The following is a 72,089-nucleotide window of genomic DNA, read 5'->3' on the forward strand; positions in this document are numbered from 1 at the left end:
CATAAATAAAAGGTCTTGAGTTCAATCCTAGCCCAAGGTCATTTATTAATCTATTTTTATTTCTTTTACCTCTTCTTCTACTTCTTTTTGCTGTATTTAAATAGAAGAAATTTATGCTATTTTTATATCTGAGTCTGGATTTATTATAAATTGTTCTTTGTGATCCAAGAATGAGGTCAAGGTTTTTGGATCTTGTTGTAAACTTTTCTAGTAAACTTTTAAGGTTTACAATTTCAAATTTCAGTGTTGATTTTTCTTCTTCAAGTTTAATATTTTGAGTTGAATTTTCAAGATGACTTAGTTCAGGGTTTGATTTAAGTTGTTCTTTTAGTTCCTCATTTTCTTTACTAAGTATGTTTACTTAATTTTGAATAGCAGTTAATTTTCTATCTAGACATGCAATAATTTTAAAAAATTTAGAACTGAGAGTAGTGTTTACCTCGGTGGAACCTTCAAAAATGAGTGCGGACTCATGGCTCGACTCGTATTCTGACTCTTCATCTTTTTCCGATTCGCTTTCTAATTATGGTCGTTGTCATCAGTGCAAGATAGTTATGTTGCTTTGATTTATAATTATCCGATTCTTTCAAAGATGACTCGCCCTAAGTCGTTTTAAGTGCCTTCTTTTTCTTGAAGTTCTTGGATTTATCTTTCTTAATGTTCAGACACTCGTGTTTGTAGTGACCCTTTTTGTTGCATCTGAAGTATGTGATGCTTGACTTGCTGATGTTGGGTTTGATTATCTTTTGAAGGTCCTTTGTACTGAAGTCCTTCTTCTTCTTAGTGAACATTCTCCTTATCATTTTCACTAGTTGCTCTTCTACATCTGAGTCTAAGTCAGATTCAAATTTTGCCTTTTACTTGGTATTGTTCTTTGTCAACTTTATAGAACTTGCAAGAAAAGTTACACCTTTCTCGGTTCTTTGGATGTTAGTTTATTCATACAGTTCTAGTTCATAGAATAATTTATCTAATTTAAGTTTATTTAAATTTCTCGAAACTTTATAGACATCTACTATAGATGCCCACCGCACATTTCGGGAAAACAAATTTAAAGCATACCTTATAATGTCCCAATTTTGAAGCTCATGGTTGATGAGGTGCAACCTGTTGAGGATGTCTTTGATCCTTGCGTAAAATTATGTTGTCATTTCTCCATCCTACATTTTAATATTAAATAATAAATTTAATAAAAGATATCTTTTTGTTACCTTCGTGTCACTGGTACCCTCGTGTAGTTCAATTACCTTGTACTAGAGCTCCTTTGCATTTTCAAATGGGTTGATCTGGTTGAGCTCCTCCTTGGTTAGTCTGTACTGGAGGGTGTTTAGTGCTTTAGAGTCTATATGTGCTTTCTTCTTCATGTCCGGGTTCCAATTTTTCAGATCAATAGGTACTTTGGTTGCATCGTCAACTAATGCCTACTACCCATGTCGGATTGAGAACCACTAGTCGACGTCAGTCTTGAGGTACACCTCCATTCTCCTCTTCCAATACGAGAAGTTGTCATCGGTGAAGAGTGGAGGGCACTGTTGGTTGCTACTCGGAATACCGTCCTAGTTCCCTTGTACAAAAATTTGTACAGGCATAGAACTATCCTAGCTACCCATGTGTTCTACTAAAGTTAAATTTGGATTGCAAATGATGCTTAACATTATTAATCCAAATTTTCTTTTAGAAGTTAAACTTGGATTGAGAACGAAAGTTAACATTCTTACTCCAAGTTCAACCGATGTGATCTTTTTAAGTTAACCCATATTACAGAAGTTATCAAATATCTATTTCTAAGATCGACTTCCAGGTTAAACATGGCGAGGCACTAGACCTTCTTGGGTATGGGATCATCCACCACTTACTAGACAAAGCCTCACAGAGAAATTGGATATTTAACTTCTTACAGTAAACTAGGTTTAACTATAAAGACCTCAATAGAAACACATTATCGAAATATGAAATCGAAAAATAAAATCGATAACAAAAACGATAACTTAAAACCGATAACCTCTTGTGTTTGGTTTTTCAAGATCTATACAAAAGATGAATTAGTTATGATGTGGAAACTAATAACTAGTTATACCTTTTGTAGCTTATAGACATCTTGATCTTCTATTGTATTCCTCTCCTTCTCTTGAACGTCGTGTGGGTGACGATCTACCAAGATGAAATCCACCCAAGCCTTCTCTTCTTGCTTCCAAGTTTCGGCCACCAACAACCTCCAAGGATGATGAGTTCCGACCACCAACCAATCTCCAAGGGATGCTAGAAAACAATGCCTCCTTTCTCTACTCCTCCTTCAAGCATAGGCCGGCCACCAATATCTCCACAAAGGCTGATGCCGCCGACCACCAAAGAAGAATAAAAGGGGAAGAGTAAGGGCCGGCCACAAGGAGAAAGAGAGGAGGAATAGAAGATGTGTTCTTGGGTGAGACACCCCCTCATTCTCTTTTATATTCCTTGGTCTTGGCAAATAATGAAAGTTTTAAACATAATTAAAACTTCCTTATATTCCTTGCCAATGAATAAAAAGGAAAGTTTTAAAACAAAAAATTAAAACTTCCTTTTCTTCTTGTTATGGCTGGCCACCCCTTTAAATCCAAACAAGGAAAGTTTTAAACATGAAATTAAAACTTCCTTATTTGTTTCCGGTAAGAAATTTTAATTAAAAATTTCTTTCTTTAAATCCCTTGTTGGTTGTAAAAGGAAAATTATATAAATTAAAATCTTTCTTTTAAAACATGTGGATGGTTGCTAAAAAGGAAAGTTTTATCAAAAATTAAAATATTCCTTTTAACTACAAATAAGGAAAGATATCAAACCTTTCTCTTAATCCTTTGTAGAAAGCTATAAAAGGAAAGATTTAAAAATTCTCTTTTAAAACCATGGCTTCTATATAAGGAAAGATTTAAAATGTAAAAACTCCTTTTAATATTTATGTGGTCGGCCACCCTTGCTTGGGCTCTAAGCTAGGGCCGGCCACAACTTGGCTCACATCTTGGTTTGGTTTGGCTGGCCCTAGCTTGGGCTCCAAGCTAGGCTTGGCCGACCACCAAGAAGTGGGTAAGAAGTTTGGGTTTTTGGTCGATATAGGACTTTATAAATAAGAGGCTACAATAGAGATTGAGAGGAGGAATTGATTTTGGTCTCCGATGAGCCTGAGCTTCTCGTGTTTGCCCTGAACACCTAACTCAAGTTCATCAATAATATTTTATTCCACTAAAAAGTTATTATTGTACTACCGCACCAATCTCATATTATTATATGAGCTCCTTCTTATTATGAGTACGTTAGTCTCCCTGCGTTTAAGATATTGAATGCCCACTAATTAAATGAGTTACTGACAACTCACTTAATTAATATCTAGCTCCAAGAGTAGTACCACTCAACCTTATTGTCATGTCGGACTAAGTCCACCTGCAGGGTTTACAAGACAATCCTTATGAGCTCCTCAAGGGGACATCATCAACCTAGATTACTAGGATACAGTTTCATTCTATAATCAATAACACACCATATAAATAATATCATTTCCCAACTTATCGGGCCTAATGATTTAACGAGTTAAATCACACCCTTTGATAAATTAAAGAAATAAATATTAAGTATACGTGCTTGTTATTATATCATGATTAAGAGTACACACTTCCATAATAATAGAGATTTTGTTTTTTAATATAGTCAGTATAAAAAGAAACTACCTCAAATGGTCCTGCTCAATACATTCATAGTGTACTAGTGTAATTTATTAGTCAAGATAAACTAATACCTAATTACACTACAACCACTCCAATGGTTTGTCCCATTCCATCTTGGTTGTGAGCAACTATTTATAATTTATAAGGAACTGATAACATAATCTTCTGTGTGTCTCCTCACACTATGTTATCTACAATATAAATTAAATGGACAACTACACTTAGCATAAATGTAGACATTTGACAAATGTGATTCTTATTTCAAAACAAATGTTTATACAAAAAGCTAGACTTTCAGTATACACTCTAACAATCTCCCACTTATACTAAAAGACTATGTTGCCATACATCTGATTCTCATCCCTTTAACATGTCGATCAAAAGCTCTTACCTTAAGGGTCTTAGTGAAAGGATCTTCCAGGTTATCATCTGATGCAATCTAGGCGACAATAACTTCTCTTTGTTTATACGATGTCTCGTATTAGGTGGTACTTACGCTCAATGTGTTTACTCGCCTTATGAGCTCGTGGTTCCTTCGAGTTTGCTACTGCACCACTATTATCACAATAAATTGTAATAAATTTGGGAAAACCAGGAATCACATCTAAGTCCATCATGAAGTTTCTGAGTCATACAACTTCTATACTCAGCTTTTATGGTAGAGTCCGAAAAAACATCTCTGCTTAACACTCCTTCATTATTATGAATCTACCTCCTAAAATAAACACAAACCCCGAGGTCAACTTACTATTGTGCCTATCAATCCCAATCCGTGTAACCCACAGGGAGCAAATTATCTGCCTTACGGCAATCCAATGTCCTGGTCCTGGATTACTTTGATATATGCTAACCATGCCCACGACAAAACAGATATCCGGTCTCATGCATAACATAACATACATTATGCTTCCTACAGCTGAAGCATAAGGAACTGCCTTCATTTCTTCTATCTCTTTTGATGTCTTCGGAGAGATCTCTTTAGATAAAGATACTCCATGCCTAAAAAGTAGAAAACCTTTCTTGGAGTCTTGCATGCTAAAATGAGCTAGGATCGTATCGATATATGAAGCTTGGGATAAACACAACATTCTTTTCTTGTGATTCCTTATTACTTTGATCCCGAGAATATGTGCACATTCTCCCAAGTCCTTCATATCGAATTTGCTTGGACAATCATACCCTTACTTCCGATAGCACTTTGATATTGTTTCTAACTAACAAAATGTCATCTATGTATAGTACAAGAAATATCACCACGTTTCTATCACACTTCTTATATACACAAAACTCATCTGGACACTGAATAAATCCATACGACTGGATTACTTCATTAAATCGGATGTTCCAAGATCTTGAAGCTTACTTCAGTTCATAAATAGACCGATTGAGCTTACATATAGATGCTCTTAGACCTTTGCAATAAACCCCTCTGGTTGCTTCATATGGATGTTTTTTCTTCAAGACTTCCGTTAAGGAAAGCTACCTTGACATCCATTTGCCAAACCTCATAATCCATATGAGCAGCAATAGATAAGAGTATCCAGATAGACTTAAGCATGACTACTGGCGAAAAGGTTTCCTCATAATCGATTCCCTCTTTCTGAGTATACTCCTTCGCAACAAGTCTTGCTTTGAAGGTTTCCTGTCTGTCCCTCTTTTCCTTTTGTAGATCCATTTACATCCAATAGCTTTTACACTATTAGATGGTTCTACTAGCTCCTAGACTTTGTTAGAATACATAGATTCTATTTCTGAATTCATTGCTCTTTGCCAAGATATTGCATCTTTATCTTGGAGTGCTTCGTCATATGTTCAGGGATCAGGTTCATGTATACCTGGGATCAAGTCCTATGACTCTCCCAAAAACATGAATCTTTCAGGTTGCCTCACAACCCTCCCACTATGACGAGACACTGTCTATAGTTGTGTACCATTTGTGATACGTGTTGCAGTTTCTTGTGATATTTCATCTTGCACTGTTGGTACTAAAGTAGACGTGTCCTCTCTCATTTCTTCTAGAACTATTTCACTCATGGGCTTATGGTTTATTACATAGTCCTCTTCTAAAAATTGAGCATTCGTGCTAACAATGACCTTTTGATCTTTAGGACTATAAAACAAACCACCTTTCGTTCCTTTGGGATAACATATAAACAGGCGAACTTCTATATGAGATTTCAACTTATCAGTATCTCCCTTCAGCATATGTGTTGGACTACCCTATATCTGAATATGACTCAGACTAGGCTTACACCCATTCCACAATTCCATGGGAGCAGAGGGTACTGATTTAGAAGGTACCAGGTTCAAAATGTACATTGTCATTTCTAAAGCATATCCCCAGAACGAATTTGGTAATTCTGAATAACTCATCATCGATTTAACCAATGATATCTTTGATATTTTTTGTCACTTTCAAAAATAGGTTGAGCGCTATTTTGATCGTAGAATCCTCTCCCTTCATTCTGATTGGGATGGAGAGTATCAAGCACTTCATCGTCATCTTACTTCCTCTGACATCATCCATCGAGTCTCTTGTCCCCACACTCCTGAACAAAATGGATCTGCCGAGAGAAAGCATCGTCATGTGGTTGAAGCTGCCTTAGCTCTTCTTAATCATGCCTCGGTTCCTCTTAAATTTTGGGATGATGCAGTCCAAATCCTGTTTTTTTATGCTCGTACCAAGCATGTAGAGATTGATTTTCATTTTGTTCGCGAGCGTGTAGCGACTCGACAACTTTCAGTTTCTTATATCTCTACGGAAGATCAAATTGCTGATATATTTACTAAGCTATTTTCTAGACAATGTTTCACCAAGTTAGCACTCAAACTCAACGTTTAGGCACTCTCGTTAAGTTTGTCGGGAAGTAATGATAATAATGAAAATAATCTCTAATTGATTCAATCAATTGGGATTTATTATATTTGACACACAATCAAGATCAATATGAATTAAATAGGAAAAATAATATTTCCAAGTCTATTATATTACTATGTTTATAATTATTATGATTATATGCCTTATTTAATCTTTCTATTATTGTGTTGGACAATTTATATAAATAAGCCTATTGGCTTTAGTAATAAGATGATCAAAAAGTTTTATATTATTTCTTTCTTCTACCTATTGATTTCAACAAAACTAACTTACGACCTTTAAGATCTCGGGCGCTACGATCACGGTGTGAGACTTCCTCAACTGGAATCCATCTATCATGACCTCGACCATGCATCTCATTATCTTCAAGATCTTGTACTACTAGACGCTAGAATAACTCTATGACTTGTCTCTATAGATCTTCGATGAGCTCTTAGGATATGCTTCGATCTTGGTGCGAGACTTCCTCAGCTGGAACCTATCTTTCACGATCATGACCTCGACTATGATGATCATACATGGATCTAAGTCTCTGATACTAACTGATGCAGGGGAAGAAACTCCAGGTGGATTTACAGAGAAAGACATAGAAAGATAATTCATAAACAAAGAGGAGCCACCTCTAGGTTTAAACGAAAATAATTTGTTTATTCAAATCAAAACCAAACTCAACATACATCAGCATGTTTTTACAAGAGCCCTAACCCTTATTTAAATAACCTAAGAAATAAGAAAAATTCGCAACAAAAAAGTCACAACAGAAAAAAAAAAAAAAAACTAATCTTAAAAAAAAAGGATAAATCTAAACTAACTTTGAGAAAAGGAAATTAATAAGGATAAAATCTAAATTAATTTTTAGAAAAGAAAACTAATTCTAAGAATTAAAAAAAAAAATAAAAGAAAAGTCAAAAGACCAAATCTAGAGTTTTAACGACTTAGTTAGCCGATTCCACCTCGTCTGGACTTTAAATAGAGTACAACCACATCAAGAGGCCACAAGAAAATCATCTTCCTTGTCAATAGTCTTGATCGTCCTTCTTCAAGGCCCAAAAGGGAGCCTAGTAGCCTTGTTTTCTTCTCGTCACAACTTGGAAGGGAACATGGCTACATTGGATGCTATGAGATGATTATGTCCCTGTATGCTCCTACATCAACGGGTTCAGTTCATGTTTAGGATTTTCGGATTAATTTTGGGTTTGGGTTGGATTTTTTTTCTAGTTTAGGATTTAGGGTCTCTTTGTTATATGTTAATTTATAATTAATGGTTGCAAGAACCATAAATTTTTTGAGTTAATTTGGAAACTCAATTAGGGTTTGCAATATATTAGTTAATTGTTGGTATGAACAATCAATTGATGACAATGTTGTAACAAATAAAAATTTTTGAACTTGGTTGTGACACTCGACTATTGTGGCAACAGTTAATTGATGGTAAATAATAATCAACTATTGTGGTCAATGCTGAGCTGGAAGAGCCATTCTACAATTGTGACACTTGGCTAATACTACAACAATTGACTGATGGTGAATAGCAGTCGATTATTGTGGTTAATGTTGAGCTGGAAGAGCCATTCTACAAATGCAATATTTGAATTATAGATGAATAATCAACTGCTAGTGATGACTATTAAGCAGTTTCAGTCACGTCAACAACTTTATAATGAAGGGTTTCATGGATGACTTTGGATATTGATCTTAGAGGTTTGGGGGAGAGTATTGTTACATTTTCATACCTTCAAGCAAAATAACTAAAAAATGAGCAAAACATAGATCTCTTTTATAAATAGTTAATTTATATTGTAGTTCATTTTCATTTTCATTTTTATTTTTATTTTATATTTGGTTGTTGTTGCTTATAAGTATAGGGATTGTAAGAGATTTTTTCGCATTGAAAATATTTGAAAGAGAGAATGATAGTTGTGTTATCACTACGATCATAGGACATTAAGGATATAAACAAGCTGAGTTGAGCTGAGTTTTAGAATGTTCAAACTTATTTGATAAGATAATCGAGACAAGCCAAACTGATCTTAAAATAAACCAATCATTTGAAATGATTGTTCAAGCTTGACTTGGTTTATTTTTATAAGCTTGAGCTTGAGCTTGTTTGAAGCTTTGCTTGAGCTTGATTTATTTAAATGTTATCGAGCTCTCAATTCAAGTTTTGTTTGAACTTGGTTCATTTAGATGTTTTCAAGTTCTCAATTCAAGCTTGTTTGATTGCTTGAAACTTTTACTTATGTGATTGGATATTGAGTTTGATAATTCAAACTTATTAGCATATTGATAAGAGTTTTATAAATGAACATGGTTTGCGAACATTGTTCACGAACATTGTTCACCAATATTGTTCATGAACATTAACGAGCTTAACATATATGTGTTCAAGTTTGTTTGTTTAGTTTAACGAGTTGTTCAAGTTTGTTTATTTAATTGATCTTGTGTATATTGAGTGAACATAAATAAACTCTTATCAAACTGAACATTAAATTTGTTTATGAATATTTGATTTATTTATAGTGCTATAAGCGATGTAATAAAATGAAATCAAACATCACTATTCATACCCCTCTACACATCAGATTTAACCACACGATATGACTTTGGAATCTAAGTCCACGAGAGAGAAAATATTTGTCCCCTAGAAAGGTATGGTAGTTGAGATATGTAGTGTTGTCACATGAAGTTTTAAGGTCGAAACTTGACATATCTGAATATATCTTTCTTCATATCTTGGCTACCTATACTAATTGCTAATAGTTACCTGTGATTTACCTCCTCCGTATTGACCTAAGGATGGATTGATGAGAGTGTTGGAGGCGAGCGAATCACCTTTTACCACATGAGAGAGAAGAATATTCATTATGTCGAGGGAAATAAAAAACATAAACTTATAATTCGTTTCAAGTTGGGATCATAATGGTTGAATTCCGATCGAATTTTATATTTTACATTTTCATGTTCATCATATATAAGATATTCATACCCGTATTTATTTAAAAAATCGAATATCTTTTGTACTAATAATATTTCCTCTTTACATCCAATTTATCATCATTTAATAAAATCATATTAGAATTAACATTCTCATACCTTGCCACATGCACTAATAGCTAGTAGTCATCTATGATTTACCTCCTTCATATTGATTTAGGGACAGATTAATGAGGGTGCTAGGCCAACAAATCACATTTTTTACCATACATATATATGGGGGGGAAAAACAAGGTGATTGCACGTACATGCCTACAAATACGCCTACGTGCACGTGTGGGTGTACCTATAGGCACAGACAGTTGTCCTTGAAAAACTATGCGAGAGCTCTGAAAGGACTCATTAAAGGGCCTTCTACGCTCCCCTTCTCCCTTGAATCAAATATTGAATCATTTTATGAGAATAATAAACCTAACAAATTTTGAGAATAATAAACCTAACAAAGTTTAGTGATCCAGACAAATGAATGAAGTATGAAATTAGTGAGTCAATCAAACAAATTGCACATTTTGGTTTAACTTCCACGAAAGAATATAAAATGTATAAAGATATTCACTTCACCTCCACTAAGATGACTACTCTAATTAAATCTAACGACTTTTTTTTCTTATTTCCTCTGATCTCCGTCCCTTGTATGACTAAAAGGGAAAGGTTCGACTCGAGAGACTCTACAATTAGCACAATAGATATGCTATTTAAGCAAGAACTTATGAGCTATTATGCATTGAATTCCTTTTGCAAGCATCCATTCTTGAAGAATTATTTCTCCTCTAAGCTACGATTTCAACTCTGTTAGTTTTTCCATAATGACAAAATAACAAAATTTATTAGGCATATTATGAAAATATCCCCAACTATAATATTGGTAAGACCAATTTGAGATATATCGTCGCCTACACGGTTTATAGATTATTTAGAATGTTGGTTAATTGTATTTAATGAGTACTTGAAAATTTTAAATCTGATGTTACGAGCGGCCAACATCTCGCTTGAACTCTGCTCTAATATAATAATAGAAAAATGACAAAGCTAATACCTGAAGTGAGGTTTCAGTAATTTCAACTTCGTAGTCACGAGAGAGGTGTGTGGTTGAGAGCAGCTGCCCTCATGAAAAACATCAGAGATATAAACTGCACTATTCGCCGAAGAAGCTGCAATAGAGCTATGTTTGTTAAGTTTTTTCTGATCATCTTTTTCATGTACAATAAGTGAAAAGTTCGTTGGATATGAAACTCTATCGGAGCGACAAGTTTTACCTATGGCTCCTATCCCCTATTTTCTCTGACAAAAAGTTGCACTATTCGTCGAAAATATTCGGCACCATCCCAATGTTTGTCACCTTTTCTCCGTTTGAGTTTTTCGCACAGCAGAAGATCATTATTCATCAAAAAAAAAAAATAAGTTGCATCATTCACCGGTCATCGCCTTTGGTTCGGACGAAGGTTAACTTTCTCTGAAAAAATGCGAGCGTGGTTCAGAGTGACCTTTTTTTTTGCTTCAAACGATCACGAGACCACGCACATGGATTTTGAAAACGGTAAACTAGAAAATGAACTGTCATGAAATTTGTACAATTCTAAAACCACCTACAGAAATTGGAAAATCATCGAATTCAATCAATTATTAAATTGATCCAACAATATTAATCGACTATTTACCATATAACATTTGATTGATGTTGCTCAATTTAATCAATTTTAAATTTTAAAATACATTGAACTAAATAAATTAAAATAATCAAAAAAATTTGAAAAAATTAAATTTCTAAATAAACTGAATTTGGTTGATTCCATTAATTTGATTTAACTATCTTTTACTCACACATTAACAAATATGTCGTCACAATATGATGGATTCCCTCACTTGCTCATCATGATGACAAAAGATAAATGCGCTCGTCTCCAGTCCCCGCCACCTCGTCCCAGGACCAACACAGTGATTACTGTGTAAATGAGCCAAGCCGCTCGTGAGCTATTCGAAGCTCGATTCGATAAAAGCTCGTTTGAGCTCGTTTAATGAGGCTCGTTAAGATAAATAAATCAAATTCAAGCTTCACAATATTTGACTCGTTAGCTCGTGAACATGTTCGTTAAGCTCATGAATCAACTTTTAAATAAAAAAATAATAGTTTTGATATTGAATTTATAGATTTTACACTCTACTTATGAAAAATATAGATAAATATATTAAATTTATTTATTAGAATAAAATTATAAATTTTAACAAGAATATTATAATTTTTTAAAAATATATAATTTAATTTTTAATGAATATTTAAATTTATAATTTATATTTATTAAGCTCGTTTAGGCTCGATAAAAGTTCGAATAAGCTCGTGAGCTATAAATATATTAGTTAAATAAAGCTCGAGCTCAAGCTCGGCTCGATTATAAACGAGCCAAACTCAAACATCCAAGAATTCGACTCGGCTCGGCTCGATTACACCCCTAGAGACTAGCACATAAAGAAGGTATTTATCTCGACTTTACCGAGATTCGAACCTCAGACCTCATGAACCACCTATATATTGATTAAAACCATTATTACAACTATTATTAAAGTGTGCTTGTTTTCACGAGGTTCACAATACATTTTCATGTATCAAAGCAAAGAAATAAATTAATTTCCTTCATGATCATATATTTTAATCTATAATTTTAAATGTCAAGCCGAACCAAAATATTCATCGTCGGGTCGGGCCCAAGTGACTCATCTAAACATATCATCAAGCCCACATGGCATGCTCAAACAAATAATTAAGCTCCTGTGACATGTCCGGACGTGTTACAACGCACCGACATCGAAGGCATGCTTGTGTCAGTTCATGCTTGTGTCAGTTCATGAACAGAACGATATGTTTCATTTATATCAGAGGAACCAGTTCCAGATTTTAATCTATGTTCTAATCTTTGTAGTACAATTCTAAGAACAAATACCATTGATGCTCAATTTTCGACTAATCGCCGACTCGAAAAGGATTTAGAAGCAATTTTTCTAGGAACTCAATTGAGGAGATGCATCACAGTCGCAATTTGCATATGATGATGAAGTTGTAGTTTCTCCCACTTTTATTCCTTCAAAAGAAGAATTTTGCATGAACAATCTGTTCAGAATCAAAACAACTTCACGACAAAGTTCTGATTTCTTATATCAAGTGCATAGTAGATCTTAATATGGATAACAGAGATCTATCCATTGAATTGGGATTCAAAGGTATCCACAGCCAGATCTAAAGAAACATCTCTATAACTAAGAAGAGAGTAAACAGCCCCTCAATGAAGATGGTGAGAAATTCCCAACCTGCAATCTGAAATGAACAATTTAAGTATGGTGTTGAATAATGCACGCAACTATTATACGTGTTTTTCTTAGCCAGCAAGGGAAATATAACTCGAAAGGTGAATTGGGTTAGACGCACAGCAAATCAAATCTCAAATCTGATACGGAGAAATCAAATGGTCGCTAACTCTAACTAGCATCCAACAGTAGTCAGTTAGAATCCATTTGGCACCTAGGAAATTTGCCACTATAATTCCACCAAATCTTGGGCGAGTAAATGCGAACTATAGGAGTATAATATGATGTATTGTGATTCACACACAAAACAATATAGTTTCTACATGTCTTGGAAATGAAAAGAGCTATATGATTCAATTTGATCTAATACAATTAGATACGATACTTATTGTATAGGACAATATACATAAAAAAGAAAACTAATTAAAATTTATTTTATAGGACGATCTAATATGGACTATTTATATTCTTGTCATGAATCAACATTCCCTTCATCTACACTCTGTTAGTTCTGTTGGTGCAACATCCCTTAGGTCAAGATTGACCTGGTTGACCAAGCTTGAGTCTTGGTTTGGGTTTCGATGTTTGACAATGCAAGGTTGATTGAAGAAAAGTCAAGTAGGTCAAGGATGACCGGATACTTGACTGGGAAGTCCTAGTGAGTGAAGCTAGGCAGGAGGAAAATCCTGGTGAGTGAAGCCAGGTGAAAGACCTAGTGAGTGAAGCTAGGCAATTGGGAAAGTCCTGGTGAGTGAAGCCAGACAAGAGAAATCCAAATGGGTCAAGGTTGACCAGACATTTGGTGAGAGTCCAAGTAGGTCAAAGGGATTGACCGGATACTTGGCACGAGAAAGAAAAGTCCAAGTAGGTCAGAGGGACTGACCGGATACTTGGAAAGAAGAGAAAAGTCCAAGTGGGTCAAAGGGATTGACCAGACACTTGGTGAGAGAGTCCTAGCTGGTCAAGGGTGACCGGATACTAGGTTTTATGTACCAACAAGTCATGGTTGACTAGATGTTGGTTTAGGGAGCTTTAGACTTGGTTTTGGACAAAAACCAAGGTTTGGATTGATCCGTGGATTGATCCAGCAGGTTTGGATTGATCCGTGGATTGATCCAGCAGGTTTGGATCGATTCGTGGATCGATCCAGAAGATCTGGATCGATCCGCCGATCGATCCGGTGAGTCCCCGCGAACAGAACCCCTCTGGATCGATCCGTGGATCGATCCAGAGGTCCCAATCGATCAGTGGATCGATTGGGACGCTGCTGCTTCGCGCGATAAGCGCTGGATCGATCCGTGGATCGATCCAGGCATTTTTCCAGAGCACAGAGGCGCTCTGGATCGATCCGTGGATCGATCCAAAGCCTCCCCGATCGATTGGGAGCAATCCAATCGATTGGGATTCGACCGTTGGCGTCGTTTATAGCTGTTGGCGTGCGATTCCTTCAGCAGACTTCACCGATTCATTCCAGATCTTCACCAGCTCCTCCACAACTCTTCTCAAGCTCGAGATCGCCAGTTCTTGAAGGATCTTGGAGGCTCTTCCAAGTCAAGAGGCGGATCAAAACAAGAAGAAGAAACTAGGGTTAGGGTTTGTGCACTCATTGTAAGCTTGTAAGCTTGTAAGCTTGTATTTCTTTACTACCCTTTCTTCTTCTTGTATTGAGTCTTGTAGGGCTTCTCCGCCCTTGGTAGTTACCATAAAGGAGAGTTTCATTAGTGGAGGGTGCGTGCGTTGTGTGGATCCTTGGATTAGTCATCTCCCTTGGAGGTGGATACCAAGTAAAATCCAAGTGTTAGCGTGTTTGTATTTGTTTCTTTGTATTTCCGCTGCGCATCCTTGAAGAAACAAGCAACGCCGAGCAACGAGCACGCGAAGAGGTATTCACCCCCCCCTCTAGCTACTTTTGGTCCTAACAAGTGGTATCAGAGCGAGGCCGCTCTTCACCGGAATCATCGCCGGAAGGGTCAAGCATAACAAGAAGAGCTAGAGGGTGAAGAAGTTGAAGCAAAATTGTCAAAGTCAAAGAAATTCAAAAGCTCAACTTCTACAATGGAATTCCGAGATGGGCTCGGATTCGACACGAGGGTGGCTCCACCATACACTTCCACGAGCTTCGATTCTTGGAAATCAAGAATCGAAAATTTTCTTATGATGGACATAGAGCAATGGTTTGCTCTTATGGAAGGCTTCAAGACTCCAACAAACTCAAAGGGCAAAGTTCTCAGGAGGAGCAAGTGGAGTCAAGAGCAAGTCCAAAGGTGCGAGGCCAATTACAAAGTGACCAAACTTTTGGTAAATTTATTGCCAAGCACCATCCTTTGCAAAATTGAAGAATTTGAAGATGCAAAGGAATTGTGGAGTAAATTGGCCAAGCTTCATGAAGAGATCCCCTCCACTGTACAAGAGCAAGAAGAATCCAGAGAGGGTGACTCTTTGGAGCAAGACCAAGAGGAGGACTCCAAGGTTGAGAGATGCTCAACCTCCGAAGAAGAAGTCCAAGAAGAAGCTTCATCTTCAAGGGAGTGCAATGAAGAGAACAAGGAGGGAGCATACTCCTTGTTCCATGTACAAGATGATGAAGCCTCCACCTCTAGGATTGAGGGGGAGTGTAGATCAATGAACCCGGAGCAAGAAGAGGCCTCCACATCCGGGTCAAGTGAAGAAGAAGAAGATGGTGCCACCTCCAAAATTCAAGAAATATCAAATGGAGGAGCAAGTGTCATCCCTACACAAGAAGGTATAAATGCCTCAATTAAAAATAAAAATCATATAATATGTTTTGAGTGTAGGGAAAGTGGGCACTACAAGAGCAAGTGTCCCAACTTGGCCAAGAAGAAAGGTCAAGTGACACAAAAGGGCAAAGAGAAGCCCAAGGAGATCACCCCCGGGACAAAGAAGAGCAAGGAGCACATTGTGTGCTTCTTGTGTCAACAAAAAGGGCATTACCGAAGTCAATGCCCCAAGGGGAAGAAGATGGTCAAGGCTCAAGGAGGCACTAGTCAAGGGGGAGCCTCCAAGGTAAAGAAGAAGGTAACATTTATTGAGCCTACCCCTTTACGTTATGGTAAAAAGCATGATAGTTCAAATTTTTATCATTTTAATGCAATTTACCATAAGAATAGAAAGCATGAGGGCATTAAGGAAAAACATGTGACCCTACATGCCAAGACTACCCAACCTAAGGTTAGGAAGGTAGATAGACATTTGGGCAAGAACACTAAGGATAATAGATACAAGCCCAAGAATAAAAATGCTCATGGATCAAATGAAAAATCAAATACTAAGGACTTAGTGAGGGAAAATCAAGTCTTGAGGTCAAGACTTGATAAATTAGAAAAGACCCTAAAAGATTGGAAAATATCCTAAAAGGGCAAAATGAGCAGAACCTAGGTTTAGGGGTACAACAGCCATCCAATGACCATAGAGGTTTGGGATACAAACCCAAAGCTAAAAAGGATGTGCCTAGTTATCATAGGGTTCCATATAGTTATGGAACAAACCCTAAGTCTAGAGGTCAAGTCAAGGATACAAGGGAAGATATCCCTAGAAGTATCTTTGCAACCAAAGTGACTAAGACTTCTAAAAAGTCTAAAAAAGTCACCAACAAGGACACAAGGAGGCTATCCCTAGAGTTGACCTAGAAAAGGTGACCAAGGCTTAAGAAGCCAAACAAGGTCACTAGGAAGGTATCTAGGGAAGTTATCCCTAGTGAATACCTAGAGCATCCAAGGAGCACCAATAGGTGTTGGGTTCCTAGGAGCATTTTCTCTACCCCATAAATGGGTTAGAGAGTGTCAACTCTAAGTGAAAGGGTAGTTAACCCAATCATGAAGAAATTGACACTCGAGGAGCATTTTCAAGGTTTTTGTTAACCTTTGAAAATGAAATTGAATTATTATTTACTCCTTGAAAGAGTAAAATGTGCCTAATGGTGAAAAATTGATTTTATCTTAAAATGACATAAATTGGGAAAACCTAGAGAAATACCAAGTTGGGATTTTGGTATTCTCTTAGAAATTTAAGGCAATCCGGGCCTTGATTTATGTGATTATTCTTGAGGAAAAATGGAATATGCCAACATTTGAGGATATGCTTAATTTTTAAGTGGCATAAACAAATCAAGAGAAATAGAAATGTCAATTTAGGTTTTGGCATTTCTTTGAAGCATTTAGGGCAATCTAGGTTTAACGTTTTAAGTTAAAACAAGTGGGATTAGCTAAGTGGGTAAGGATACTTAGAAAGGTAATTTAGGTATATTTTATTTATGCTGAATCTTGCCATGATTGTTTGCCCATTATATGTCATGACATCATGTTTATTTTTGCACTCATACCTTATTATGAAAATACAAAAATACCATGTCATGTCATACATACATCATGTAATTATAGGAATCTTTCTTTTGAAAGTTATTTCATTTTGATGTATGCCATAGCATAATCATGCATTAAGTTTAATTCCTTGTAATTAAGGACAAATGACATTTAACAACACTTATTAACAAGCGACATCCTGGGTGGATGTCTAATATCTCTAAAATGCCTAGATAGATATGCATGATCCCTAGAATAGGGCAAAACCAAATTTTACATCTCACAAAGAGCTATAAGATGACTTATATGTGTTTTGTCCACAATAGATACAAGTGAGATGTTAGGATGATGAACAAAACTCAACATGTTGATTTAGTGCATTCTTTTGAGTTTTAGGTTCATCAAAACACATAGTTATGTGTTTTCCCATCATTGGGAAAGCTAATGTACAAGTCATGTGCATTAAGCCCAAGGAATGTGATGGGATATTGGTTTTGAAAATTATTTTAAAAGACTTTTGGAAAACCTTGGTGAAGGCTATCTTTTGATAGTAATCATCATTGAATAGTTAGACACAAACTTGAAGAAAACGATAAAGTTTTAGCAAGTTTTCAAGCTTGTGTCAATCTTTGAAGATATGATATATTTTCATAGAAAACTATTTTTCCATGATAAAGTATGCCCTAAATAATGTTTACACGAAATTTCATGATTTTTGGATTTTTGTAGAATTTTCTAGGGGTTTCTGAAGTTGGCTGAATTTGAAATTCAGCAACTATCAAAGCTCCGATCGATCCATAGATCGATTGGAGTGTCTGAATCGATCAGTGGATCGATTCAGAAGGCAATTCTAGCGAGCAGAAGCTCTCTGGATCGATCAGCCGATCGATCCAAGAATACTGAATCGATCGGTGGATCGATTAAGCAAGGTTCAATCGATTGGAACCTAACTCCAATCGATCGAAGATGCTGATTTTGACTGGGAAAGTTTATTTTCAGCATATTGAACCTATTTTAGTCTAGGTAACCATTCCTAACCCCTAAAAATACATTTGTATACATTAAAAGGGTGTTTTCGTGTGAAAAACAAGGATGGATTGGTTAAGGAAGGCTAAGTTGAAGTTTAGGTTGAGGTTTGTTTCAAATTTTGAATATTTGAACCTCAAAACTTCTAAAATTGGGTTTCCTAAAGTTTTGGGGATTCCAAGTCATTGTTGGTGCAATGACAGAAGTTACCACCATGTCTTTAGGGGGAGGGACTCTTTAAAGACATGAAAATTATTTTTCATGAACCTAGGAAGGTGGTCAACCTTCCGTTAAGAACATGCTCAAGGTTGAGCGTTTGAACTTTAATGGGGAGTGGATATCCTCATTGTTCAAGTGGCTTCAAGTGGATAATGCTCAAGGATGGGCATTTGCCTACATTGGGGGAGAATGTAGGGTTAAGGTTAATGAAGGGTATGGGACCTTCATTATCGTGTTGGTCACAACGAGTGAAGTTGTGAACAACGATGAGCAACTCTTCAGGGGGAGAGTTTTCAACAATGGGGCATTTGTTGAAGAGTGCCCAAAATTGAGGCACGGGTTGATGTGTGCTCAAAGATGGGTTGATGTGTGTCAATAGAGGGAGAATGAAAAGGAGTAAGTTAGGCTTTCATTACCTAGAGGGAGTTTGCCCTCTTAGGGGGAGAATGAAGGGCTTAACTTATGTGTTAATTACATAGTGGCATGAAGAAGGTTTAGGCTATGGGATTAGCCTAACTTACATGTGGTATTGTAAGTGATAGTGTTGGTATTGTCAAACATCAAAAAGGGGGAGATTGTTGGTGCAACATCCCTTAGGTCAAGGTTGACCTGGTTGACCAAGCTTGAGTCTTGGTTTGGGTTTCGATGTTTGACAATGCAAGGTTGATTGAAGAAGAGTCAAGTAGGTCAAGGATGACCGGATACTTGACTGGGAAGTCCTAGTGAGTGAAGCTAGGCAGGAGGAAAATCCTGGTGAGTGAAGCCAGGTGAAAGACCTAGTGAGTGAAGCTAGGCAATTGGGAAAGTCCTGGTGAGTGAAGCCAGGTGAAAGATCTAGTGAGTGAAGCTAGGCAATTGGGAAAGTCCTGGTGAGTGAAGCCAGGCAAGAGAAATCCAAATGGGTCAAGGTTGACCAGACATTTGGTGAGAGTCCAAGTAGGTCAAAGGGATTGACCGGATACTTGGCACGAGAAAGAAAAGTCCAAGGGAGGGACCGGATACTTGGCAAGAAGAGAAAAGTCCAAGTGGGTCAAAGGGATTGACCAGACACTTGGTGAGAGAGTCCTAGCTGGTCAAGGGTGACCGGATACTAGGTTTTATGTACCAACAAGTCATGGTTGACTAGATGTTGGTTTAGGAGGCTTTAGACTTGGTTTTGGACAAAAACCAAGGTTTGGATTGATCCATGGATTGATCCAGCAGGTTTGGATTGATCCGTGGATCGATCCAGCAGATCTGGATCGATCCGTGGATCGATCCGGAAGATCTGGATCGATCCGCCGATCGATCCGGTGAGTCCCCGCGAACAGAACCCCTCTGGATCGATCCGTGGATCGATCCAGAGGCCCCAATCGATCAGTGGATCGATTGGGACGCTGCTGCTTCGCGCGATAAGCGCTGGATCGATCCGTGGATCGATCCAGGCATTTTTCCAGAGCACAGAGGCGCTCTGGATCGATCCGTGGATCGATCCAAAGCCTCCCCGATCGATTGGGAGCAATCCAATCGATTGGGATTCGACCGTTGGCGTCGTTTATAGCTATTGGCGTGCGATTCCTTCAGCAGACTTCACCGATTCATTCCAGATCTTCACCAGCTCCTCCACAACTCTTCTCAAGCTCGAGATCGCCAGTTCTTGAAGGATCTTGGAGGCTCTTCCAAGTCAAGATGCGGATCAAAGCAAGAAGAAGAAACTAGGGTTAGGGTTTGTGCACTCATTGTAAGCTTGTAAGCTTGTATTTCTTTACTACCCTTTCTTCTTCTTGTATTGAGTCTTGTAGGGCTTCTCCGCCCTTGGTAGTTACCATAAAGGAGAGTTTCATTAGTGGAGGGTGCGTGCGTTGTGTGGATCCTTGGATTAGTCATCTCCCTTGGAGGTGGATACCAAGTAAAATCCAAGTGTTAGCGTGTTTGTATTTGTTTCTTTGTATTTCCGCTGCGCATCCTTGAAGAAACAAGCAACGCCGAGCAACGAGCACGCGAAGAGCTATTCACCCCCCCCCTCCCCCTCTAGTTACTTTTGGTCCTAACAAGTTCCTCCTGCAGGCTTAATCGTGTAGTTTTCATATTTGAACACAAGTTTAAATTAAATGGTTAAGATTCATCAATGCTATTTGACAACACTTGTATCCTTAGCGAGTTGTTACTAGCATTGTCATTGAACTAATCTAAAGCTTGACTGAAGCATTTAAAGAACAAGCATAAAGCGACTTGGAACTTTCATCTCGGTGAAGCCAACCCAAACTATTTTTTTTTGGGGATAGAATAAGCATTTAGGTAAAAAAAAGTTATCTAGAGAGAGTAATCATGAAGCCCTGTTTCAAGATCTACCTATGTTCAGTGTAGGAAGCCCTAAAGAGTTGTTTGGGGCTCGAACAAATACAATGCTAAGTTAGAAGGTGTCCTAGAATTATATAGGAATCTGAGGGGTGTCTAAATGGATCTTTTAGATTTTTGGGCGACCTACGGTTTTAAGTTGGTCAACTTAACTAAGACAAACCCAATATCCATGTACCCAATTGTTGTTATAAAGTAGAATTCAATTTATATCGGTACTCTAAAACAATTCACAATATGAATCTCAAGTAGCGGATCAAATCCAGTTTAAAAGAAGGGAAATGACTAAATGTACCTGCAGTAAGGAATAGTAGTCCCACAATTCTTCGTCAAGCCGTTGCAGCAGCCTTTTTCTTCTCCTCAAGATTCTGTAGTTCTATCAACCTTTCAGCCCAATCTTTCTCCCTGGCCACTGCAGCCATTTTCCTTTGAATCCTCTCGATATCCCTCTTTTTCCTAAATGCAGCATATTGAGCTTTGCGCTTCTTCTTTTCAGACTATAAGGTGAAAAACAGTATCCACAAGTGAGAAATAATACAAGTTTGGGCCTTATCATTGTTGCAAACAAATCATAAAATCCATAGCAAACTGGAGAAAATGAATTTAAGTTAACTAGTGAAATCATACTTAACCAGAGGAATGCAGAAAGCTTGTAGACACTGGGTAACAAATAAATTACATATCGGGTTACTTTGTCCATCTAACTGGATAAACTAAGATATAGCAAAAGAAACAAAAGAGCACAAGTGTGGCCCTTCATGGATTGAATTTTCTTCAGATGAACATGGATTGAAATCACATTTTAATCCCTTCAAACTCCATAGCCAAACTACTCAGAAAGGAAAGAAAAAAAAAAAGAAGCATAGAATAAAAGTGAAATTTGTAAGCTAAAATCACAAGTGTAATGGCGATACCAATATAAACGCCTTCCGTTGCCTGATGCGCTTCTTCCTGTTCCTTCCCTGCACACTGCCTTCATTTGGTCTACTTCTGGGAATTGGTTCTCCAGGCACATATTGTACCCAAGCATAAGGGCCTGAACATTTTGTCGACATATCATAGATCCAAAGAGTAGAAAGAGACTAATATACTGAAATGCTTGTGGGATGTAGTATAAAGAAAGCAACATTTTAAATGAAATTAAGGACCTCGCAAAATGATCACTTGCAATCAGCTAGGACTAGAAGTTATTAAAGGACATTTTATGTTACAATAATTTCAAGGCATAAAAACACACAAGACAGATAAGTTCACACAGAACACATGGCTGGGATGTAAAAAGTGGGGGAAGAAGCTTTAACATTACAAAACTTTATGTGAGCTTTATGCTCATTGAGGAACTTTGGTCAATCATCTAGAATCATAACAGAACCATCACTATCCCTGTAAAAAATTAAACACTGCCAAAGTTGATAGAAGCCAGGACAAAACAAGGTTGAGTATTGCATCAGGTCTAGACAACCCATGTTAAAAAAATACATAAAACTCTAAGAGCAACATAAGCACAATGAAGGGATACAACCCATACATATCCGATGACGGCCTGCATAAATCCAATGGAAGACTTCTGTAGAAAGACTTGCACCTTATTCATCGTTAATTAGGCAACCATATCATTTCCACTACAGAGAATAATAGAGACCTACAGACACCTAGTTGAATATAAAAAATTAGAATGAATTAGAAGATAACACCTTCAGATAACTTTATCATTGATATTCTAAGACGATTTTTGGATGTTAGGAAGCAGACATACCAACTCTTGTAATGACATAATCCAAAGCGACTATTATGTTGTATAGTTTATGTGTAGATCAGCCAAAAACATAAAATATAGTTCCTTCTTTCAGTACCACATGGACAAACTACTATGAAACGAGAAACAACAACACACTGCAATGCCCATACCAAAAGAAGATTAGTAGAAACAATATCATATGGTTTCCAATCCACCATCAATAGTAAAACTTATCTTCTCATTATAATTTAGTTTAATAACAAAAGAAGTCATAATAATGTGGGAAATTTCTAGTATCCAGGCTAAAGTACATAATGTATCTTTTGTTTACTGTTAAATCTTTCTATCAACTTATTTCAAGTTCAATGCCCTGAATTATGATTTACAATGAACACCTTGTTTCAATGTCTTATATATCTATTTTACAAGGACAGAGCAATTGCTGCTAAAAAGCAGAAATCCAGAAATATCCAAGTCAAACTATGACAAGATCTCTCTCAAAATTATAATCAAAATGAGAAAAGTCGAACATTGAACTGTTAAACAGACAGTGGGTATCATCTTACATTGAATACTGTCAAAGTCAACAGGTAAAATCAAACAAAATAACAAAAGCAGAACCCACTTAGTGTTAAGGGCCCAAAATGCGATCCAGCTTGAAAGAAAATATTAGGCAAGAATAATTATCAAGTAAATATTTTGAATTATCATTTAAATAGAGCTATAAGGATCTAATTACTTGGATGAAATATCTGAGAGAGAGGAGGGACAGAGGGAAAAGATCAAGGAATTATATATATAGCTCTACCATCTATGTAAATCTTTTTGTTCCTTTCCTTAGTATCTTCCATCCAAGTAGTCAGAGCCTAAGACTATTATGCATATGAAAGAATATCCTAATTAGAAATCGTAATTCTATGATAGCATTAAAAATTCGAAGTATCAAAGCACACTAGCCTCAGGAACACAGTAACACAAAACTTGATCAAAAATGTGATTCAGAACTGATGACATATGTCATACGCATAAGCTTAGAATGCACGATTGAAAAGAAGTGGAAGCAGCATAGTAACTTGGGCACGAGAATGAATCGCTGGCATACCTCGAGGTCTAAGGCTTGCCCTTTTCTTTCGAGGCTTCGTCCCTGGCCTCCTCTTTGGAAATCTTGTTTCAGTCATGTTGCCAAAAGGTGTAGACCCACCCGTCGAAGTTGAAAAAAACTCCTTTTGGAAGTTCGATCTCTGTTGGTTCCCGATGAAAAAACTCGGAGCAAGTGCGCTGGTGGAAGTAATTGGAAAAGAAGAAAAACAAGAACCTTTACCGCGCGACAACAGCGGAAGCGAGCAGAGACATCGAGCAGAGACCAGGCGAAGGGTGTTCCTTAAAGCACCGCCGATAGCCATCTGGATGTTCGCACTGAGATGGATCAGTAAAAGGACTAGCAGCAAATCCAAAAAAATTATGATTTGAAAAACAATGATAACAAAATAAGATCGGATGATTATTTTGACCACTACTCAACATCCATTTCGAGTGAAGAATTGAATCTATAGATCAAATAGGAATCCTTCAATACCACTTACCAATGCACGAAAGGAAGTCCTTGATCACAATTTTGAAGAAGAAGTTTATCAATGAGAGCCGGAAAAAAAGCAAGAACGGCGCAGTCGCCCACCAGTTCGCGGCGGCAAGAGCGAAACCCCAAGTAGCCCTAAGAAAGTCCGTTGCGCACTACAAAGACCAGTTTTATACGAGAACCCCTGGAAACTCATATATTTACACTTAAAAATATAAATAATTGTGCAATTTATTAAAGAGGGCATTCAACTTTTTAAAATATCAAAAAACACAACTAACGTTTGTTTTTATCAAAAACACACCTATAATATTTTGTTCTTACAAACTTATTATCATTTATTGTTGTTAAATGTAAACTCACGATTTCAATAATCCCATAGATTTTATGAAGTGAAAGTGGGTGGTGCGTTGATTTATACAATTATATATTTAACTTTTAAAATTTTTAAGATATATTTATTTTTTTTAACATTTACGCCGATCGCTAGCAAAAATTTAATTAAATTGAATAAACTGATTAAACTTATTGAATTTAAAAATCTGATTTGGTTTATTCAAAAATTTAATTTTTTTTTTCAAAAAATTGATTAATTCGGTTTAGGTTCCATTTTGAATTTTTTATTCGATTAAATTAAATTGAATGAATAGATCGAATTTTTGAATCAAATCATTTTTTATATCATAAATTTTAGACTGAACTAAATTTTTATTAAGCCAAATTAAATTTTTAGAAAAAATCGATTTATTCGATTTGTTCGATTTTATTAAAAATTTGATTTAATTTTTATCAAAAATTGATTCGGTTCGATTTATTTTTTTAAAAAATAATTCGAATTAACTCAATTCGATTTGATTCAATTTTAATCGAATACACACCCTTAACTTAATTATATTGAAAGAATAGCAAAGAACTCACTTGAATATTACATAAATTCTAAAATCATGTTGATTTGTGAGCCCATATATTGCTGTAATTTGAAATTCAATATAATTATGTTATTTTTTTAATGTAATATTACAGTTGTTGTTGACCGGAAAAATAAAATAAAAAATAAATATGTCTTTAGGAAATCTGACAATTAAGTGCAGTTTTTTAGAATTCCGCAACACGTTTGAAAATCCTGCGACCGCAAACGAAATGGCGCTTGATTTGGAAAATCTATAAAGTAGAAGGTTCTGTTTGCGAAACTGCGAAAAGAACAGCAAAAGTAGTCCATATCTGTCGTCGCCTTCCTCGAGGTCGATTTAACCTCTTCCAGTCGATCGCTGCTAAAACGGTAACTACTTCGCTTCATGCCTTCCGTTTCTCGCCGCTCCACCTCCGATCCGTAGCGCCGGATCTGGGATCTTGATCTTCTCCACCGCCGCCGCAGCCGCCACCGCCGCCGCCGCCATGGATCTCGGCTCCGCCCCCCGCACCGTCGAGGACATCTTCAAGGACTACAGCGGCCGCCGCGCCGGCATCGTCCGAGCTCTGACCCACGGTAAACTCCTTCCCCTCTTCCTCGCTCTTTTGTTCTTGTTTCACCTCTTTTTGACGTTGATCGATCACGATGTCTTTCCCTGTGTTTGGCGCAGATGTCGACGAGTTCTACGCCCAATGCGATCCTGGTAGGTCTCCTTCAACCTTCTCCACGCAGATCCGACGGGTTTGGTGGTTCTGCTTCGTTCTTCTGACTTGATTCTTTTTTGTTTGGCGCAGATAGGGAGAATTTGTGCCTGTACGGGCATTCCAACGACTCGTGGGAGGTGAACCTCCCGGCGGAAGAGGTCCCTCCGGAGCTTCCAGAGCCGGCTCTTGGCATCAACTTCGCTAGGGACGGGATGGAGCGTAGGGACTGGCTCTCGCTCATCGCCCTGCACAGCGATTCCTGGCTCTTGTCTGTTGCCTTCTATCTTGGGGCGCGCCTCAACCGGAACGATAGGTATGAGCTTGTCTCCTACTCTCATACTACATCACAAAGGACTCTTTGACATTACAATTTCATGATTTTGAACATAATGATAGCCATGAGGTGAAAATACACTAGAGTTGATAATTTTTTATAATTTTATTAATTCCTTTACATAAAATGCTATTGTCGTCATTTGCTTTGAGAATTCAATAGCAAGTCTAATTGCAACAAATGGGAGGACTGAATAGTGAATTCTGTTTCTTGGCTTCTGAAAGTTTGTGTAATCTACTTATTGTTGAGTTGCTTACCCAAAAATTGCCATCTTTGAATTTGTTTTTGGTCAATGTTTTTAAGTCTTTCAGGATGACTTCATCCCCTCTAATCAAGATCTTACCTCAAGCACTATGTGTGGAATATGTGTTACTCAATGAATTTTAAGATACATATAAATTTATGTTTGAATATTTTTTCTTTAACTCAGTACTCGTACATTTTTTAAATTGTTTTTTTACTACATCTTATAGGTAATTATCATTTTTAGGGCAGAATAGCAGTTAATACTTAATACAAAGATTCATGTAAGTGGCTTCTGTAGCCAGCAACTACTAGGCTGACTGGTGGATGCCATAATATCATCCATGAATCTATAACTTGTTCTCCAATTGCCACCATTTTCTTAATTCTGGGCATACTGACTATTGAGATAGATGCTGAAAATAATGAGTCACTAAAACTGAAAGTCTACCTTAAAGTCATTTCTTTGAATAGGACAAATTGAAATAGTTGAAGAAGTCTAAGATTGACCAAGTAGGAGATGATAATTCAATCTTTATCTGACCAATTTATTTATGGCTAGATTTGGTTTTTGTAAGAATGTTAATTTATCATTGTGTTGGAACCCTCAAAATTTTACACAAGAAGGTGATGCGTAGACATTATTGTGTCAGTGTCTCCTTTATCACATTACCTGGCTCCCCATCACCCATATTGTTTCCCATGGATCTCTCATGTTTATGCATACTTTCTCTATATTGTCTCTATCTGTGTTTTCTTTACACTCTCTCCCAGTGCTGCATACTCAGATATTTATTCAGACTCGTGCAAACATGGGGAATGTTAACTTCGTTATCACTTGACTATCATTAATGATCATGTGTTTCTTGTGCATTCAATGAATAGCAATTGGATCTCTTCATTCATGGACATGGTTCAGATTATAACTACAAAAACTGTGTATAACTGTGAAATATTTGTAACTTCAGTATTGTAGATGATGTTAATGGATGACTCTATACGGGAATTTGTGTTGTGTGATACAAACTTTATATTGACTTTAATTTTATCTATGCTATTCCTAAAATTGATAAGTTCTAATAGTATATATCTCAGAATTTTTTTGTCTGCGTCAGCTGAACTTTGGTATAATTGAACCATCAAATCATATAGGAACTTGGAACAAAGTTGATGAAGCGAAGAATATAGTAACCTTACCCAGAGGAAAAAGTCACATAGAGAAACCAAATTAGAAATACCTGAAAAAATCTAAATAAAGAAAATATACTTATCTTAATAGGGATTATAATTGTTTTCTATTTATTATCAATATAGGAAATGTTCATTGACGTCAAATTACCAAATGGCAAAAAAAAAATTTAAAATTTATTATAGATGTACTAATCTTGAATATTTTTCAATTTATTTTCTTTTATTGCAAATGTATCAATCTGATATGTGTCATCAATTATTTCCTTTTCCTTGCTATTCATTTCCGTGTGTGTCTTACTCAAGTTTACTAGGAAAACTTGCTGCTACTTACATCATCTCTCTTTCCCAATTTTGAACATCAAGGATAGTCTTGTTCTGTCCTTAGCTTTTGCTAAACTTGTCATTAGCTGAATCTGTTTGATCTAAGGATATTCATGTTTGTTTTCTTAAGAGTTATGTTGTTATTGTGCATTGAACGCTCATCTGCACACATCATTCGAATATACTCAAACAAACAAGCACTAGGTCATTAGAAGTGATTTAATTCCAAGGAGGTTTTGCAAAAAAAAAAAAAAAAGGTTGGGAGCTTGCTGGCAGCTTCTCTACTACTTAGTAGAATATGAATTGGATGCAAGAGGCAGTCCCAACAATTTGGTATATAATTTCATCATGAAACAATGTCAAATAGTATTATTTTACACAGAAAACTAAATGAACCTGCTAATCCAATGTTTAGATCACTACACTTGTATATCTTTTGATTCCATATTCATCACATGCTTCTTCAAAGAAGTTCCTGATCAACAAATTTATTGTTCACAAAGGCTCTGTTGCGTACTCACTGGATTTGTCACATCACTCCTTTATATGGTTTCTTTTGCTAAATGAAAATTTTCGGGATCAATAGATGACGTGGATAAGAAGGGGAGCCTTGGCACAATCATGTGACCTTGAGATTACGGTTTTGAGTCGTGAAAACAACTTCTTGTAAAATGCAAGTAAGGTTGCGTACAATAGACCCAATGTGATCCGACCCTTCCCTGCGATCCGTACTGGCGGGATCTTTGTGCACTGAGCTACCCTAATAAATGGCATCATCTGTTCGTGATTCATTTTGCACACACATATATTAAATGTTTTCACTTGTTTAGTTCTTATTAAGTGTAGATTAAGTAATTTTTATTTGTTTTAGAGAACACTCTGCATATTTAAAAAAACACTCTGTTCTTTCCCTCTTCTTAAGGTATAGTTCTGAGGCAGTATAAGAATGATCTACCTTATGCCAGATCTTCTCTGATTACCTTAGTTAAAATATAATATCTTGATACACTCCATTTAAGTAGGTGATATTGTAACAACCACCCTCCTTACTACTACTCTCTAAGGGCGACCGTTACCTAACTCCTACTCTACTTACTAGTGTCACTTATGCTATTATTAGCGACACTTAGATTCATCACGGTTCAGAGAAATTCCTACCGAAAAATTTCGGCAGAGTCTCCCCTGTACCGGTGACCAAAACTATAATACACAAGATATATACACAGCCACATGCGGCTGGATCACAATTTATTCACTACCACGCAGTAATAAATCATATCATAATCAAAAACTAATCTAGCAACATGAACTAAACTCAAGCTCCCAGAATGAAGCATAATAAGCTACAATGCACATCAAACTCAATCATAAACTCATAATTTCATAACAAAAATAAGGAAAAATGAACTAGACATAAACTCTAAATAAATAAGTCTTGCTAGTCCCCTCTGGACCTCTCCATAGTTCAGTCACCACACACATCCATCATCACCACCACCCTGTCGCCTCCCTTCATATCTTAGCTTTTCCTTTATCTGCAGTAGGAGGAAAGAAAACAAGATCTATAAGCGAAAACGCTTAGTAAGTACTAATCTATCTCACAAAACTCGAAATGCATAAATGAAATGCATAAGTGCTGAAACTGAAATAATAAAGCTATCTGCATGTGCTCATGGTATACAGAAAATGAACGGAATACAAATCATACTCAGTATCAAGCAGGATAACAAGAAACTAACAATGTAAACTTAGAATCAAAGAAACTAACCATTCTTATTTATTCTAAGCTTGGAACTTATTTCATTTCTTGTATCCTTGTGTTAGAAATTAATCTTTTAATTTCTATCTTTTACTTTCTTCTTCTTTCTTTCTTCCTTCTTACTTAACTTTTCTTTTCTTGGGTTTTCTTTTCTTGGGCCCAGGCCTAGTACCAACTCATGCGCATTCCCTAATAGGTTGGGGTTGCGAGCCACCAATCTTAGAAGAGCAGACCTCGGTCTACCAGGGCCAAGACCTCGGAAATGGTCACCTGGATTTGTTTAACGACAAGCTCTTGGATGTCGGGTACTAGCCTCTTACTTTAATTTACTTGTTATCTCCTTTTAATTAGACCTTGGTCTTTTTCTTTACTCATACTTCTCTTAATCCTTTATTAGAGCTTATTAGAATCCTTTAGATATATATCTAACAAGTATAGGATTACAACTAACCAAGCATGCTGTATAAAAATAACACAAAGGAAAACAAATCTGAACTCCCTAAGCCTGTTATAAAATAGAGCAAAGGAAAGCAAATCTGGACTTTCTAAACATGCTGTAAAATAGGGCAAAAATGCTACTTTGGGGATTCTAATCATGTTATAAAACATAGACAAAGAATACTACTTTAGGGTTTCTTAAGCATGCTGTAAAATAGACAAAGGATGCTACCTTTAGTGATCCTAATCATGCTGTAAAAACAAACAGACATAGAATGCTACTCAACTTCTTAAACATGCTGTAAAATAGGGCAAAAATGCTACTTTAGGGATTCTAATCATGTTATAAAACATAGACAAAGAATACTACTTTAGGGTTTCTTAAGCATGCTGTAAAATAGACAAAGGATGCTACCTTTAGTGATCCTAATCATGCTGTAAAGACAAACAGACATAGAATGCTACTCAACTTCTTAAACATGCTGTAAAATAAATCTCTAATCAACTTTAACTATGTACAACATGACCTTAAAGCAAGGAAATTCATGTACAACATACAACTCAAAGCATTCAACAGCAAGCCAAGACAATGCATCCTTAAGTGAACTCGTGGCAGCGACATGGGATAACTATAATGATCTGTTCGGTATGATCCTAAACAGGGCAGCAAGGAATCAACCGGAACTCCACTGTGCACGGCCAAAATCCCTAGCAATAATTAAGGATAGAATGCATACAATTCTACTTGGCACTAGAATCATACTACATGCTCAACTAACTTAAACGAAACCTTGATTTCCCTGTGAAGCTCACGGCAGAATACCCAAAAGCCAAAATCCTTATAGCATGTTTCGGATTCAAGAAACTCAGGAAAACAAGGAAACGAAAACCGAAAGATCGGAGCAACTCCTACCGCAGGTGAGTAGTACTTACCGCGATGTGCTTGCACTTACAACCGAAGGAGAGGGCTGCTAGGGTTCGGCGAGACTTGAAATCACCGCGCCTTCTTCGCGTCTACGTACTCTTCACGTCGAGGAGGTCACGAGGATGAGAAGGATTCTCGGAAAAACCCCTCGCCGGCCGCCGGAGGAAGCGCCCTAACTCGGCTTCGTCTTCGCCCAAGCACAGCGCCGTCGCACGCGTCGGGAGAAAGGAACGAGAAGAAAAGGGATTAGGGTTCGGGGAAAGAAATTAACCCTTTATAACCTAGGTTTAATTTCTGATCCTTACTATAACTTAAACATATTTCGTTTCATATCTTTTCACGAAATACCCGCGGATCAGTTGGTTGGCTTGGTTCGGTTAAGGCTCGGTTCAAGTCCGAGGTCCATGGTTCGAATCTCGGCTTGAATATTATTTTTGCTGAAACTTCTTTCATTTAGTAAAAATACCAAACGATCTCCAAAAATTACGTAAAAATACTCTAAAAATTCCTAAAAATCTCTAGAATATTTTAAAGGTATTTACCAATATTTTTATGGACTTTTAGAACTTGAAATAGGGAAAATTGGGTTGTTACAGATATGAAGCTGTATTTGTTTGTTTTACATATTTGTATTAGCATTGCTGTAGAGCTGTGGATATATAGCTTTCTAGTATCAATTAGACTGCATTTCTAACTGTGTCATTATGTTTGTTAGTTCCTCACCATGATATTTGGTGAACTACTGGTGGTTATATCCGTACTGGAGTATAATATGGAATGACATGAACTACTCGCTTGCTGTTATGTTAATTCTATTCTTCTTCATTACATCTAAATGGTTGAAGTTTCTAAGCTTCATTTCGACAATAGCAGTCAAAGGTTCTGATGATTTAGACCAAGTCCAAAAATAGTCAATTAATTAGATCAGGTGAGTGCATACTCCAGTGATCTTGTATGAAGCTAGAAGAAATTGCTATACTGATAGTGATACCAGGTAACAGGTGGAGTATCCAAGGACGAAGTTCAAATAGAAGCGATCAACTGCAGTCTAGGGATTATTGTGTTATAAGTGTTTTCGGTTGATTTACTATTGTCTTGGATTTTCTCAGTGGACTTCCCATGAAGTTAGATGATTAGTAAAAAAATCACTTAGCTTCTTTTTTAGGACGAGAATTTTGTTTGATATTGTTTCTTCCACGAAAGTTGTAGCAAGGTACTAGCGTTCAACTTCTAGGGTTCACGACTACTCATATAAGATTTTCTTCTTCCTCGGTCCCAACAGGAAACGCTTGTTCAGCATGATCAATGAACATCCGACTGTCTTCGAAGTAGTGTCCGACAGGCGGCAATCAAGAGAAAAGTCTGGTATTGACAGTGGTAGTAAATCTAAACTCTCAAAGGTATGGACATTAGATAATTGAATCTGAACTGTATTTTTGTTGTTCCTAATCTGTTGACTATTTAATTCTGAATTCCTGACAGAGATCGAGTGATGGACCGATAAAAAGCAACTCAAAGATAGCTAATGAGGGCAGCTACGATGAAGATGATGATGAACACAGCGAAACCCTTTGTGGTGCATGTGGTGGAAGTTACAGTGCAGACGAGTTTTGGATTGCATGCGATGTATGTGAAAGGTGGTTTCATGGCAAGTGTGTGAAGGTAACTCCTGCCAAAGCCGAGAGCATAAAGCAATACAAGTGCCCCCGTTGCAGTTCAAAGAAAGCAAGGCAGTGACAACTCGGAACCTTGCTCCTTGTGGATTATAGTTAGTCTTTCTTGCTAATACTGAATGGTACCATGTTTGATAAGTTACATACTCACCATCTGTAATTTTATATAAGCTTTTGGCAACATTCACAAAATTTGGACATTTTGTTTCTCGCTTTCTTGTTCTAATTTCTTGTCTTCCTAGCTGAAATGCAGTTATATTTCTGATAAAAGACTTGCTACTTAATCTGACTAATGATCTCTGAGTAGAATGTTCATGACAAAGGTTGCCTGAAATCCTTGTTGTTTCTTATTCGAAGCTCTGATATAATGTTCATGAAGTCAGAGTATAAATAGTTAAAAGTCAGGTTTGTATCAAGTGAAGTTTGGTATCATTAGTTCTTTGTATGTGTGTTTTCTTTTAGAGGAGATGAGATCCTCTGTCCTAAAAATATTGTGTTCCTGTGTCTCAATATCAATCGGATGGAATAAATCATATCTCAAAGATGCAGTGTACATCATGAAAATATCATAGCCGTCCGATCAACACTGGAACACATGGATACAATATTTTCAAGATAGAGGATCTCATGTCCTTTTAGAAAGGCAATGTCTTAGAACTAACATTTTCATCAGTTGAAGTAAAATAAATAAATATATAAAGTAAAAAAAAAATCTGAAGATCTTAGAGGAAAAAATGAAAAACTTTCTTGAAACTAAAAAAATAGGATAAAGTATTATTTTGTTTTTTTTAACATAGGCCACTTTTTAAAATAATAACAAAAATAAAAGGTATAAAATGTATAGTAACAAGTAGAGATTATGACTTAATTATGATTAGGATTGAGTAATCAATTTAGAATTGTTTTTTTTTTCAAATTGAACGGATTGAATTTTGCCATTCAAATTGAATAGATTATCAAATTTATTCAAATTTTCTCATATTGAAAGAGTCTAGTGTTATTTTGGTTTAATTGGCCAGGTTGCTGGGCGTCAAGCGAGGGTTTCTTCCGGACGATTTTCGACCGTCCGTTCCGAATTAAAATTATAATTTGATGAGGACAGTGAACCCAGAAAGGAATCGTAATAAATTGCGTCCGGAACATGATCATATTCTAATCACAAATATGAGTAATCCATCCTCTAGACCAGATGCTAGTTAATTGCTTGAGAAAAGTTTGTTAAATTATAAATTGCTAATTGTTGTTCCTATTTAGTTTTGAAGGTTACAATGAGGCGATGTATTAAGAAAAAGTAAATATTTAAAAGCTTTAAAGTGTTTCGAAAGTTTTAAAATTCTAAAAGTATTTTAAAAATAAAATAAAATACGAGGGGTGATTTTCAAATCTTGGTCCCCGTCTCTAATTTATAATATAAAAAATAATGCACTGAAAAAATCACGGCCCAAGACAATCTACTAATCTAGTAGTCTGGAATTCATTGGGCCGAACCGGTCCGTGGACAACACTAGACAACGACCCGCTTCCATCTTGCTCCCGATCTCATTCTCGTCCTCAGCTCGTCGTTTACTTTCCCTCGTCGAGAGCGATTAATCGGCCATGCCGGGCGATCCGACCATCCACCACACTTCCGATCTCCGAGGCAGCGACGGGGCATCGGAGGGGGCCAGTTCCCTCGTTGTCATCCTGGTGGGCGCCCCTGGGAGCGGCAAGTCCACCTTCTGCGACGACGTCATGGCCGCCGCGCGCCGCCCCTGGGTCCGCGTCTGCCAAGTACGCTTCCGTGTCGCCATTTCCCCACATCATTCTCCTCCAGGTTTTTTTTTGCGTGTCGATTTCGTTGCTCGAGGTAGTGGTCCTGTTAGAAAATAAGCATCTAACCGATATCAAACATGAATCAACATGTGCGATAGACTATCGTTCTTCTTCTCGCGCTCTCATTCTTAAAAACTTCTTTTTTCCTTCCTCCAATACACGAGAATCAGATGCAAGCTACGGCTGATCCGTTTGCCGAGTTCGATTTAGGGAAAAGGTGCTCTTTGCCATCTACTATCCATATGAGTATTTCGATGCAAGTTGGAATAAGATCTAGGTTTTATTATGATCATGAAGAATGCTTGTTTTTTCTTCGATACTTATATAATTTATGTAAGTACTAGGGTATGGTATGGGTAGTTGTTTCTTCCAATTTAGCTCAAGGATGCAAAATTAAACTGTGACTATTGTAATATTATTGTCACTTTTGCATGAATTTGACACTTTGATCATGTCTGTGAAGCGGGACAACTGCCCACCATGAAATGTAGCAAATTCCTCTTCTTTATACTTCTTCCCTTTGGACATTCGATTAACTTGTTTTCCCATTTGCAGAGCTGCCTGTATTTATTGGCCTATAACCATCTGATCAAACGTCATTAATTAGTCTTGTTTTAGTAAAATATAGTCTTTCGCTTTTGTTTTAGGAGCAAAGTCCTTGTTGGAAGCTTTGCATCACTTTTTAATTTGACTGTATCGGACTACATCATCTCTTAATTTCCAGTATGTACTTGCCTATTATATAGATTTCTCATGATTTAGTTGTTCTTCATGTAGGATGTCGTTGCAAATGGTAAGCAGGGGACAAAGTCACAGTGCATAACGAGTGCATCTGCTGCACTAGAAGAGGGTAAGAGTGTATTTATTGACAGGTGTAACCTTGAACAAGAGCAACGAGCTGATTTTGTTAGACTTCGTAAAGTGCAAGTAGATGTGCACGCAGTTGTTCTTGATCTTCCTGCCCAGCTGTGCATTTCACGTTCAGTAAAACGGACTGGGCATGAGGGAAAGCTACAAGGTGGAAGAGCTGCTATGGTTGTCAACCGTATGTTACAAAAGAAAGAGTTACCAAATCTAACTGAAGGTTTCTCTCGAATTACATTTTGTCAAAATGAAAGTGATGTCAAAGAGGCTGTTAAAACATACAGTCAACTTGGCCCATCAGATATCCTTTCAGCTGGAGTTTTTGGACAGAAAAATAAGGAAGCAAAAGTCCAGCTTGGGATAATGAAGTTTTTGAAGAAAATTGATAAACCAGATTTTGATGCCTCAGGCAAAGATTCAACACCTGTTGGAAATCTCCCCCATGATACTGCTTCGATTCAAACTTCTGTTACTAGTACATGCTCAATGGAACTAGAAAAAAATAAAGAGGACCTGAGAAATTCAAATTCAAAATGCCCGTCGCAGAGATCTCTCATTGGTGATAGTTCCATGGACTTTGTTCATACTCTAGCTTTCCCATCCATCTCGACAGCTGATTTTCAGTTTGACCTTAAGTTGGCTTCTGAAATCATAGTTGACTGTGTTTCTGATTTCTTGCAAAGATTTGACAATATTAGGCTTGTTCTTGTCGACCTCAGTGAAAAATCAAAGATTTTGTCCTTGGTTAGAGAAAGGTCTGCAAATAAACACATTGACTCAAGTAAGTTCTTCACATTCGTTGGAGATATCACACAGCTGCATACAAGAGGAAACTTGAGATGCAATGTAATAGCCAATGCTGCCAACTGGTAAAATTATTTTATGTTAAACCTTTGATTGTCCTCTCACATGAGTTCTCGTATCTTTTGAACTTTTCTGGTGAAACTTGTGGTATTCCTTAAAGTATGTTTGGTAAAATATTGTTTGGTATTAGGATATGCTTTGTTGCTGTTTCTTCCATGTATGTAGGATGAAGTCGCTGATGATGTTTTAATACCTTTTTTTTCCTAAAAAAAATGTTAGAATGTTAACATTAAATGCTAAACAAGTGCATAATAAATCTTAGCGCATGATGCTATTTGAACAGAATTAGTTTATCAATGAAGGTTCAGTAGTACGATCCTGCAATCTCGTGGTTGATGGTAAAGAGATCAAATTGATGATTGAAATTACTAGATAGAAGAGACTTGTATATATGCACACTATTACGCACATTTTTGCCCCTCCAAATGGTTCATTATAATGCACCATATTTTATTACCTGTTCCATCTGTTACTACATGTGTGCTTTGATGGATGTCTAATGGCTTCAATTTGTCATGCAAATGTGCTAGTTTAGACTTGAGCTAGCTCATTCTTTATTCAATCAACTTTCAGTATTATTAGCTTTCCGAAATTAGGATATGCCTAAAATAGTCTCTAGAGTTCAAGTTTTTTAATGGAGTTCTTAAGTCTCTTATCTTCAATTTTTATCTGAAAAATACTTCAGGCTTTCTATATCTTTTAATCTCTTCTCTCAGTTGAATCTATTTGCAGGCAATCTGTTAACATGCTGTCTCTTTAGATTGAGAATGACGCAAACCGAATAAGCCATTACAGTTTGATTGGGAAGTTCTGTTACTTAGAATGCTTATATTTCTTATTGGGTGCTTCATGTAGGCGGCTGAAACCTGGTGGTGGAGGTGTCAATGCAGCAATATTTAAAGTAGCTGGGGAATCCCTTCAAATTGCAACAAAGAAATGTGCTGACATTCTCAGTCCTGGAAGCTCTGTAGTTGTTCCTCTTCCATCTAACTCGCCACTCCACTCAAGAGAAAGGGTGACTCATGTAATTCATGTTGTTGGTCCAAACATGAATCCACAAAGGCCGAATTGTCTGAACAATGACTATGTTGAAGGTTGCAAAGTACTCCGTAATGCTTATTCATCACTTTTCGCAAACTTCGCTTCCATATTGGAGAACCAAAGCAAGACCGATAGCAAGCGACATGTGAGTGCAATTTCTAGTACTCATGTGGAAGGAACTACCATCACATCCTCTCCAGATAGCGATCAAATGGCCAAGCAAGAAGCCCAATCTAATCCTGACAGAAACAAAAAATCAAAGGTTTTTGCAACTAGTGGTGCTTCCAAGGACAAAAGTATTGTCATGAATGATAATCATGGTCATACTCCATGCAATGAAAACACTGGCAACTTAATGAGCAGTGCTTCTCTAGGTGACGCGGTGGACGAGAACAGAAGGCATGCCAAAGTTACAAAAAGGTCTTGGGGTGCTTGGGCACAAGCACTTCATGAAATTGCCCTGAACCCCGAGAAGCACCAGAATGTTGTAATGGAGAAATCAGATGACTATGTTGTTCTAAATGATATGTATCCCAAGGTTTGAAACGGTAACATGCTTCCTCTCTTCGCATATCATGTTCATTGTTCTTACTGCATTAGTTCATTCTGCAGGCGAAGAAACATGTCCTGGTTGTATCGAGATTGCAAGGACTTGATTCTCTTTCAGATGTTCGCAAAGAACATCTTTCTTTGTTGAAGACAATGCATTCTGCTGGGCTGAAATGGACTCGGATGTTCTTAAAGGAGGATGCTTCTTTGATGTTTAGACTTGGATATCACGTGGTATGTCGGCCCTTCAACAATAACATCGTCTTCTCTATTTCTTAGTCTAGTCAGATTCAATGTGTTTATTCTCTAGGTTCCGTCAATGCGGCAACTTCATCTTCACGTCATAAGCCAAGATTTTGATTCTCCACGATTGCAAAACAAGAAACACTGGAACTCTTTCAACACTTCGTTCTTCCGCGACTCAACCGATTTGATCCAAGAAATCGAGAAGCACGGAGTGGCCAATATAAATGACGATGAGAGTCTGTTGAAAATGGAGCTGCGCTGCCACAGATGTCGAAGCGCACATCCCAATATCCCGAGACTCAAGTCGCACATAGCTCTCTGCAAGGCTTCCCTTCCTGCTTCACTTCTCGACAATGATCGACTTGTATCTGCATCGCCAAAAGGTTAATGTGAGATCTCAACTTCTCTTTAAGCATCCATTGTACATCTCTTAGTCTATTATCTTTTAATTTTTTATCACACCACCCAAAATATTGTTCTAAAAACTAAATACATGCAGTGTTTACTTACATCATAAATTTATTAGTGTTTTAGGATTTGATTCTCGTTTACCTACATCCCATCGTCAACGCGATCCATTGTGTTCGTAATCAATGTGACATGTTCCGTTGCATTTGATGCTCAACTTGGATGAAAGCCTCGGCATAACTTGGTCATGTTGATCACTAGACAAAAGATACTCTAACCTTATCGATCCAAACCTATAAAATGGCACAAGTTCATTGAGGTATAAACTCTCCTTGTCAATTGTATATTTGCCTCGTCAAGTTTCTTCTTTTGAATTCGTACCGACTCAGCAAGGAGGATTCATATCAGCATCCCAACATCAAACACTTAAGAGCATCTGCATTCACATTTTCAATCTCTTTGAATGTTATGTCAACGTCACATCAAAAATAAAAAAATCCTTATATAGTTCTTCATTATTAAAAAAAAAATCTCTCAACAACTTTTCTTCTATGTAGATATCATATTTTTTTCATTATATATATATTTTATCTTTCCTTCGTATTTCATCCTATATATAATTATTTTTTTATAAAATTTAAATTTATATTTTTATAAAATTTATCTCTTCACTATCATATGTTACCTCATCTTGTGTGTGTTTCTAATAACAAATATTTTTAAAAAATTATTGACGACACATAGTTGCTCTGTCATTTGAGGGGCGGACCTTCCTCCCACTATGGGAGGGAGGGTTATCCCTCATGCCACATCACCAATAGAAGCTCCTAACTAGAGATGCTCTCAGTAGTTGCCATAACTCCTAACTAGGGATGCTCTTAGTAGTTGCCACAGGTAGCATCCGGATGAACACCCCCAACCCCACTATATACGTGTAGTATTCTAAATGCATGAAATTAAAACGTAAATTGTAAACAGTTATAGTGATTTCTTGCAGATCTGCAATCGGCGATGGTAGAATGTGATCTTCAGACTTACTATAAGAAGAGCAATTACAAAAATCAAAAAGCTCTTCACAATTTCACAAATCAAATTCCACAGTCTCAGATGTTCTTCTTTCTCTCATTCTTCCACTCATTCCCCTCGATAAAAGACTTGAACGCCTTATATAATGGAAATACTAAGGGATATATTAGTAAATTGTCCCGTGGGAATGGGAACGTGGGAATGTTGGTAATGGAAACATGGGAATTGGGCTACCCATGATTCCCACGTTGTCCATATTTCAACGGGGAAATTTACTAATATACCCTTTGGTATTCCTATAAAAAATATAAGGTGTCCAAGTCTTTCATCAAAGGGAATGAGTGGAAGAACGAGAGGAAGAAGAACATCTAAGGTTGTGAGATTTGGTTTGTGAAATTACGAAGAACATCTGAGGTTTTTCGCTGTAAGTGTCCATTACTAAAGACCAGTTCATTCAGATAAGTCACTAAGACTAGTTAATCACAAAGACTAAACAAGTCACATAAACTATATAAGAGTTTAGTCATAAAGATCATATAAGAACATTCAATCCATATTGAGCGAAAATGATTTGTACAACAACAAGCACACTGAGCGATTGTTGCTTTGTTGCTAAGAAGATTGTTATACTTTACATATGCTCTCAGGGCGATCAATCCTACAAAGTTGTTATACTTTACTTAGTCGCTATTCCAAATGAATTAGAGACATACTTATCATAGCACATAGTCTCTTTCCTGGCAGTACATATCCATTATCCAGGAAACATCCAATCTCCCGGTGGCACACAGCGATTGTCTTGGAGATATTCATGTCTTGCTATTTACCCTGATTAAATAATTTTCATTTATATCAATATGAACATCTCTAATCTCTTATTATGACTATTATGTCAAGAGCATGTTCCATATTCAATATTCACAATTATTTCTATACATAACAGAAATGGATCAATCAGTGAATAACATTAAAAGATATAAATATATTTAATATTTTTTTAGCTAGAATTTATTCATTCTAATCAGTCGTTTTCTTAGTTATGCTCCATACACCGAATCATCCATAGCCATAGGATTCATGCTAGAGTAACAGACAATGATTAAAACTTCAAATAAACAGCTAAATAGTCACTAAAGGCAAAAACTAATATTAACTTATAATCTCAAAAGTCTCACATAGTAGAGAAATAGGGATTCATTCTCCTACTACCCTTATTATCGTAATAGCACATATGGTATGAATCGCATACTACGATGTTATTCTCTTTACTAAAAAAAACACATATTTTTTTTTCCAAATTTAATATCATACGATTTTAATCTAGATATACCTAATATCTAATCTTGAATTCAACATATGAATTCCAATCTAACATTCAACAGGTTCAATAAATAGTGGTTCATTTACTTCGATCATTATTAACACATAAATGATCTCATCTTGACACAATTATCAAGGTGACCTTAACTTATGGATCTGTCTCTGTTTATAGTTACGTAAGCTGTCTCATAAGTAATGGTCTTACCTCTATTTGTACTCAACAAATAGAGATGACTGTCCATGTGAGTAGACCAATCTCAACCTACCAACGTGCTCACCGAAATTTTATATAAATGTAACAAAATCATATACACTAAATAAATTATGGCAAATCACACAATCAAATCATAATATCTGATTGTTATTACAATATTGTTACATTCTACGAAGTCCCAAAGACTTTACATGTTCTTTAAATGACTCTCTAGTATTGACTCAGTAAAAGGATCTGCAAGCATAGCATGTGTAGGGGTATACTCAAGAATTACTTTTCTTTTGGCCATAATATCCCTCACAAAGTTATATTTTATAGCTATATGCTTTCCTTTACTGTGATATTTGGGATCCTTAGAAAAAGCTATTACAGCTTGACTGTTACAGTAAATAGTTACCGGACTCCTCAGCAATCTTCAGATGCTTCAGGAACCTTCTCAACCAGACTGCTTCTTGCACAGCCACTGAACATGCTACATATTCATCTTTTATAGTTGACAAAACTACACAAACTTGTTTCTTGCTGTTTTATTAGATGGCGTCACCATTTAGTAAGAACGCATAGTCTAATGTGAATTTTCTATCATCCAGGTCCTCAGCCTAAACTACATTTAAATAACCTTTCAGACTCATATTTGGTTCTTGAAAATAGAGGCAATAATCTATTGTCGTCTTCAGATATTTGAATATCCTTTTTACCACCTTCTAGTGTCTCGGTCCTATGTTTTACTGGAAGCGACTGACTAAGCTAAACATCATAGCTGATATCGGGGCGTGTACACAACATAGTGTATATCAAACTACCAATAGCACTGGCATATGATTTTTTATTCATTTCAGCTATTTCCTTTGATGTTTTGGAACACATACAATTGCTCAAAATAGTACATTTCACAATAGGTGTATGTTCTATGTTGCAATTAGACATGCTTAAATGATGTAACATTTTATTTATATAAGACTCTTGTGATATATTCAAAAGTCTTTTAGGGCGATCTCTAATGATCTTCACCCCTAAGATGTACTCAGTTTCTCTCATATCCGTTGTATCAAATTGTGATGACAACCACTTCTTGACTTCATTCACATACCCAATGTCATTTCCAGCTATTAGCATATTATTAATGATAACCATCATTTTGTCATGATATTGTGATTCATATAGGCATACTTTTTAATCGTCTCATATGTTTAAAGTTATGTTTACATCATGTTTCATGAGTTAGAGCCATTTGTGGGCTTAATTACAAATTATATCATATTTATGGTATTTGATGCTAATATTTGGTTATATTCTTTGTAGGCATCAAAGGGAAGGGACTCTAGTTTGATCAACTCAAATTGAGTTCAAATCTGAGCTTAAATAAGAAGATCAAGCTCTGGAACAATCTCAGCCGTTCATCCAAGATCGGAGTAGATCTAAGACATCTGTGAAGAATCTGGTCAATAAATGTAATGAAATAGGAAGTTTCATGTCTAGCCTTCACATTCATTAGACCATAATATCCGAATGAATTAATTGCAATGGTGATTTAGCTCTAATAGCTTTACCAAATGATTTTCTAGTTGTTTTTTCAGAAAGACAATGCTCACATATAGACAAGTGAATCTTAGCCTGAGTGCTCAATAGACCTCTCTAGCCAACTGATTCATACGTTCTTGTCTTATATGTCCTAATATAGCATGTTAAACCTCATCAGTTATACCTGCATCATTAGTTAGAGCAATGTTCGAAAAATAACTCTCAATAGAATAAATGACATCTGATTCTACATCGAACCATAAAACTATTTGTTAAAAAACTATATCTGATTGACACTGAGTTAATCTTAAGTTCAACACACCAATTGTAAAATTTAATATAATACCCTAAATCAAGAAGACATGTAACGGTAACAAGATTCTGTCGAATTTCAGGAGCATATAGGACATCATGTAGAAACAAAACACTACCACCACGAAGTTTGAGTTTGCAAGTGTCGACTCCTTTGATTTCAACTCTTACATTGTTTCTTACATAGATCCATTTGTTGTCAGTTGGTATCCAATGATACTCTACAAATGTAACTCACTCCTGAGCTACATGGTTGGTTGCTCCCGAATCTATAATTCACAAAAGATAAGAATCAGCTAACAATACTAAACTAGCAACAAAATACTCAGGAAAAGAAAACATACTTGGATTTATCTTTTTTGGCTCGGTGCACTCTTGAGCGAAGTGACTCTTTTTGCTGCAGTTAAAGCAAGTCAATTTGCTTTTAGATTTCATTCCAGTCTTCTTTCTTTTCTTCATAATTGGGATCTGTCTCACAGCAGCAACTTCTTTCTTCTTTCCCCTCCCTTTCTTGAACCATTTCCTTTTCATGGATCTAGATAATCCAATAGAACCGACAGCCACATAGGCTACTCCAGAAATCCTTGCGAATTCAAATATCTCTGACTCTAATTTTACATGGCCTGAGGCATCAGTGAAAGTCTTGATACTTTCACTGTGAGTTAGGGTATGCTTCATGGTCTCCTAAGAATCTGAAAGGGAATGAATAACTGTAGGATCAAAAATGTAACAACCCAAATTTCCTCATTTCGAGTCTCAAAAGTAATTAAAAAATATTTGAAAATGCTATAGAAATATTTTGGAGATTTTTAGAAATTTTTAGAGTATTTTTATGTAATTTTTGGAGGTTGTTTGGTATTTTTACTAGACGAAAGAAGTTTTGACAAAAAAAATGTCCAAGCCGAGATTCGAACCCGCGACCTCCTGCCGAACCAAATTTTAAGCAGATTCGGCTGACCAAGTGGGCAAGCGGTCGTTACTGATCAAATAAAGGATGAATTGTATTTAAGGTATAGTATTTAATAAAAACCCTAGTTACAAAAGAGAGCTTAATTTTTCCCCGAGATCAAAAATTTCTTCTCACCTTTCTCCTCACGCGTGCGACGACACGACTTCTCTCGGGCGAAAACGCAGCAAGAAGCCGAGTTAGGGCTTCTCTTCGACGGTCGACGAGGGTCTAGATCTGAGAGTCCTTTGTCTCCTCACGATCCTTTCGTCGAGGAGAGTTCGTGGGCACAAGGAAGGGTCGAGTCTTGCGATTTCTCCGAAATCCTAAAGGTCTTCCTCGATTGTAAGTCCAAGAAATAGCACGGTAAGTTGCTACTCACCTCCAGTAGGATAGCTCCAAGGTTTATTCCTTGTTCCTCTTCTTGTTTCCGAAGCTTTGCATTGTTCCCTTTTTGTTTCATTGCCATAGCACAGGGTATGAGGAATAATTGTAGTAGCAAATTGTTTTCCTTGTGTTTCAGATCATGTTATGCAGAGTAGTTGCAATTTGGGTTCCTTTTTGTTTAGTTGTCGTGTAAGTTATTGATAAGGGTTTGCTGCCGTGAGTTCAAAGGAAGGAAGTAATTAGATTAAGCATGCAGGGTTGTGTTTTGTGGATTACTGAAAGAATAGTTATATCTTGTTTTCTTGTCGTGACATTGAGTGTGAAGAATTGGTGGCATTGGAATAGTTAGAGGTTTAAGAGTAGCATGAGTTTATTTACTTTCTTTGCTTTCGGATTTTATTGTACAGCATGGAAATAGCTAAAGGTTTAAGAGTAGCATGAGTTTATTTACTTTCTTTGCTTCCGGATTTCCTTCTTGTATAGCATTAGGATAGCTTGGAATTAAAGAGTAGTTTAAGGAATTATTCTGCATTGCATTATGTTTTGGTTCCTTGTATGTTCTAGTATATTATCATGTTCACGTATCAACTTTTGATAGCAGCAGCATTATTTTAGTAGATGACATTTCTTTTGCTTGAGCTAATTGACTTGTCTTTATTAAGGGGATTTGAACAGTATTGGATCTTATTTCCATTTCCTTGCTATAGATTCAAGCATGAACAGTATCGATTTTAGATCTCTAGATTTCTTTGCTATTAGATTTTGATGAGTATGACATGCAGATTTTTATAAGTATTGTACGCAGATTTTTGATAGGTATGACATGTAGATTTTTTATAAGTATTGTAGGCTGATTTTGTTTTCCCCTTGCTTTTAGATGTGCATGAACAGATTATGGCATATATATATATAACATTTAGTTTAGACTTTTCCTTGCTATAATGAGTAGCTATAAGTAAGAAAAGACCAAGGTCTTGATAGGATCCCTAAATTTTAAGTATTGGGATCAGCAGCACACTAAGTGCCCAAAGGAATGCCAAGGCATTTTATTATAAGAATATTACAAGATAACAAGTATTTTATTTTAAAGAGGCTAGTACCTGACTTCCAAGGTTGCCGTTAAACAAATCCAGGTGACCAATTCCAAGGTCTTGGCCCTGGTAAGACCAAGGTCTTTACCCTCGTCAGACTGGTGACTAGCTACCACAGTCTCTATTAGGGAGCGCGCTTTGGTACTACGCCTGGGCCCAAGAGAAAGTTTATTATTATTTTGAAGTATTAAAGTATAAGTTTTGAAACAAATGAAACAATCTTCACTTATGTTTAGAGTCAGCAAGTTTAGCTTCTTTTAATTTGAAGCATGCAGTGTTAGTTTTATTTGTTTCCTGATTAATTTATTGAGCATGATTAGACTTATCTTCCAGCATGCAGTTTTATCATTGTATAGCATGATTAGCTATTAGAAATACATGAGTAGATTTCCTAGTTTCAGTACTTTTGACATGAGCAGCTATATATGTTTTCTTTTAAAGCATATAGTTTCTAGTTTCTTCTTGTATACATGCATATCCAAGTTTTTGTGAGTTAGATAGCACTTACTAAGCAATTTTGCTTATAGTTTGCATTTCCTCTTACTACAGATAAAGGAAAGGAAAAGATATAGTAAAGGAAGGCGACAAGGTGGCGCGGATGGTGTGTGATGCCAGGACTATGGGAGAGACTTGGGAAGTTATTGAGTTTTCGTGTTTAGTGGATAAGAAACAATTGAGTTGTACTTTATAGTTCATGTCATTTGAGATTGTATTTTATTCTCCATGTCATTTGAGTTCATTCGTGTTTTAGATTGCATGCTGTGATGAGTCTGCTTAATAAGTAGATATTTTGGTGTTTGACACTTATTTAACTGCGTGGGAGTTTGATATATGTTCCAGCTGTAGGACCGTTAGATTCGATAGAGGGGGGGGGTGAATATCGATTCGCAAAACAAGAGTTTAAGCGCAGCAGAAAAAGATAAAGTAGACACAAATATTTTTACTTCGTTCGGAGCCTGTGACGACTCCTACTCGAAGGCCCGTTGTCCTTGACCACTTTCGTTGGGCAATCACTAGCAAGTCGAAATATGATTACAGAAAAAGTACAGGAGATGCTAGTAATAATAAAGCAATACCGACAAAAAGAAAATTAAACAAAAACCGGAAGAGCACTTTTGTCGGAGCGTTGTTGGTGTCGCACTTGAACGTCGAGCAGCAAGATCAGCAGAAGAGTTCTCAGTCAGAGTTGATTCTGAAGCTCCTGTCTGGGGCTTCTTTTATATGCTGTTCCGCTGGTTCCGGGCGCCTGGAGTGTGACGAATCGCTCAAATCAAGATGCTCCACGAGCAACGAGGTGTCCGGATAAAATTGCCCGGGTGCCCGGACCTCCCGGCGCCCGCGCCCGGACCACCTTGTTCCGGAAAGACTCCTTTTCCCGCAAAACAAGGTTAGTCCGAGGCAAATATATATCCTGTAAAACAAATAGCACAGTTAAAGTTCAACAGATAGATAAAGAGAGTATGACTTAGATTCCGCTCTTTCCGAGACCGGAATCTAGTCACGATCTCGACTTAGACATCCGAAATGGATCTAAGCCGGATCGACGCCTAATGTCCCTTCCCGGAACGCGTCATCACTCCCTCCGGTGACTTACCTCACTTACCCGCCAGACGTCCGGTCGACCCGTCACTTCTCGCCAAGCGTCCGGTCCGCCCGTCGACCCGCTTGGCCTCTATCGGTCAGCCCGTCGACCTAGCCGGACTTCTCGCCAAACGTCCGGTCAGCCCGTCGACCGCTTGGACTTCTCGCCACCATCGGCCCGTCGACCTAGCTGGACTTTTCCCGCACACTTGATCAAAGTGTCAACAACACAACTAACTTAACCTCTTTGTCATTCATCAAAACTGGTTAGACCGTTAGTGCTACCCGCACCAACAATCTCCCCCTTTTTGATGGAATGACAACCTGGTTAAGTTAGTGAAAGCATATGTACGAAACAACATGCATTTGTGTGGTTTTAAAGTCAGTTTGTGTTTTCAAATTGGTTTAGCTAACTTAACCACCTAACCCTCCTCGCCCTTTGGCATTCATCATAAAAAAAAACAAGGGTAAACAATCATAGTGTAGAGTTACTGAATAACACTTAAACAATCATAGTTCAGAATTTAAGGACAAAAGTATAATTTTTCAATCCAAGAAAAGATCAAGTTGACTTGGGGGAGTATAAAGTTTTTGAAAACTTGTATAAAGCAGTAGTTTTTAGCTTTTAGAAAAATTTCAAGATTTAAATTTACAAACATAAGTGTATAAGGTCTAAATTTCAAGATTTAAATATTCAAAACAAGTTTCAACTTTGAAACGCTTTTTCAAACATGAGTTTTCAAAACCAAAAATTCCAAAACTAAGTTTGAAAAACCTATTTTTTTCCAAAATTGATTTATTTTTCACCAATAAGTTTGTAAACGATTTAATTTAAAACTTAAGTTTTGACAATGATTTAAGTTTGAAAAATCTAACTTTCATAATTTTCAACATTGAGTTTTGCAAGTCAAATTTCAGTTTGCAAATATTGATTTTGAACTTTACTTTTAGTTTTCGAAGGAGTTTGGGAGAACTAACTTTGATAAAGTAAAATAAGAAAAACAAACTTTTAAAGTTCAAAAGTACTGGTTTCAAAACCATGGTTTAAAATACTTGAAAAGTTGAGTTTTCAAAGACTAAGTAAAAAGGATAAAAAGTTTGTGATTTAAAACAAACAATTTTGAGTTGATTTAAAAAATTTCACAATTTTAAGCAAGTTGATTTTGAAGATTGATTATTGAACTTTGATTTTCAAAATTAAGGAAAAAGATTTTGAGAAGCTTAGTTTGTAAACTAAGTTAAATCTAATTTTCAAAATCAATTTTCAATAAGATGTAAAACCTAATTCTTAAAAACAGCTTAGTTTTATAAGAGTTAGTTTTCAAAAGTAGGTTTAAGAAATTTTTAAGAAAATATTTTTCAAACAAAATTTAAAATGTTTTATATAAAGGAAAATTTTTAATTAATTCCTCCCCCTGAACCTGACATAACTTTAACCAGCTGTCTAACCAATTAGGTACTAACTAACTATCAGAAGATAGTTGCTTTCACTTGGTTAGTCAGATTAAGTTAATTACAACCAGTCAGTGTTTGACTTGACTGATGAACTTTAATCTGATTAATATCTGAATTGTATTTAACGTCCAGACTTATGTTGATGCACTGAAATTAGCATCTTAAGTCCAGACAGTTGGCCTATGCATCTCACCCCCTTTCTATGTTTATCAAACACAAGCAAGGTAAACCTAAGGTGTTGGTGAGATGCTCAAGAACTAGACCTATGGGCACATGCTTTCTAAGGATTCAAAACTAGTCTAAGGCCAAAACTGTTTTTGAAAGTCTAAGAATGGAAGGTTTGAAAACAAACAAGTTTAGCCTATAAGTTAGTAAAATCATTTTTGAAAGTATTTTTTGAAAGATCCTAGCCTATTAAGATAGAACATATTCAATGTAAGTTTGAAACGCCACTAGATAAATCCAAAATATTTTACAAGTAGTGTAGCTACAGAAGTAGGTCATCACTAAGGCTACTGAGATGATGAAGGGGGTGGTCCAGATCCCAAGGATCGAAGAAGTGCCATCAGCTCAGTGTGTCGGGTGTCTCCGGCAGCTCGTAACTCGGCAACCTCTCGCCGTATGTCCCGATGAAAATCCGAGTTCTCCTGCTGGAGACTCGCCATAGCTCTCTCTAGTCCGGTCATACGGTCGGCTAGAGTGCGGGGAGCGTGTCGTGGTGCTCGAGCTGGGGGTGGTGGTGGAGCCGGTGCGGCTTCCTCTGGAAATAGTGCGAGCATGAACTCGTCCACCTGTGCGTCTGGATCGGGCTGGTGCTGTGCCCCCCTCCGCCAAGACATAGTCCCGTCATCTCTATCTATGTGGATGCCGGCTAGGGAAAAGTTTCGAGCGGCTATAACATCGAACTCGGTCATATGGGCAACGTCTCCCCTAGTGACATCAATGTGCAACGAGGACATATAGGCTGTCAGAATGTGACCAAATGGTATATGGACTCGACTGTCAGTCACAAATCCAGCTGAATAGATGATGGTGGAGAAGATGTGTAGGCTAATGTCAATGTCTAACCTATGAATCAGGGCATAAAGTAAGAACGAGTGGAATGGGCGCATCACAGCGATGTCCCGAGTAGTCAGAGGTAAAATGCAAAGGACTACAACCCTATAAAGAGCGTAGTCCTGGACTCGAAGTTCTACTGACCTAAACTGTGTCACAGTGGGATCTCTCTCTCCCCCGAAAAAATACGAATAAATCGTATCGAGAGTAATATGTGAGTAGGGATCTTCGAACGGTAGATCCCTCGGAGGATAGCACAAAAAGGAGCAAGTAGATGGACGCAACTCTAAAAATTCTCGGATAGTCGTAGGGGAAAATACGATATCAGTGCCTGCTGCCCTAGTGGTATAGGTGAAATCGTCTACTTTTACTAGGTTATTGCAAAATTCGGCACACAGGCTTATGTTTATTGGACTGGTACATTCGACAAGGTTCGTTAAGTTATAGTATCCTATAACCTCTAAAGCAGAGGGACATGACCTTAGAAAGAACGATCTATCTATGCAGGTAGTCCTTATGGCCTTATAAATGGTGGACTCAAACTTAATCCTAAGTTCGTCTGTGGGAAACCTAGGGTCTGTACTAGCATTGGAGGGTCCAGCACCAGTATTTGTTCGTTTCTTACTGTTTTAAAAAATATATTCTAAGAGAGTTTGCAAAGATAAATTCAAAATAAAATTTCAGATAGGGGAAAAATTTTTTTTACCGAGAAGCCATCGAAAAATATAGATTTGACGACCTCGGTTGAATCGCAACAGCGTCTTAACCGCAATAAAATTTTGATTTAGAGAACTTTCGCACTGAGGTTCAAAGTGAACCTTGGCAAAAGTTGGAATGAGTGGGGCAAAGGTTGGGGGCGCCTGCAGCCCCTTATTTATAGGGGACTCCGGGCGCCCGGATCCCTTCCGGGCGCCCGGGGTTGCTGGGGCGGGGCGCCCGCCCCTGGTTTTTGACTGCATTTTTTTTTTTTAGGTTTTGGAGTTAAGTTTAAAATTAAAATTTTGAAAATAATTTTTAAAATTAAAATTAAAATTTTGAAAATAATTTTTAAGTTTAAAGTTAAAATTTTGAAATAATTTTTTTTTTAAGTTTAAAATTAAAATTTTGAAAATAATTTTTAAGTTTAGAATTAAAACTTTGAAATTAATTTTTAAGTTTAAAATTAAAATTTTGAAATTAATTTTTAAGTTTAAAATTAAAATTTTGAAATTAATTTTTAAGTTTAAAATTAAGATTTTGAAATTAATTTTTAAGTTTAAAATTAAAATTTTGAAAATAATTTTTAAGTTTAGAATTAAAACTTTGAAATTAATTTTTGAGTTTAAAATTAAAATTTTGAAAATAATTTTTAAGTTTAAAATTAAGATTTTGAAATTAATTTTTAAGTTTAAAATTAAAACTTTGAAATTAATTTTTAAGTTTAAAATTAAAATTTAATTAAAATGTTGAAATTAATTTTTAAGTTTAAAATTAAAATTTTGAAATTAATTTTTTAAGTTTGAAATTAAAATTTAATTAAAATGTTGAAATTAATTTTTAAGTTTAAAATTAAAATTTTGAAATTAATTTTTTAAGTTTGAAATTAAAATTTAATTAAAATGTTGAAATTAATTTTTAAGTTTAAAATTAAAATTTTGAAATTAATTTTTTAAGTTTGAAATTAAAATTTAATTAAAATGTTGAAATTAATTTTTAAGTTTAAAATTAAAATTTTGAAATTAATTTTTTAAGTTTGAAATTAAAATTTAATTAAAATGTTGAAATTAATTTTTAAGTTTAAAATTAAAATTTTGAAATTAATTTTTTAAGTTTGAATTTAAAATTTAATTAAAATGTTGAAATTAATTTTTAAGTTTAAAATTAAAATTTTGAAATTAATTTTTTAAGTTTGAAATTAAAATTTTGAAATTAATTTTTAAGTTTAAAAGAACTTTTAAAATTAAAATTTAAGTCTTATTCATCTCACCCGATCTATATTATCAATCAAGGAATCCTATGATTTTGTGAGATGAAATTAGTTTGATTACAGAGTTTTGTTTTAACTTGTGTTAGATTTAGACTTAGATTTGGTTTCCACAAATAGGCATTCTTCGGATAAACTTCTAAGCTTGGTGAGTCACAAGGACATCATTAGAAGTAACCAACCTTTCGAGGTTTTCCGAATAGTCCTATCCACGGAACTTAGTACTAAATCTTGGTCTAACTGGTTAGGATTCGTTTAAGGGTAGCTTCGATTGGCCAAATGCACCAGATCGAAACCATATCTTTCTAGACATGCGATGCCCAAGTTTCCCTAACGTACTATCATCCAAAAATTTCACCAGTACCATGATTCAAGTTAAACTTAGTCTCTAATTCTAATTGCCCTGCCGGGTTTGTTAGTTTTGGGTTACCCTGTCGGGTAAGTTAGTTTTGGAGGTGCCAGCTATTCTGGAGCCTCCCCCTGAATTATTGGCCATTAATTTAAGTTTTGATTTTAGGCTTGTGTCGATTCTTTTTATAGTTATAGTTAACTTGGTGATAATTCTGTTTAGATTTTGAATTTGATTTAGGTTTGTATTTTGGATTTTGGTTTGGTTTATTTAATTTTATATAATGTATTTTTTCTTTAGGTATATAATATTGATTAAGTCCTACTTGCGTGGTCAGACACGCTTTCGGAACCCAAGCTAGATTGGTTGACTTGTATTGGGTTATTAATGATTTGAAGGTTTTATTTGAATTCGACTTATATCCTAGTCCGGTTTTATTATAACATGCTTTTTGATTATTTAGGATTAAATCTAAATTTTTTGATCTTGTTGTAAATTTTTCTAACATCTCTTTTAAGTTGTTTATTTCATTTTTTAATGATAGATTTTCCTCTTCAAGTGTTAGATCTTGAGTTGGTTTGGAATTTTTTAATTGTTCTTTGAGGTTTTAATTTTCCTCAAGAAGTGATTTATTTTCATTTTCTAATTTAGTTAATTTACTATTTAAACAGAAAATAATTCTGAAAATTTTTTTGTTTAAATTAAAGTATACCTCATTCGGGCCTTCGGAAACGAGTACGGACTCGTGGCTTGTTTCGGGTTCAGACTCGTCTTCATCTTCCGACTCGTTATCTGTTTCGGCTTCGCGGGCCATCAGTGCGAGGTGGCTCTTCTTCCTCCGATTCGTCCGAGGAGTCGTCCCACGTTGCTTTGAGTGCCTTCTTTTTGGTTGGCTTTGGTTTGTCGAACTTTAGTTTTTGGCATTCGTTCTTGTAATGCCCCTTTTTGTTGCAGCCGTAGCAAGTCACGTTCTTTTGTTCTGAGGGAGAGCTGATCTTTTGAAGATCCTTTTTGCTGAAGCTCTTCTTTCTCCTGGTGAACATTTTTCTTACCAAGTTCACCAGGTGTTCTTCGTTTTCGGAGTCTTGGTCAGATTCTTCTTCAACTTCAGACTTGCTTTTCTTGGAGGAACCTGCAAATAAGGCTACACCTTTCTCGGCTCCAGCATTAGTTTGTTCGTGCAATTCTAATTCACAGAAAAGCTCATCCAATTTTAATTTAGACAGATTCTTAGAAATTTTGTAGGCATCCACTATTGATGCCCACAAACTATTACGTGGAAAGGCGTTTAATGCGTACCTTATCAAGTCTCTGTTCTCCATCTGGTGGCCTATCGCATGGAGCCCGTTGAGGATGTCCTTGATCCTCGCGTGGAGTTGATTTGCTGTTTCTCCTTCCTGCATTTTTATATTAAAAATTTTATTTAAAAGCAGGTCTCGTTTTGTTACCTTAGCGTCGCTTGTTCCTTCGTGCAGCTCGATCAGTTTGTCCGACAATTCTTTAGCGTTTTTGTGTGGACCGACTCTGTTTAGCTCTTCTCTTGTTAGTCCGCACTGTAGGGTCTTGATCGCTTTGTTTTCTGTTGATGCTTTTTTCTTGAGATCTGCTGTCCAGTCTTCAGGATCCACTAGATTCCCGGCGTTGTCCACTGGAATTTTGTAAGGTTTCGTAATGCTCATCCACTGGTCGAAGTCTGTCTTGAGGTAGACCTCCATGCGCTTCTTCCAGTAAGGGAAGTCGTCTCCGTTGAAGAGTGGAGGTCGCACTGTGCTGAATCCTTCTTGTTGGGACATTCTGTACACAGATAAATAACCAAAAAAAAATATCCCAAGACTTGGTCTTGGATTAGTAGTGCGGGAAGAAAAAGATAAAAAAAAAACTAGATTCGTGTTGCACTAATTTAAATTGATTAGTTAAATATTAAGTTATTGAAACACCAGTTTTAAAATAAAAAAAATTCACCCCTGTCTGATTGGTGGTTGCACCAAATCAGAGCGGAACCTCGCTCTGATACCACTTGTAGGACCGTTAGATTCGATAGAGGGGGGGTGAATATCGATTCGCAAAACAAGAGTTTAAGCGCAGCGGAAAAAGATAAAGTAGACACAAATATTTTTACTTCGTTCGGAGCCTGTGACGACTCCTATTCGAAGGCCCGTGGTCCTTGACCACTTTCGTTGGGCAATCACTAGCAAGTCGAAATATGATTACAGAAAAAGTACAGGAGATGCTAGTAATAATAAAGCAATACCGACAAAAAGAAAATTAAACAAAAACCGGAAGAGCACTTTTGTCGGAGCGTTGTTGGCGTCGCACTTGAACGTCGAGCAAAGATCAGCGAAGAGTTCTCGGTCGAGTTGATTCTCAAGCTCCTGGGGCTTCTTTATATGCCGCCCGGCGCCGATCCCTTCCGGTGCAGGTGACGAATCGCTCAAATCAAGATGCTCCACGTAACGAGGTGTCCGGATAAACCGCCTTCCGGCACCCGATCCTTCCGGACCTCCGGCGCCGGATCCTCCGCGCCGGACCACCTTGTTCCGTAAAGACTCCTTTTCCGCAAAACAAGGTTAGTCCGAGGCAAATATATATCCTGAAAAATGGTTACAGTTAAAGTTCAACAGATAGATAAAGAGAGTATGACTTAGATTCCGCCTTTCCGAGATCGAATCTAGTCACGATCTCGACTTAGACATCCGAAATGGATCTAAGCCGGATCGACGCTTAATGTCCCTTCCCGAACGCAGTCACTCCCCTCCAGTGACTTACCTCACTTACCTGCCAGACGTCCGGTCAGCCCGTCGACCCGTCTGGACTTCTCGCCAAGCGTCCGGTCAGCCCGTCGACCCGCTTGGACTTCTCGCCAGCTATCCGGTCAGCCCGTCGACCTAGCTGGACTTCTCGCCAAACGTCCGGTCAGCCCGTCGACCCGCTTGGACTTCTCGCCAGCTATCCGGTCAGCCCGTCGACCTAGCTGGACTTTTCCTGCACACTTGATCAAAGTGTCAGACAACAACACAACTAACTTAACCTCTTTGTCATTCATCAAAACCTGGGTTAGACCGTTAGTGCTACCCGCACCAACACCAGCCACCTGTGGCTGATGTATACTATATATGTATCTCAGTTTATAGTCACCGGTACAGGGGAGATGTTGCCGAAATTTTTCGGTAGAGACTCCTCGTGGTTTCGATCATACCGGTTAAGTAGAGTTGGTAGTTAAGTAACGGCCACTCTTAGAGAGTAGTATAGTAAGAAGGGTGGTCGTTACAAAAAAGAATTTAGATATCTCCATAATTGCATGATATTGTCCACTTTGAGCATAAGCTCTCATGGTTTTGCTCTTGGACTCTTCCCAAAAGGCCTTATGCCAATGGAGATATCTTTCTCTTTATAAACTCATGATCTTTCCCATGTGTTTTCTATGTGGGACTATGTTTGCAACCTTGCAACCCCAACAATCCCCCCCTTAAACAAAGGATCATAGGCTTCCCATGTCCGATCCTTGACCCACCAGGTCTTCCTGCCCCTCGGTCCACCCGACCTACTAGGACTTCCTGCTTGGTGTCTAGTTCTCTTGATCCGAACATAGAAGCCCGCACTTTCTTTGTTCGAGGTCAATATTGTACCCACATGGCTCAATCAGACCATAGCTCTTGTGTGCAGTCGGCGGTTAAACCTTCTGGCAGTCCGGGCTCTGATATCAATTGTAGGATCAAAAAGAATTTAGATATCTCCACAGCATGATATTGTCCACTTTGAGCCTAATCTCTCATGGTTTTGCTCTTGGGCTCTCCCCAAAAGGCCTCATGCCAATGGAGATATCTTTCTCTTTATAAACTTATGATCTTTCTCATGTGTTTTCAATATGGGACTATGTTTACAACTTTGCAACCCCAACAATAACTTCTTGAACCTGTTGTTCATAGGTCAACCCATAACCAACAGTTTTAAGCTCTCGAATCATGTTCAACATCCCCTTGAGGTGTTGAACCATTGAAATATTCGGATGCTTCTTGTAGCTATCAAACTTGATCGTCAACTGTCGAAGCTTGCTCAGATTTACTCCATTGTATTTTTCTTTAAGGGTTACCCAGACTACATGAACCGTAAGATACGACTCATACTCAAAAGTTAGGTCATCTACAATTAAACTAATCAATATATCCTTTGCAGTGGAGTTATTTTTCTTCCATGCCTTGTAGGCATCAAGATCTCATATATTCTATGCAGTGGGACCATCTATAGGTTATGTTGGGACCTTTGAAACCAGCTAGAGGAGGGGTGAATAGCCAATACCTACTTCGATCGCTTCCTACAATCGCTTCCTACAATTGTTAGTACGCAACGGAATGCAAAACAAACTAATAAATAGAAAGATAAACCTAATGAGATGTTGGTTTACGTGATTCGGAGATAAAGTTCTTACTCTACGGCTGTTCGTAAGGTGGACGATCTCCATCCGTCGATCGATGACTCCCCGGAAAACTCCGACTAGCTCAAACCTCATTCTCGGTGGAGAAACTTCACCACAACCTTGATCTAAACACCCTTAGATCACAAGAGATGCTTGGAGCACTTAGGAGACTTCTAATAGACTTTAACCAAGTCTATTTCGTCAACCATGGTCAAGCACCCCGAGCTCTCTTAAATAGAGCTCGGGAGAAAACATAAGTTGTGTTTCCCGCCACCTGTCGACTGGTACAACCACTAGTCGATTGGTCCTAAGTGAAATTTGACTGTTACAAGCTAACGGTCGGCTACCAGTCGACTGATAAAAACACCAATCGACTACTATAGTAACACTACAGTGGTGCTACAGTGACACTACAGTGCTGCTAGATTAACGCTACAATAACAGTGTAAATTTTACCCTGAGTATAGTCTTTCATGCACTCGCCCTTGCTCGCACAACCTAGACCTAGCCTTCTAGCCTCCTCCATCAGCCTCGCGTCTCTCAGATGCCTTCCTATCCTTCATACCTTGCCTTCCGGAGCTTCCATCCGCCTTGCCATTGTTGTCGGGTCTTCCTTTGCTAAGAGGTCGCGCCTCCGAGACTTCATCCATTACCAAGTCACACTTGGATTTACGTTGTCAAGACTACATGCTTGGACTTACACCATCAAAATTCATCCTTAAACTTTCCTCCTTTGCCAATATCACACTTGGGCTCTCCTTGTTGTACCTATATTCTGCACACTCATAACACATATCAAATACAACAATAAACCTAACTTAAACCTTTATCCAAATATCAAAACTAGAGCCGTCAATTTGGGTTGGGCTCGTCGGGTTGGCCCGCCTTGCCAAACAATTTAAGCGAGTTGGGTTGGAACTTTATCAACCCAAATCCGTCGTGGGTCGACCCGCTTAGGCCCGCGACCCGCGCGGGTTGGCCTCGACGGGCTTGGGTTGGCCCGCAGGTTGAGAAATACATGTAAACTAAGTTTTATGTCATTTTATTATGTTTCTTTGTTATAATTTTGAAATAAAAATAATACTTTTCATCCAACATAAGTATTTGTTTGTGTCATTTGTTGGATCGTAGCGTTCGATAGAGAGGGGGGGGTGAATATCGAATAAAATAATTTGTAGAGTAAGCACAGCGGAAAAATAAACAAGCCAAAGAGAACACAAGGATTCACTTGGTTCGGAGCCTTTGGTGACTCCTACTCCAAGGCCCACACACAAGGGTGTTTTCGATGGGCAATCACTAATAATTCGAAAACTTATTACACACTAAGTATAGGAATTATGTAGTAAAAGAAAAACCGATAATTATAAAAATAAGACAGGAAAGAGAAAACTTTGTCGGAGATCTTTTCGCAGCGTCGCAGGAGCACAAAAGAGTAAACTTTGAGTTGTTGTTGGAGCTTCAGCCTCTAGCCTCTAGCCTCTAGCCTCTAGCCTCTAGCCTCCTTATAAAGGAGGTTTAGGGCGCCCGGAACCTTTAGGGTGTCCTGATTATGATATAGCCGAGCCAACCAGGGAGCTCCACGCGGCGAAATGAACTTGAGGATAATTTTTCACCTTTGGGCACTTGGATCCCTCCCGGGCGCCCGGACCTCCGAGTGCCCGGAACCATCCCGAGCGCCCGGACCCTTAGTTTTCAGCAGATTCTTTCCTGCACAAAAACGTTAGTCCAGGGGCAAATATAAGATATATCTTGCAACACAGAGTATTAGCACAGTTCAAAATTAAGCAGAATATTACTTAGATTCCGTCTCTCCGAGACCGGAATCTAGTTAAGATCTCGACTTAGAGTTTCGAAATGGTTCTAAGTCGGATTGGCGGCTAAGTTCCCTTCCCAAGAACGCGTCCTCATAGTCACTCCCTTCCAGTGACTTACTTTCACTTACCTGCTAGACGTCCGGTCAGCCCTTCGACCCATCTGGGGTTCACGCCAGCTATTTGGTCAACCCATCGACCTAGCTGGACTTCATGCCAAATGTCCGGTCAGCCCGTCGACCCATTTGGATTTCGTGCCAGCTATCCGGTCGGCCCGTCGACCTAGCTGGGCTTCGTGCCAGACATCAAGTCGGTCAGTCGACCTGTTTGGGCTTCTCCTGCACACTCGGTCAGAGTGTTAGATAACAACGAAACTAACTTAACCTATTTTGTCATTCATCAAAACTTGAGTTAGACTGTTAGTACTAACCGCACCAACAATCTCCCCCTTTTTGATGCAATGACAACCTAGTTAAGTTAGTGACAAAGTATGCAAGTAAAACAAGCATAAGGTTGTTAAGGTTGTTAAGTTAAATTTTGTTATTTTTGCTGTTTGTTTTGTTTAACTAACTTAACCTCCTAACCCTCTTCCTTTGACATTCATCAAAATATTAACATAGAAAAAATGCAAACAAAAAAAAAACAATCTAGAAATGTAAGTCAGATTGTGTTGGGGGAGTTTAAATTTAAAAACATAGACAATTTTCCATTTACCTCTTAACCTTTGTAAAATAGCTAAGTTTTGAAAAAATAGCTGATTTAGCAAAATAACTTAGTAATTTTTGTAAATTAATTTTCAAATGATAATTTTGCAATCATAAATTTATACAAATTAATTTTCAAGTATAAGTTTATTAAAGTTAATTTCATAAAAGTCACATTTTGGAAAATCTAATTTTCAAACATAAGTGTATAAGTTCCGAATTTCAAAATTAATTTAATTGTCAAAATAAGTTTGAACTTGAAAAATCTAATTTTCAAAACTAAGTAACATCATATTTTCAAAATTAATTTTCAAAACTAAGTTTCGAAGTTGTCATTTTCAAAATTGAATTTGAATAGGTGAAAAACATAAAGCTAATTTTCAAAAATGATTTTAACTTTCAAAACTAATTTTGAAAAATCTAAAGAAATTTTTTAAAACACTTAGATTTGACTTGATTTTAAAAAGTGGTATTTTTCAAAAATTAAATTTAAAATTAGTATAAAAATGATTAACCTCCCCCTGAACCTGACATTATAAAAATCTGTCTAACCAGTTAGTTACTCACTGACTATTAGAGGATAGTAGCTTTCACTTGATTAGTCAAATTAAGTCTAAGTATCAGTTAGTGTTTGACTACACTGAATGACTTAACTTGATTAATATCTGTTTGGTATTTAACGCCCAAACTTATGTCGATGCACTGATATAAGCATCTTAAGTCAAGGCAATTTGTCTATGCATCTCACCCCTTTCTATGTTTGACAATCACAAATAAGGGAATCCTAAGGTGTTGGTAAGATACTCAAGTACTAGTCCTAGGGGAACATGCTTTCTAAAGGATTGTTCTAGTCTAAGGCTAAAACTGTTTTTGAAATTCTAAAAACATGAAATTTTGAAAACATAAAAGCATTTTACCTTAGAATTTGAAAATAATCATTTTTGAAAACGATTTTGAAATTCATAATCTATTAGACACATCCCTAATTTTCTACGTAGATTGCTAAACTCACTTTCAGGGAGGGGTTTAGTAAATATGTCAGCTAAATTATATTTTGACTCAATGTACTTGAGTTCAATGTTTCCTTTAGTGACATGATCCCTGAAAAAGTGATGTCTAATTTCAATGTGTTTTGTTCTGGAATGAAGCACTGAATTTTTTGTTAAATTGATTGAACTAATATTGTCAATTAATACTTTTACATGTGTAAGGTTTAAGTTGAAATCTTTTAAAGTGTGCATCATCTATAATAGTTGTGCAATGCATTCTCCTATGGCTATATATTCTGACTCAGTTGTAGATAAAGCAACATAGTGTTGCTTTCTACTAAACCAGCTAACAAGTGATGGACCTAGTAGTTGACATCCACCGCTTGTGCTTTTGCGGTCTAATTTGCACCCAACATAGTCTGAGTAAGAATATCCTATTAATTCAAAATTATTAGTTCTAGGATACCAGATACCTACATTTGTTTTTCTTTTAAGGTATCTAATGTAACGACCCAAAATTCCTCATTACGAGTCCTAATAGTACGCAAAAATATTTAGAAATGCTTTAGAAAAATTCTAGAGATTTTTAGAAATTTTTAGAGTATTTTTATGTAATTTTTGGAGTTCGTTTGGTATTTTTACCAAAAGAAATAAGTTGCAAAAAAAAATAATGTCCAAGCCGAGATTCGAACCGGAGACCTCAGGCTGAACCAATGTCTTAAGCGAATCCGCTGACCAAGAAACCCAAGCGGGCGTGCTGATTAAATAGGAAAAGAAATATAATTAAGTAGTAGTTAGGAAATAGAAAATAAATGGGAAAAAAAAGGTTCGGCTGAGGAATTAAACCCGCGACCTTTGACCCGGTCAAAAGACAGCTAGCCAACTGTTCCGCAAACGTTTTGTGAATAAATTTATAATGACTAGGTCTTAAACCATAAGAGAAATGCTAGGTTATAAGAGGGGTAAGTTGATATTGGATTTTTGCCCAAGAACCCTAATTCCTCTCTCCCGACGGTGTTCTTCTTCTTCTCGGGCAAAATCGCAGCAGCAAGCTAGGTCGTCTCCAGCGGCCGGCCAAGGACCTATTCCGAGGGCTTTTCACCTCTTCACGATCACCACGTCAAGGAGAGCACGTGGATGTGAGGAGTCGCCGGAGATTTGCGAGATTCACCGGAACCCTAGAAAGTCCTTCTCTTTGGTTGTAAGTCCAAGAACGAAGTAAGTGCTTCCTCACCTGCAATAGAGTCGCTCCGGATTCTTATTTTTCCTTGTTTTCGGGTTTTGCTGTGGAGATTTTTTATTTAGGGTCTCTGCCGTGAGTTTTTATGGGAAGTTGAGAAGGGGTTTTGATTGGGATTGATTGCTGCCGTGAGTTGCTTGCTTCAGATTTTATTGGATTCTGTTCTGTTTGTGATCTTAATGTGCAAGTCAAGTTGTGCTGTGAAAAGGGGCACAAGTAGCTTCTGTTAAGAATTTTTCCTAAGCAATCTGGTTAAATTTGGCTCTTAGACAATTAACATGAGAAAGTGTACAGATTTAATGTATAGTTTTGGTTTCCAGTAGCACGCTGTGGGTTCTTGTTTTTGGAAGAAAGTCGGCTTACATCAAGTTCGGTTAGTTTTGAAGTTGCTGCCATGGAGTTTTAATCAGAATTTGCTAGATTTGGAAATGAAAATAAGTTTCATATGGGTTTTGTTTAAAGTTTTAGCAAGTTTCATTTGGAAAGGAACCCACTGAAATAAGTTATATAGGATTCAAAACTCCAGCGAGTTCTAGTTTAATAGAAGCATCCTTTCCTTATGCTTGTTTTGTTGGAAATGTTTTAGAATGTGCAGATTCCTGTCTACTTAGTTTTTGTTCTAGTGTATCATGTATCAATTTGTGATAGTAGCAGTAATATGTTCTTATGCTTTGTTCGGTTGGAAACAATTCAGCATGTGTAGATCCATTGAGTGCATGTTTTAGTATATCACGAGTTAACCTTTGATAGCAGCAGTAACTTTTCCTTAGGCTTTGCTTGGTTGAAGATTTTGTTAAAGATGGGTGCTTTATGTACAGAATTAGGATTTGGAAGAGGTTAAGAATAGCATGCGTGATTTGCTTTCCTTTCTTCTGATTTCCATTGTAGCATGTTAAAGATTTTGTTAAAGTTTATATGCAGAATTTTGGTTAAGTTGCATACAGATTTAAGTTCCCTTGTTAGCACAATATGCGGATTTCTGTTAGCTAAATATGCAGATTTTTATAAGTGTAGTTTGCAGATTTTTATAAGTATAGTATGCAGATTTTATAAGTATAGTATGCAGATTTTTATAAGTATAGTATGCAGATTTTATAAGTATAGTATACAAATTTTTATAAGTATGGTATACAGATCTTTTTATAAGTATTGCCTTGCAGAATTTATTTAGCATAGTAGGCAGATTTTTGGTTTAAGCATTTCAAAGTTAGAATTTGCTTAAACGTTTCAGTTTCTTTTTAAAGAAGCATTCTTTTAGAAGTATTAACAAGTGTAAGAAAGATAAAGAAAAGAAAGAAAAAGGCCAAGGCCTTAAGTAGATCCCAAAGTCAAGACTTTAGGGATTTTGACACACAAGGTGCTTATTAAAATGCCAAGGCATTTAAAGAAGAAGTAATTAAGATAATAAGATATTTTACTTTGAAGAGGCTAGTACCCGACTTCCAAGGTTGTCGTTAAACAAATGTAGGTGTCTAATTCCAAGGTCTAGGCCCTGGTAGACCAAGGTCTGCTCTTTTAGGATTGGTGGCTCGCTACCCCAACCTATTAGGGAATGCGCATAAGATGGTACTACGCCTGGGCCCAAGAAGAAAGTTGATTATTATTTTAAAGTATAAGTTTTGAAACAAATGAAACAAGCTTCATTTATGTTTAGAGTCAGTAAGTTTAGCTTCTTTTAATTAGAAGCATGCAGTGTTAAGTTTTATTTGTTTCTTGATTAGTTTATTGAGCATGATTAGACTTATCTTCCAGCATGCAGTTTTATCCTTGTATAGCATGATTAACTATTAGAAATACATGAGTAGATTTCCTAGTTTCAGTACTTTTGACATGAGCAGCTATATATGTTTTCTTTTAAAGCATACAGTTTCTAGTTTCTTCTTGTATACATGCATATTCGAGTTTTTGTGAGTTAGATAGCGCTTACTAAGCAATTTTGCTTATAGTTTGCATTTTCTCTTACTGCAGATAAAGGAAGGCGACAAGGAGGTGCGGATGGTGTGTGATGCCAGAACTATGGGAGAGGCTTGGGCATTTTTAAGTTTCCGCATTTTAGTGATTAATAAATATTTGAGATTGTATCTTACATTTCTTATCATTGGAGATTATTTTGTTTTAGATTGTATGCTGAGATGAGTTTGACACTTATTTAATTGCGTGGTTGTTTGATATATGTTCCAGCCACCTGTGGCTGACGTATACTATGTATGTATCTCAGTTTATGGTCACCGGTACAGGGGAGATGCTGCCGAAATTTTTCGGTAGAGACTCCTCATGGTTTCGATCATATCGGTTAAGTAGAGCTAGTAGTTAAGTAACGATCATCCTTAGAGAGTAGTATAGTAAGAAGGGTGGTCGTTACAGTTGGTATCAGAGTAGTTCCTATTCTCTAGCATCACACATCAGCACCAGCCTTGTCGTCTTCAAGTAAGAAAGTATTTAAGTTTTCCTTTTATGCTTTCTTTATTATTTGCAGTATGGAGTAATTGCTTATATGCGCTTTAGTAAGATAGAAGTTTTGTTTCTCTTATATTCATATACATAAGTATGTTTAGAAAGGATAGAGAAGATATCAAGTCTTTTTTTTCTGCATAACTAGATGTCAAGAAGAGAACATCCCCGTACGTTCATACTGAGGACCGAGCACAGAAAAACAAGAAAGACCCAAGCAGGAAAACGTTTGGGTAGTCTGTGAGTATCCAGAAGTATTTCCAGAAGAGTTACCTGAACTACCTCCCAACAGAGAAGTGGAGTTTGAAATTGAATTGGTTCCTGACACCAGCCCAATTTCAAAAGCTCCATACCGAATTTCTCTAGCAGAGCTAAAAGAGTTACAAGAACAATTTCAGGAGCTACTTGACAAAGTTTTCATCCGCCCTAGTCATTCACCCCGAGGAGCTCCAGTGTTGTTCGTTAAAAAGAAAGACGATCTATGCGGATGTGCATAGATTTTAGAGCGCTGAGCGAAGTAACAGTTAAGGACAAGTACCCTCTTCCCAGAATAGATGATCTATTTGATCAGCTAGAAGGGGGCAACCGTGTTCTCTAAAATAGACCTGCGTTCTGGGAACCATCAGTTGAAAGTGAAAGGAAGTGATACACCCAGAACAGTTCCCAGGGTCAGATATGGATACTACAAATTCGTAGTCATGCCATTTGGTGTGACTAATGCACGTACGGTCTCCAGGGACTCTATAACAAGTGTTCCAAGGACCCTTAATGAGTACAATGCGATATAGGTGATAATGGGCAGAGAAGTTAAGAGACTAAGAAATAAAGAAGTACCACTAATAAAGGACAGTATAAGACAGAGATATCCAGAATTATTCTAAGTTCGAGGACGAACTTTTTATAAGATATGGGGAATTATAACGACCCAAAATTCCTCATTACGAGTCCTAATAGTACGTAAAAATATTTAGAAATGCTTTAGAAAAATTCTAAAGATTTTTAGAAATTTTTAGAGTATTTTTATGTAATTTTTGGAGTTTGTTTGGTATTTTTACCAAAAGAAATAAGTTGCAAAAAAAATAATGTCCAAGCCGATATTTGAACCGGAGACCTCGGGTCGAACCATTGTCTTAAGCGAATTCGGCTGACCAAGAAACCCAAGCGGGCGTGTTGATTAAATAGGAAAAGAAATATAATTAAGCAGTAGTTAGGAAATAGAAAATAAATGGGAAAAAAAAGGGTTCGGCTGAGGAATTAAACCCGCGACCTTTGACCCGGTCAAAAGACAGCTAGACAACTGTTCCGCAAACGTTTTGTGAATAAATTTATAATGACTAGGTCTTAAACCATATCAGAAATGCTAGGTTATAAGAGGGGTAAGTTGATATTGGATTTTTGCCCGAGAACCCTAATTCCTCTCTCCCGACGGCGTTCTTCTTCTTCTCGGGCGAAATCGCAGCAGCAAGCTAGGTCGTCTCCGGCGGCCGACCAAGGACCTATTCTGAGGGCTTTTCACCTCTTCATGATCACCACGTCAAGGAGAGCACGTGGATGTGAGGAGTCGCCGGGGATTTGCGAGATTCACCGGAACCCTAGAAAGTCCTTCTCTTCGGTTGTAAGTCCAAGAACGAAGTAAGTGCTTCCTCACCTGCAGTAGAGTCGCTCCGGATTCTTGTTTTGCCTTGTTTTCGGGTTTTGCTGTGGAGATTTTTGGTTTAGGGTCTCTGCCGTGAGTTTTTATGGGAAGTTGAGAAGGGGTTTTGATTGGGATTGATTGTTGTCGTGAGTTGCTTGCTTCATATTTTGTTGGATTCTGTTCTGTTTGTGATCTTAATGTGCAAGTCAAGTTGTGCTGTGAAAAGGGGCACAAGTAGCTTCTGTTCAGAATTTTTCCTAAGCAATCTGGTCAAATTTGGCTATTGACAATTGACCCAACCATATTCATTTCAAATTATTGTTCTATTAGATTTGTAAATTCATCTAAAAATTCTGAATTAGTTGAACCAAAAATTATATCATCTACATAAATTTGTCTATAAATATGTCCTCTTTTATTAATTTAACGAATATGGTTGGGTCAATTTGACCTTGGTTGAATCCTTTGGATATTAGGTAAGAAGTTAGCCTTTCATACCATGCCCTAGGTGCTTGCTTAAGTCCAGATAAGACTTTCTTTAATTTAAATACATAGTCAAGGTATTCTAGACTTTCAAAGTCAGATGGTTGTCCTACATAGACTTCTTCTTTAATTAATCCATTTAGAAATGTTGATTTGATGCCATTTGATATAGTCTAAACCCCTTGTGGGTTGCATAGCTGAGTAACATTCTAATGGACTCTAGTCTAGCTACTGGGGCATAAGTTTTATCATAGTCAAGTCCTTCAACTTGACTACACCCCTTAGCGACTAGCCTAACCTTATTTCTAGTAATTTCTCCAGTTTCACTTAGTTTATTTCTAAATACTCATTTAGTTTCTATTACTTTTTTATTTTTGGGTGGTGGTACTAAGTCCCAAACATCATTTCGCTCAAATTGAGCTAGTTCCTCTTGCATAGCTATGACCCAGTCTGGGTCAAGTAAGGATTCAGCTACGATTTTAGGTTCAATTTTTGAAATTAAAGAAATTTGACTTAGGTTTCTAAAGGATGACCTAGTATGAACCCTTAGGTCTGGATCACCAATTATCTGGTCAATTGGATGATTTGGGTTGACTCTATGGTTCTAAAAGGTTGATTTTCTTGAGTTCTTTCTTCCTCTTCATGATTTAAGTCTTGATTGGTTTCTTCTTGATTACCATTGCTTTGAATGAACTCAATTGGCTGAAGTTGGGTTTGATCTAAGTTTGGTTTGGATTCCTCAAATTTTATATTGGTGGTTTCTTCAATTCTTAATATAACCTTATTATATATTCTGTATCCCCTACTGTTGAGTGAATATCTCACAAAAATGTCATTTTCTACTTTAGAAGTAAATTTTCCTAAATGTTCCCTAGTGTTCAAGATGAAGGATGGGCACCCAAATACTTTAAAATATTTTATATTGGGTTGTTTATTATAATAACCGTTGAAAAAGGTTTTATTATCTACTTTATTTAGGGTTCTATTTTGCACGTAGCAGGTTGTAATAACAACTTTTGCCCAAAACTATTTGGGAAGATTATATTCATTTAAAATAGTTCTAGAAGTTTAAGTAAAGTTCTATTTTTTCTTTCTACAATCACATTTTGTTGAGGAGTTTTAGGGCACGAAAATTCGTGATGATAGCCATTTTCAAGACAGAATTTATTAAAATTATGATTTTTAAATTCTCTCCCATTATCACTTCTAATTCTCTTAATTTTAAGATCTTTTTCATTTTCAAATTGTTTACAAAAGTTTATAAAGGTTTCATCCTTATTTTTTAAGAATTTTACCCAAGTGAATCTAGAGTAGTCATCTATTATTACTAGACAATATAGACTACCGTTTATTGATTTGACCCCATGGGAGTCAAACAGGTCTAGATGTAAAAGTTCTAGTATTGAATTAGTTTGAGATTGATTAATTGGTTTGTAGGTAGATTTTGTTTGTTTGCTTTGTTGACAAGTATTACATATGGTTGAGTCGAAGTTAGGTAATTTTGGTAAGCCTCTAACTGTTGGTTAGTCCTAGGAAAACGTACCGTTTCCACTATATAAAAATTTTGTACAAGTATCGAACCTTTCCTTAAATAACCTATTGTGTTCTTTAGAAGTTAAATTAGGAATCGCAGACGGAACTTAACATCATTGATTCCAAATTTAACTTATCTGTTCTTAATGGTTTAGATTTGAATCGCAAGCGGAACTTAACACTATTGATTCAAATCTACCTAAGTTATTAATTTCATTAAATATTAATTTTCAAATTTTAGCTTCCAGGACTGCATGGCGAGGCACATGGCCTTCTTGGATATGGGAGCAACCACCACCGCCTAGGCAAAGCCTTTTAAGGAAAGCTAATATTTAATTTCCTTAAATAACTCTAGGTTAACCAAAAAGAACAATCAAATCACAAATTCAAAAAAGAAGAAAACATAAACTTGAAAAATAAATTCGAAAAACTAGATCTAATTGCCTCTTGTATTTAGAATTCTTACAAAGAAAATAACTAGTATGATGCGGAAGAAAACTACTAGTTATACCTTCTCTTTGTAAGCTAATGACCTCGAGATCTTCTGTTGTATTCCTTGCCTCGCCTTGGACATTGTGTGGGTGACAATCCTCCAAGATGAACACCACCCAAAAGCTTCCTCCTCTTCTTCTAAAATCCGGCCACCAACACCACCAAGGAGAAGAGAGCAAAAGGGAAAAGAGAGAAGAGAGGGAGGGTCGGCCACTTGATGATCTCCAAGCAAGAGAATAAGAATTGTGTCTCATGAAGCCCCCTCACCCCTTCTTTTATATTACTTGCCCAAGGCAAATAAGGAAAAACTTTTTACAAAAAATAAAATCATCCAAGAGTTTTTCCTTTTCCCTTTTTAATTTTTCCTTTTCTTTCCTCTTGATTAAATCAATCACCAATTTTGAATTTGTGATGATTTTATTATTTTTAATATGGCCGGCCACTTGCTTGGGCACCAAGCAAGGTGGCCGATCACCTCATCAAGGGGAAAAAGGAAATATATTTTTATAAAATTTTACAAGCTCTCTTTCCTAAAGTAGGAGTTAAAAAATGAAAGTTCTAAAAATTAAAACCATGTTTTAAAATTTAAAACTTCTCTTATAAAATTTCCTTTTTTAACATGTTGATAGAAAATTTTAATTTTAAAACTTATCTCCCTTTTTTCTTAAACCATGAGGATGGTTAAAAAAGGAAAGTTTTAAAACTTTTAAAACTCTCTATTAAAACATGTGACCTAATTCAAATAAGGAAAATTTTAAAATTAAAATCTCTCTTTTAAAACTTATAGTCTTCTACAAAGAGAAGATTTTAAAAATTCAAAACAACCCTCCCTTTTTGATTTATTGTGGCCGGCCCCTCCATGCTTGGTCACCAAGCAAAGGGTCGGCCCCTATAGAAGAGGATGTGGCCGGCCCTTGCTTGGTCACCAAGCATTGGACCGGCCCACTTCTTGGATGCCAAGAAGAGCCTTACATTTGGATGGACTTGAGGCTATAATGAGGCTACGACAGAGACCTAGAGGAGAAATTAGTTTTGGCCTTCCGATGAGCTTGAGTATCCCGTGCTCGCCCCGAACACACAACTCAAGTTCATTGATAATAACTCATTCCACTAGGAGTTATTACCGCACTACCGCAACAATCCCAAATTACATTATGAGCTCCTTCTTATTATGAGTATGTTAGTCTCCCTGTGTTTAAGATTATGAATGCCCACTAATTAAGTAAATTACTGACAACTCAATTAATATCTAGCTCCAAGAGTAGTACCACTCAACTTCATTGTCATGTCGGACTAAGTCCACCTGCAGGGTTTAATATGGCAATCCTTATGAGCTCCTCTTGGGGACATTCTTAACCTAGATAACTAGGACGCAGATTCCTTCTATAATCAACAACACACACTATAAGTAATATCATTTGCCAACCTATCGAACATATTGATTTATCGAGCTAAACCTCACCCTTTAATAAGTCAAAGAAATAAATATTAAATATATGTGCTTATTATTATATAAGGATTAAGAGTACACACTTCCATAATAACTAAGGTCTAGTTCTTTTACTAGGTTAGTACAAAAAGAACTTACCTAAATGGTCCTTCTCAATACACTTAAAGTATATCAGTGTAATTTATTAGTCAAGATAAACTAATACTTAATTACACTACGACTATTCTAATGGTTTGTTCCTTTCCGTCTTAGTCGTGAGCAACTGTTTATAATTTATAGAGAACCGACAACATGATCTCCTGAGTGTGACACCACACTCCATGTTATCTACTTTATAAATTAATTGAACAATTATATTTAACAAATAAATGCAGATATTGACCAATGTGATTCTTTTATTTCAAAAATAAATATTTACAAAAGCTAGACTTTTAGTATACACTCCAACACTAACTAATCCATTTAATTTGCTTATATTTTTGAAATTTATGTGTGACATTCTTCTATGTCATAACCACGTTTCTTCTTTTTGTGTTAAATAACACTTAATTGAAGAAGTGGTTAAGTTAATTGCATAGATGTTGTCTTTTCTAAACCCTTTTAGACTTATTTTAGGATTATCTAGGTGCTTGATTAGACATTCTGAAGATAAGAACATAACCTTACCTAGTGTCACACAATTGACTGATACTTAGGAGATTATACTTGAAATTTTCAACAAGTAAGACATTTGTGATAATAAAGTCAAATTTTAGCTCAATGTTACCTATACCAATTACCTTGAGTTTGTCATTGTTTCCAAAGGCAATTGTCCCTAAGCTTTTGTAAGTAAGTTGGGTGAATTTGGTGTGATCTCCAGTTATATGTTTGGAGCAACCACTGTCCAAAATCCACTTGATTTCCTACAATAGGTAGGAACTATAATTAGTCTAAGTTCAGGCTGATAAAATTTTAGGGTTAGTTTTAACATAAACCTTCAGTTAATTAAAAATTTTAAGTTAAAAATGAATTTTGAGTTAATTAATTTTAAGTTAATTTTTAAAGTTTTTAATTTGTTTTTTAATTTTTAAAGTTTTTAAAAGAATTTTTAAAATAATTTTTAAAGTTTTTAAAAGAATAATTTTTAAAGCTTTTAAAAGATTTTTTAAAATAATTTTTAAAAGTTTTTTTTATTTTTAAAGATTTTTTTTAATTTAATTTAATTTAATTTAATTTAATTCAATTTTAATTGAGTCCTTAGTCATCTCACCCGATTTACATTTTCAATCAGGGTATCTTATAATTTTGTGAGATGAATTAGGTTCAGTTTTAGAGTTTGGTTTAACTTTGTGTTAAATTCAGGTTTAGTTTTGGGCTCAACAAATAGACATTCTTTGGATAAACTTCTGGGCTATGGTGAGTTACTTGGACATCATTAGAGTAACCATGCCTTCGAGGTTTTCCAAATAGTCCTATCTACTGAACTTAATACAAAACATTGGTTTAACTGGTTATGATCCATAAAGGGTAGCTTCGGTCAGTTCCACTTAGCTAAATGCACTAGGTCGAAGCCATATTTTCCTAGACATGCATAGACTAAGCTTCCCTAACGTACTATCATCCAAAACTTCACCAGTATCATATGTCAAGTTAAACTTTATCCCTTTTCTAATTAGTCCTAGTTACCCTATCGGGTAGGTTAGTTTGGGTTACCCTATCGGGTAGGTTAGTTTTGGAGGTGCCAGCTATTCTGGAGCCTCCCCCTGAATTTTTGGCCTTTATTTTTGATTTTTAGTTCTTGGTTTATGTCTATTCTTTTTATAGTTATAATTTACTTGATGATATTCTAAGTCTAGGTGGGGTTTAAAATATTTGGATTTTGAATTTGTTGGTCTAGATTTGTATTTTGGTTTTTGAGTTGATTTATTTGATTTTACATAATATATTTTTCTTTGGGTATATAATATTGGTTAAGTCCTACTTGCGTAGTTAAGCACGCTTTCAGAACCCAATCATTACTTGATTGTTTGTGTTGAGTTATTAACGATTTAAATGTTTTATTCGAACTTGACTTGTAGCCAAGCCCCGTTTTGTTGTAGATTGTTTTTTGATTATTTAAGATTAGATCTAAATTCTTAGATCTAGTTGCAAATTTTTCTAACATTTCTCTTAATTTGTTAATTTCTATTTTTAGTGATAAATTCTCCTCCTCAAGTATTAGATCTTGAGTTGGATTTGATTTTGTGCTTTGTTCGTGAGGTTTTGATTCTCCTCAAGGAGCATTTTTTTTCTTTTTCCAATTTAACTAATTTATTATTTAGACATGCAATGATTTTAAAGAATTTTTTATTTAAATTAAAATTTACCTCGTTAGGACCTTCGGAAACAAGTACGGACTCGTGGCTCGATTCGGGTTCGGACCCGTCTTCCGATTCTTCGTCTGATTCTTCTTCGAGGGCCATCAGCGCGAGGTGGCTCTAATGCTTCTGATTTTCAGCCTCTGATTCGTCCGAGGAGGAGTCATCCCAAGTCGCTTTGAGAGCCTTCTTCTTGGATGTCTTTGTCTTGTCGCTCTTCAGTTTCGAGCACTCGTTTTTGTAGTGACCCTTTTTGTTGCATCCAAAGCACGTTACGTTCTTTGGTTCAGGGGAGTTGATTTTCTGCAGGTCCTTCTTGCTGAAGTTGTTCTTTCTCCTAGTGAACATCTTCCTTACCAGGTTCACCAGGTACTCTTCATCTTTAGTCTCCTAATTAGATTCTTCTTCGGTTTCAGGCTTGTTTTTAGATCTCTCCTTCGAAGAACCTGCAAATAAGGCAATACCTTTCTTAGATCCAGCGTTAGTCTGCTCATGTAACTCTAACTCACAAAAATGCTCGTCTAATTTTAATTTTGATAAATTTTTAGAGATTTTGTAGGCATCCACGATAGATGCCCACAAATTATTGTATGGAAAAGCTTTCAAGGCATACCTTATTAAGTCTCGGTTCTCCATTTTATGTCCTATTGCATGGAGTCTGTTGAGGATGTCCTTGATCCTCGCGTGAAGTTGACTTGCCGATTCTCCTTCCTGCATTTTAATGTTAAATAGCTTATTTAATAACAAGTCGCGTTTCATTACTTTGGTGTCGCTCGTTCCTTCGTGTAGCTCGATCAACTTGTCCCAAAGTTGTTTCGCATTCTGGTAAGGTCCTACCCGGTTCAGTTCTTCCTTCATTAGCCCACATTGCAGCGTGTTGAGGGCCTTGAACTCTACTGAAGCTTTCTTCTTTATTTCTAGAGTCCACTGATCCGGCTCTAGTGGAATTCCGGAGTTGTCGACCAACGCCT

At 36.7% G+C, this 72,089-nt stretch overlaps 3 protein-coding genes across 9 annotated transcripts; 2 read left to right on the forward strand and 1 right to left on the reverse strand.

The window, feature by feature from the left end:
- Nucleotides 1-12,603: 12,603 nt before the first annotated feature.
- Nucleotides 12,604-24,244, reverse strand: LOC122052158. Of its 5 annotated transcripts, XM_042613557.1 has the most exons (6): nucleotides 24,084-24,218; nucleotides 23,822-23,903; nucleotides 23,603-23,741; nucleotides 21,677-21,798; nucleotides 21,058-21,259; nucleotides 12,604-12,871 (listed from the first exon to the last, which is right to left on the reverse strand). In XM_042613557.1, exons 3-5 carry the CDS (start codon nucleotides 23,676-23,678, stop codon nucleotides 21,092-21,094), a joined length of 366 nt encoding a protein of 121 aa, XP_042469491.1. In that variant the 5' UTR covers nucleotides 23,679-23,741; nucleotides 23,822-23,903; nucleotides 24,084-24,218; the 3' UTR covers nucleotides 12,604-12,871; nucleotides 21,058-21,091. The 5 variants fall into 5 exon arrangements, with proteins under 5 accessions (XP_042469491.1, XP_042469489.1, XP_042469488.1 ...); XM_042613555.1 differs by having other exon boundaries at nucleotides 12,604-12,864; nucleotides 23,603-23,903; nucleotides 24,084-24,244; XM_042613554.1 differs by having other exon boundaries at nucleotides 23,603-23,903; nucleotides 24,084-24,244.
- Nucleotides 24,245-25,288: 1,044 nt separating this feature from the next.
- Nucleotides 25,289-32,774, forward strand: LOC122052161 (PHD finger protein ALFIN-LIKE 1-like). The gene is made up of 5 exons (XM_042613563.1): nucleotides 25,289-25,562; nucleotides 25,657-25,689; nucleotides 25,781-26,003; nucleotides 32,184-32,301; nucleotides 32,384-32,774. The coding sequence occupies exons 1-5, from the start codon at nucleotides 25,472-25,474 to the stop codon at nucleotides 32,636-32,638; spliced, it is 720 nt and encodes a 239-aa protein (XP_042469497.1). The 5' UTR covers nucleotides 25,289-25,471; the 3' UTR covers nucleotides 32,639-32,774.
- Nucleotides 32,775-34,071: 1,297 nt separating this feature from the next.
- On the forward strand, nucleotides 34,072-45,740 carry LOC122052160 (transcription factor bHLH140-like). 3 transcript variants are annotated; one of them, XM_042613562.1, is made up of 6 exons: nucleotides 34,072-34,344; nucleotides 35,164-36,119; nucleotides 36,970-37,693; nucleotides 37,768-37,938; nucleotides 38,015-38,339; nucleotides 45,725-45,740. In XM_042613562.1, the coding sequence occupies exons 1-5, from the start codon at nucleotides 34,171-34,173 to the stop codon at nucleotides 38,336-38,338; spliced, it is 2,349 nt and encodes a 782-aa protein (XP_042469496.1). In that variant the 5' UTR covers nucleotides 34,072-34,170; the 3' UTR covers nucleotide 38,339; nucleotides 45,725-45,740. The 3 variants fall into 3 exon arrangements, with proteins under 3 accessions (XP_042469496.1, XP_042469495.1, XP_042469494.1); XM_042613561.1 differs by lacking the exon at nucleotides 45,725-45,740 and adding an exon at nucleotides 42,221-42,383; XM_042613560.1 differs by lacking the exon at nucleotides 45,725-45,740 and having other exon boundaries at nucleotides 38,015-38,501.
- The last annotated feature ends 26,349 nt before the right edge of the window (nucleotides 45,741-72,089 follow it).

The sequence above is a fragment of the Zingiber officinale genome, chromosome 3A (genome assembly GCF_018446385.1).
Source record: "Zingiber officinale cultivar Zhangliang chromosome 3A, Zo_v1.1, whole genome shotgun sequence".
NCBI classification, from domain to species: Eukaryota; Viridiplantae; Streptophyta; class Magnoliopsida; order Zingiberales; family Zingiberaceae; genus Zingiber; species Zingiber officinale.

Coding starts and splice junctions, on each gene's coding strand:
- LOC122052161 (XM_042613563.1), top strand. CDS start 25,472: ATGGATCTCGGCTCCGCCCCCCGCACCGTCGAGGACATCTTCAAGGAC. Junction 25,690..25,780: donor CTACGCCCAATGCGATCCTG/GTAGGTCTCCTT, acceptor TGTTTGGCGCAG/ATAGGGAGAATTTGTGCCTG. Junction 32,302..32,383: donor GTAAATCTAAACTCTCAAAG/GTATGGACATTA, acceptor AATTCCTGACAG/AGATCGAGTGATGGACCGAT.
- LOC122052160 (XM_042613562.1), top strand. CDS start 34,171: ATGCCGGGCGATCCGACCATCCACCACACTTCCGATCTCCGAGGCAGC. Junction 36,120..36,969: donor ATAGCCAATGCTGCCAACTG/GTAAAATTATTT, acceptor TGCTTCATGTAG/GCGGCTGAAACCTGGTGGTG. Junction 37,939..38,014: donor TTAGACTTGGATATCACGTG/GTATGTCGGCCC, acceptor TTTATTCTCTAG/GTTCCGTCAATGCGGCAACT.
- LOC122052158 (XM_042613555.1), bottom strand. CDS start 23,903: ATGGCTATCGGCGGTGCTTTAAGGAACACCCTTCGCCTGGTCTCTGCT. Junction 21,799..23,602: donor GGCAAGCCTTAGACCTCGAG/GTATGCCAGCGA, acceptor CAAAATGTTCAG/GCCCTTATGCTTGGGTACAA. Junction 21,260..21,676: donor AACGGAAGGCGTTTATATTG/GTATCGCCATTA, acceptor TTCACCTTATAG/TCTGAAAAGAAGAAGCGCAA.